The 72089-nt window shown below is 36.5% G+C and overlaps 1 non-coding gene across 1 annotated transcript; it reads left to right on the top strand.

Annotated features, from left to right (window-relative positions):
* Positions 1-17835: 17835 nt before the first annotated feature.
* LOC143648957 (U6 spliceosomal RNA) lies at positions 17836-17940 on the top strand. Its single transcript, XR_013158852.1, has one exon. It is a non-coding gene; the product is annotated as a U6 spliceosomal RNA (small nuclear RNA).
* The last annotated feature ends 54149 nt before the right edge of the window (positions 17941-72089 follow it).

Below are 72089 nucleotides of genomic sequence, written 5' to 3'. Positions count from 1 at the left end.
TGTCATGAGCCAGGGGAATATGCCAGGTGAGGGAAGCCCCAATTTCATTAATCTCAGCATGAAATGAGCTAGCCAGTTCCATGGAGTTCATGGTGGGATTCTCAAAATCCAGTTTATTACTATCCTTCCCCCAAAGGATGGAGAAAGCATGCCCTTTATCTCCAAGCCATGGCTAAATATCTCTACTCAGGCTGGTATGACACGGGCTATCCTTCACTTTAGCCCACAGAGCCATGAATGCAGTGTTGCCCAAGATAATCTAGATAGCATATAAGAAAAAGAATGCAAACTTAATAAAAATAATCATCCAAAAATCAATCTACTTCATAATTCCCTTTGCCCCCTGCTGACTACATCAACATCTGAGTTATGAGTTTTTATACGGTGCATCGTGGAGACACAGGCTCAGGCTTTATTCCTTATGCAGCACAAAGTTTCCAAAAGAGCAGGAGAAAAGATCCCAACTTGGCTGGTGCACTGCTCAGGTCAGGGCCAGTGGGTGGCAATTTCACAGACCCTCTTTTTGCATCAGATATGAGAGCCATTTGTATCACCTGAGTTTTTATATCATCCAGAGGAGGAGACCCTGCTAATGAGCAACCTTTGTACCCTGACAAGCAGCTGGGACTGATTAATATTTAACCTTTCCCCTGGTTCCCTGTATTCTCTTGAAAAATAGAAACATACCAAACACCTGCTTGTGAACAAACAAGGGTGGAAACAAAACAAACACCTGCACACAAGCAAGCAAGAGGGGAAAAGGAAGGGGGAAGATAAGGGCTGGGATATGGCTGCAGAATGTGTTCTTCACTTCCCCAGCACTGTTCTTTCATGTGCTAAAGTTATCCAGTGACTAGATGCACAAGTTAAACAGTGTAACCAAAAAATCCAGGCCTACTAAGAACCTTAGAATAACACCCTATTTGGAAATATAGTCTTTATTTGGAAATATAGTAGTTAGTTAAGATGATATTATACTGGTTATGGCAGCAACTAAATCCAATGATTGGTGTCTTTATAAGAAGAGGGAGGAACACAAAGAGATACGAACAGAAGAAGGCCATGTGATAATGGAGACAGAGATTAGAGTGATGTGGCTGCAGGTTCAGGAACATTAAGGATTGTCAACAATTGCTAGAAGCTAGAAGTATGACTTGGAATAGATTTTCCATTAGAGCCTCTAGAAGGAATCAACCCTGATGACACCTTGATTTCAGACTTCTGGCCTTCGGAATTGGGAAATAATAACTCTCTGTTGTTTTTAGCCACCCAGTTCATAGTAATTTGTGACATCAGCCCTAGGAATCTAAGATACTAGATTTTCTTCATTATAGCTTAGTACCTCCTTTTGTGCTTAACCCCATTATTTACAGTTTTAGAGTATCTGCAGTAGTACAGATATTGTGCTTAACTTTTTTAAAAAATTATTTTATCAAAGAGGGTTGACAAATTGTGTAAGCTCCAAGTCTCAGAAAACCTTGATTAACACCTGGTAATAGAAATTCTGGGGGACCTAATAGAATTGCAATTTTAAAATGCTGAATGAATTAATTAATGCATTTATTTACATGGTATCCTTTAAAACTAGCTGAAAAGTCAGATTTAAAAATGAAGTTAGTACCTTTGAAAACTGAGTTCCCATTAGTATGATCTTTCTATCATTGGGGAAGAAAATCACTTCCCCATTAGTTAATAGCATTAACTAATTGTTAATCCAGTACAAGATACAATTTTTAATAATTATCTGTTAGAAAATAAGTTATCAGTTGTTTCCCCTTTTAACATTAAAACTAGTATATGCCATGTCAATAATGTATGATAATATTCATATATTATCATTTTGTAATAAGTCACTTTCCTCTTGTTTTTATGTTCTCTGATAATTTATTTTATCAATCTTCTGTTTTTCCGTATTTTAGTTAATCCCCACTCTAACAGTACCTTGGTTCTATTCTACGCTCCATTGTACTAGTTTAATACTGAACTGCAATCCTGTTTTTTTTACTGCCTTGAAAGAACTCCACATCGAATTCCTTCTTAACAATTTGGCTCACTGTTATCTTTTATGGGATATGGTTCTCTTAAATTTCCTATTCCAGTAATGGTGTCATCATCCTTTCTGTCATCCCAATTTTTTAATTTATTTCTTATTATTCTCTCACCCCTCCCTCTATTTTGGTTTGCTAAAGCTGCTGGAATACAATATATAGGAAATAGAATGGGCATTAAAAAGTGAATTTATTAATTTACAAGTCTATAGTTTTAGGGCCATAAAAATTTCAAACTAAGGCATCCAGAGAAAGATACCTTGCATCCAGAAAGGCTGATCTGGTAAGGTATGTAGCTGGTGTCTGCTGGTCCTTAGGCTTCTTATTTCAAACAACTTTCCTGTGGGCATTTTCTTTCTGCATCTCTAAAAGTCTGTGTCAGCTCTTGTGTTGCCTCTGAACTTTTCCCAAAATGTTTGGCCTTTTAAAGGACACCAGTAAACTAATCAGGGCCCACCTTAAATGGGCAGGATCACAACTCCATCTAATCAAAAGACCACACCTACAACTGGGTGTGTCACATCTCCACAGAAGTAACCTCATCAAATCTTCCATCCCACAATATTGAATAAGGATTAAAAGATTGGACTAGGAAAAGGACATGGCTTCTCTGGGGTACATAACTGCTTCATAATAGCACACCCTCCCATAACTAAGTTTGTCAAGCCTTCTCCTTCATCTCTTCCATTATATTTTCCTTGACCTTGACAATAATGCTCCAATAGACTCTCTGCATGATATCCTGAACATATAGTGGCTGCAAAAATACAAATTAATTTGAATTATAAAGCCTATATAAAAGTGTTTTATTGAAATGTGCACCTTAATGGAATTGTATGTAAGAAAGTTGTATATTATATAATTCATGCAAATTTATAAAAGTTCAAATAACAGGAGACCAAAGAGGGAAGGAATAAGACAATAATCATGGTAAAGGTGGAGGTTAATTTATATGTTGAGAGCTGCATACTATTTTAATGCCTATTTTAAGGATGAGGAAAGAGAAATTCTGGTGATTAGATATAAGTATAGACCCAGGGTATGAATTTTAAGCATATATTAAGATAGTGAATAACCTGTCAGGATAAAGTGGTGGATTTGTGTTGAAAAACCATTAACCCCAATAATGTCATGTTCTGTGTCTAAGCGAAGGGAAAGAAATTTTCACAAAGATTATACAAGCCAAAGTATTGCAATATTTTACCAGGTTCCCCTCGGTCATTACTTGATTTGTGAATACTATATGGCCAACAAAATTGCCTCAAATTCTTATGTCAAAATATTTTCTGTATCCCTTTAGGTAACCCTCTTTGTATTCCCACTTTGTAATCCCCCCTGTATTAGTATTTGCTAATATATGCTGAAAAAGAGCAATCTCAGTATCTTAGTGGCTTATACTTATTTTTCATGTCCTTTACCTGACAGCAGTTTCAAATCCAAGTCTGCTGTTGTAACTTTACTCCTACTATAGAGCTTTTCTCCATGGTTCTTCTTATTCTCAGACCCAAGTTGAATGGCTTCGTCTTTCATCCACCGAAGGACACCAGAATAAGAGTGTTATTTAAAACCGCCAACATCTCTAAAACCTTCTGTTCAGTGTGATGGGTCATGACTGTTCATTAATTTACTGACAAAATCAATGTCCATGACTAAGACCAAAAACAATGGAAGGGAGACAAAACCCTATTATCATCTATCAGAAGCACAAAAGAACCATGATTACAAAAGTAAGGGGATGGGCGGGCCGCGGTGGCTCAGCGGGCAAGAGTGCTTGCCTGCCATGCCGGAGGACCCCGGTTCGATTCCCGGCCCCAGCCCATGTAAAAAACAAACAAACAAACAAAATATAATAAAATAAGAAAATGTTTAAAGATGTTTCCCTTTCTTCCTCCCTTCCTTCCTTCCTTCTATCCTTCCTTCCTTCTCTGTCTTTCTTTAAAAAAAAAAAAAAAAAAAAAAAAAAAAAGTAAGGGGAGTTTGGGGCAAGATTAATGGGTTAGTAGTAGATGCATTTAGAGAATATAGTGCCACTGAAAGCCGATTCTAAGAGATCTATTATTTTTACTGGAATTCTAGACAATAGGCTATTTATGGGAGGTAATATATCTCCGGTTACATAGATTTACGTATTTTTACATATATATAACTTTAGAAAATTTATGACAAATGGAAAATGAGAAATTATTCTACTGTGCTACATTTTTATACATTCATTTTTTTTACATCACTGAAAATTTTATTGCTCACATACCAGATTTCTTTGCACAAACTAATAATGATTATTAAACTTATATTAACAATACATTTGTAATATTTGACTATATCTTTGGAATTATTTCAAGGCATTACTAATGATTGTAAGCTTGGCTTATAGCCTTTATGAAAATATAAACTTGACTTTGATGTTTCCCTTTTTTCGTGTATGGTATGAATTTATTAACTCAGGGAGGCCTTTCCAGTAGAATTTTTGACATTTTACTTTTTTTTTTCTTTTCTTCTCTTTAAGCTCTTTGAAGGCAGGACCATATCCATTTTTGTATATCTTGCAACATGACTAAAGATGCACACGTTCTGGGATCTCAATAAATGTTCATTAAATAAGTAAAGAAATGAATGAATATAATCTAAACCCTTAGGATAGTGGAAGAAGAAAATGGGACCGCAGTTTAGAGACTTACCCTTTTTGCATAGTTCACACTGAAGAGTCCAGGCTTGATCTCGTCCTCTAGGTGTTTGTTTTGACTAGTGAACCAATTTTAAAATGAATGCTGTTACAAAGAGTATATGTAGCAACCGGAAAGTCTGTAAGACTACACAGCTAGTAGAAGATCTAGTGTCACTTCGTGGTTGTCTTGTATGTGGTAGGCTTATAATGATCCTGAAACTTCTCTCTTGTATTGACTGAAATTTTTCCATCATTTGCAAACCGTCAGAGATTTTCAACAGTTGAAAAGTGGATTGGTCATTAAAGTGTTTCTTATTTCAAACGCATGTTTCTATACACTCATTTGGGATACTTGCGTTGGGACACTGCAAACTTACTTCTCTCTTTTTGTGAAGAGGCTACCTGTTAGGTTATGCAATCACATAGAACTTAAGGAAACTGGACAGCTGCTGAAGGAAGAAGTGACTTGCTTCTTATGTTTTTCTTTAAATGATTTTATCAATAAAACTTAACACATAAACACACAAACATTCTTAAATACAAACATTCCAGACAATGGTGTACAATCAATGGTTCACAATATCATCACATAGTTATGTATTCATCACCATGATCATTTTTGAACATTTGCAACATTCCAGAAAAAGAAATAAAAAAGAAAAAAAAATTCATACGTACCATAACTCTTACTCCTCTCTCTCTCATTGACCACAAAGTATTTCAATCTACTCAATTTATCTAACCTTTGTTCCCCCTATTATTTGTTTGTTTTTTATTCATTTTTTTGCTCATCTGTCCATACCCTAAATAAAAGGAGGATCAGACACAAGGTTTTCACAATCACATAGTCACATTGCAAAAGTGATATCATTATACAATCATCTTCAAGAAATAAGGCTATTGGAATACAGCTCTACAGTTTCAGGAACTTCCCTCTAGCCACTCCAATACACCATAAACTAAAAAGGGGATATCTATATAAGGCATAAGAAAAACTTCCAGAATAACCTTTCAACTTTGTTTGAAATCTCTCAGCCACTGACACTTTATTGTGTCTCATTTCTCTCTTCCCCCTTTTGGTTGAGAAGGTTTTCTCAATCCTTTGATCCTGCGTAGTGGCTCACCCCAGGATTTCTGTCCCACATTGTCAAGGAGATTCATACCCATGGGAGTCATATCCCATGTGTGGGGTAGGGCAGGGCAGTGAGTTCACTTGCTGTTTCAGCTTGGAGAGAGGCCTCATCTGAGCAACAAAAGAGGTTCTCTGGGGGTGGTTTTTAGGCCTAATTTTAAGCAGGTTTAGCTTATCCTTTGCAGGAATGTTTCATAGTGGCAAACCTCAAGATTGACTGCTTGGTCTATTGATTTGGTTGTCCCACTGCTTGCAAGAATATGAGAAATTCTCCAAATGGGAAAGTTGAATATTTTTCCTTCTCCCCATTCTCCCAATGGGACTTTGCAAATACTTCTTTATTCTCTGTCACAATCACTCTGAAATTTATTGGGACATCACACTAACCTGGACAAACCAGTAAAATCTTATGCCCTATTCAAGATTCCATGTACTTATGACATTCAACTAAACTGAACATACAAGTTATATTAGGAGATGCACTGCCCAAAATACATATTTTGCACCAAATAAACATCTTTCCCTTTAATCTTACACAGAAGTTGAAGTTTTAAAATATGGACGATATCATCCTTTATCCAGTCTTCTGATATACCTTGGTCCTATCCAGAGATCTTCTCTATGTTTTGCTTCTTATTCTTGTTAGCATTTTCCCAGCAATGTTTCTTTACTTTGAAAACAATGCAAGGTCCCAGTAACAGAAGTTGGCTTCAGTTTTCTATTTGTTTCTCAAATTCCTGTAACCAGTTCCATAATAAAACCTCAGTGGTACCACCACCAGGTGGCTGGTGCCATAGGAAGTCTGGGCAGCAGCTACATAGGGCTTTACCTCCATATTTCCTGTTCTAATTATCCCAGTTTCTTCCTGTTGTTCTCCAAGTCCTACAGATGTAGCTACTTTATGTACGGAATACCTCTGTTACCACAGTTTACTTCTCACCTTTTCAATATATCAAGAGCTATTTAATCAATTCTTTTATTAAATTTTTCCTGTTAAAATAACTGGGGCAGTTTCAGTTTTCCTTATAGGACCCTGACTGATACAGAAAAAGATCCAAACTAAGAAAGATCATCACTGAAAGTGAAAAACAGATTGTACCTTAGATTTTATTAATCTGATTATTTTCTTTCTATACCTAGTTAAGATAAGCTTCAAGCAGGCGATAAGAGTTAAGTGGAGTTTGAGATGAGAAAGAAAGACAAGCATTGCTGAAATGTGAGAAAATGCAAACGTAAGCAAACCCGGAAGTTCTCCTGTTGGAATGTTTATGATAGCAAAAAGACATTGATTTCATGCAAAAAGGTACAAACATAAAGGTACACATATTTTCCTATTTTTCATTGGGTAGAGCCTACATAAATATGAATTGCAATATGAAAAATTAAATTAGATTTGACCCAGGATATTAGTCAAGCATAGATAAAAATGCCACGTTAAAATTGACATGAGGATTTAAACTTTAATATAGTTAAGAAAAAAATTAATATGCATCCTGCCTTTGATACATGTACCCGTACTATTGCCACATTACTTTATCAGTCCTGCCAGAACCTTTGGCATTTTTTGTGTCTTTCATGATTTGCTTCATGAATTGTCTTTATGTGGAATATTCTTCACACATTTTCTGCCAGTCCAACTCCTACGTCTATGATAAAGCCCAGCTAAAGCCCAGCTCAAGTGTTCCATCCTGTCGAAGTCTCCCCAACCCTCCAGTCAGTTTTCACAGTGTCTTTTCCTGGGCTCTCAAAAGGCCTTGTCAGCACTTTTAAAATATATTTATTCTGATTACGTGTTTGGTTATCTGTTTTCATTCTGATTGAGGTCATCTAGGGTCAGACTTATGCATTATCTGTGCTTCCAACACTATATTCATTTGCTTGCTGATTAATGGAAACTTTTTTTTTAATGCCAAGAGATGTACTTGGCTCTGTTTTCTTCTTTTTTATTTTTCTTTTTTCTTTTTGCATGGGCAGGTTCTGGGTGTCTGGCATGGCAGGCAAGAACTCTACCACTGAGCCACCATTGTACTGCCCAACATGTATTTGGTATTAAGAAAACAAAGTTCCTTTAATAAGCAAGCAACCAAATATTAATTTGCTTTATAGTCATTGACGGACGTATATTGACAACTTATATGTAGTAGAAACCCACACAGAAAACAATATAGAAACTTATCCATGTTTTTTAAATAGTTCAAGTTTCCATTAAATCATTTGTTAGTTACAAAGAGATGTTGCTCTCATGTAAAAGCTATAGTTGGGCCTAGTAATTTGATCAGAGGCAAAAGGGCATAAGAAATAGGTAAGAAAGGGAATGGTTTGTGGGCCCTTGTTTTTTTTTGGATGTATTTTCAATTAGTTATTTAATTGTACTTCACTAGATACATGCTATATTCTATTTTTTTTCAGAAATATTTCTCTCCCTTTTCATGTGATTCTTTACCTAATTCTCATAATTCTCAACTACCAAAGAGTGCAGATTTGACCTAGTCTCACCCTCTGGACAACAAGTATTTCAGTGATACAATTAGAAATACTTAAAAGGACCAAACAAATTACTTATTTTAAGATGCCTAAAAGCTGGAGAAAACAGGTTTTAAGCTTCCAAAGATCAGAAAAACAGGATGCGCCTCTGATCATATTTCTGAGGACCTAAAGAGAACCTGCAAGGAAATGGAGCAGAACAGATGAAAGAGCCACTGTGAAAGATAGAGTAAGGGAGTCATTTGCTTCAGGTAAAAAGAGGATGATTTCTGAAAATATTTGATAAAGTGATGTGTGAATCTACCAGTTCAATTCCAAAACTTGATTGTTAAAGAAGTTTATAGGTTTCTTTTGGAATTAAACTGACAAATAAACTTAAGCCAGTTTATTTTCTTCAACTCTAAGGGTCTCGATCATACTTGCACTTCATTCCTTCCATTAACATAGTTCTTTAAGAATGTATTGCATAGTTGGCATGAATTCATTTCACAGAATGAATTAATATTGACTGAGGAGCGTTTGAAAATCTATAACTCAGGTTTTGCTCCAGATAGATTAAAAAGATTCTCTTGGGATGAGACTTAGTTAATTAGTTAGCATAATCACCAAACTCTCATAGAACACAGAGCCAAAGAAACTTAATACCATTTAGTCTGTTCTTTGAAGAAGTGCAATAACTTTATTATTTTATATCTTAGAGAAATGGTTCACCAGCTTAAATTTTAATGTGTTTAGTGAGTGGGAGCTCCCAACTTCATGGTACAGGCTATAACCATAATGAGGAGATTAGAGATACTTCTTTCAAATATCATTCCAAAGTCTGCATTCTTATAGTTTCTAACCTCAAGAAAATCCTGGGTAAGAGTCTTCCTTCTTATATTTGATCACATCACTGTCTGGTGGTTCCACAGGAGGCAGAGGTGGGATTATCATATGATCTCGAAACCCTGTTGCTCAGTATAAACCTGGAGGAACTGAGTGAGGGACACAAAAGGACATTTGCACACTAGTGTTTATAGTGGCAGTGTTTGAGCACCACAATGGATGGAGGTGGCCTAAGGGTACAGTGACTGAGAAATGGAACGGGGAACTTTGATGTACACATATAACAAACTACTGTGTGGCCACAAAAATGAATGAAGTTGTGAGCCATGAAACTAGGTGTATGAACCTTAAGGACTATAAGTTGAATGAAATATCAGGAACAAAATGGCAGATATTATCATGCATCAATCATATGGACAATATAACTATAATATAAAAACTCAGTGAACTGAGCTCAAGAACATGGGTTATCACATTGAGGCCTGTTGTAAAGTGTTGTAAGCTCTTAGAGCAGTCACATATATTTGGGAGTTGAAACTGTTATTTCTAAATTCTGAGATACTGAGCTCTTTGTACATAACCTGGCCATTCCCAGAAACTTTGGTTGTTTTAAAACACCTGAGACTCAGAGTTAGAGCTCTGAAGCTATGAAAGTCAGCAGTACCCTATACAGGAGCTGTTTAAAAGGTTAAAAAGTGATCAGTCTTCAAGTAAAGATATGAATGAAGCTGATCTGGATAGGACTAAGGTAAATTAGTATACAGAGTAAAGGATAATATCGTCCATATTTTAAATTTCAACTTCTCTATGAGACCAAAATGGAAGAGATTTATTTGGTGCAACATTAATTTTCTGGATACTGCATTTCCTAATTTAACTCGTTTTGTCAGTTTAATTGAATACCGTAAATATATGCAATCTTGAAGAAGATGTAGAATTTTGTTGGTTTGTCCAGGTTAATGTGATGCCCCAATATGTCTCAGAGTAATTTAGCCAGTGAAAAAAGAAGTATTTGCAAGTATCTGAAAAAAGAAATACTTCACCTTGGGGAACTTGGGAGGAAATATTCAACTCACTGCTTTGGAGAATTTCTGATATTCTCACAAGCAATGGGGGCAACCAAATCAATAGGCCAAGCCCTCAATCTTAGGGTTAGCCCCCATGAAATTTATTCCTGCAAAGGATAGGCTAAGCCTACTTAAAATTAGGCTTAGTCACCCCCCAGAGAACCCCTTTTGTTACTCAGATGTGGCCTCTTTCTCTCTCTCTAAGCCAACTTGGTGGGTGAACTCACAGCCCTCCCTGCTATGTGGGATATAACTCCCAGGAGTATAAAACTACCTGACAACATGGGACAGAATGAAATCGTGAGATGAGCCAGAACTTGACATCATGGGATTAAGAAAGTCTTCTTGAAAAAAAGGGAAAGAGAGAAATGAGACAAAATAAAGTTTCAGTGGCTGTTAGATTTCAGAGTTAAAGATTATCCTGGAGGTTATTCTTATGCATTATATAGTATCCCTTTTTAGTTTATGGTGTATTGGAGTGGCTGGAGGAAAATATCTGAAACTGTTGAACTGTGTTCCAGTAACCTTGATTCTTGAAGACACTTATATAACTATATAACTTTTACAATGTAACTGTGTGATTATGAAAACCTTCTGTCTGATGCTCTTTTTATCCAGGGTATGGACAGATAAGTAGAAAAAATATGAATAAATAAATAACAGCAGGGACAAAGTGTAAAATAAATTGTTGTAGATGGAAGTACTAAAGGTCAATGGTGGGGGCAGGTAAGTACATGTGGTAGGAGTTTTTTCTTTTTTCTTTTTATTCCCATTCCTAGAGTGATGCAAATGTTCTAGAAATGATCATGGTGATGACCACACAACTAAGCAATAGTATTATGACCCATTGATTGTACACTATGTATGGAATGTATATATATGAAGATTTCTTAATAAAAATATTTTTAAAAAAGGATCTATAACCTAGTTTTAAAAATTATTTCTAGCAAACCCAAGGTAACTATAGGAAAGCCTTGGGGCTGTCCTGTGGGCCTTTAGTATGATTCCGAAGATGTCTGGATAGAAGATCTTTATGTCTAGTTCCTAGTCCAACTTTAAGCAATTCTCTAGATTAGATTTTGTTATCCAACGAATGGAAGCTGAGAGTAATAAGTATGGACTGTCTTCATGCTTGTGTGTGCTCTACTTCTTGGTACTTGCAGTCCTAAAATATATCTCGTAATCAACTGATAGATGAAGTGTGTCTCTACCAGCCGAGGTGACCCCTGTCACAATTCCAGGACCATATCTGAACTAAATTCCTTCAACTTAAGTGTGCTAGACTGGGCCTGGATGGTAGCAGCAGGGCGTCCAGATGGTATGGAAAGAGTTTAATGCCTCAGACTTATTATCCACAAAAATGTATTTCATGGCCATGCTCTTTTGGGGTCATGAAGTTGACCCCTCCCTTAGAGAATATTTCTGATCCTGCTGTCAGGTATCATGACCATGTTGACCTCCTTCTGACTCTCTAGGTATTTAAATCTTAATTGATTTTCCTTGTGGAATCTAAATTTCTTTTTAGTTGATGTGATCTCATTTTTGGAAATTTTTCCATGTAGTAATCATGTGAGTGTACACTAAAATGTCCACCATGTAGGAAAAGAGACAGAGACACTTGTTTTTCATACAAGTGGCCAATACTAGGCACATCAAGTGGAAGTGACAAGTTATGAAATAATTTGATACAATGTTTTTCTTTATTTTTTCTTCCTTATTGTTTGCTTTCTATTTAAATTAGCTTTTGTCTTTGTATTGGAGTGGCAGTTTCTTCTGTTATCTGTTGAATAAGAAGGGAGAATTTTTTTAATATGTAAATAATAAAAAGACTGTCAAGTATATCTCACCCGAAGTGCCAAGACCTTTCCTATCATAGAATAATCTGAACTATTTGAAGTATACCCTTCCAAATTCCTTTGTATCTAGAATAACTTAACATTGGTAAATACATATTTCCAGGATAAAAGTAAAGAAATTTTGCACAGAAAGCATCTTTTGTAAGTAACAGTTGTAGCTTCCTGATTATACCATCCTGCTGAGATTCTGCCTGATATAGAATATGCCCTTGAATATCTAGCCCTGACTTTATGAATTACATAAATATAATAATCTGGGGTACTTTGATTCCTTCTCCAAAATTCTAGGCTCTCCAGTCTTCTGATTCTAATGTTGTATATTTATATATGAGTCCAGCCCACTGAATCTTACTTTGTATGTCTTTTTCTCTTTTTTTCAACGTTAATTCTATTTGAATTGTATTTTGGTTACTCAAAATTCAAATTCTCACTATATTTTTTTCACATATGGATCTCTTAATTTTACCTTATACTTAGCAATCTCTTATTATTTTCAGAATCTGGAATTTCTTCAGTTCAGGAATTCTCTATTTTATTATATATTTGATTTCTAAGTTTGTACAACTTCTTTCTTCTTCAAGCCCCATGGATACTAATTTTTCAAATTTTGGATCTCTAGTCTCTTTCATACATCTCTGCTATCTCACTTCTCATCATTTTAATTCTTATCTTTTTTTATTCATGACTTTAATGATACTTCTGTTTTTACTTTTGCTTGTGCAAATATTATACTACTATATTTGTTTTGTTTTGTTTTTTTACCTTTCCTAATTTTATTTAGCTTCGCTTTTATTTTTATCCTCTGGAGTCCACACTTTTTCAATTCAGTTGTCTTACATTTCCTCTATTATCTAATTAATGGTCTCTAATCGACAGCATAAAGAGGATGCTGTAGTCAATCTTTCCAAGAATATACTTTTCTGCAACTTGAATATTGTGTTCTGTTTTTCTGATGCATAACCTTTTCAGAGGTCTCCTTTTTATTTGTTTTCTATGTCCTAATTCTTGAATCCTAAGGCAGGATATTTTCCTTAGTTCTTTTCATAATTTTTTTTTATATCACTAAGTAGTCTTTAGGTATTAGACCAGGATGGATATTTTAAAAAGTGATCCTAGAATTAATCATTATATACCCTTGTTCCATTAAACAGATGCCCACTTTTAACTGATATTAGAGAAGATGCTGCAATTCTATATCATATGGGAATACTCATTCATTATTAATCATTATGACAGTGAACACTGCATCGCAACCTAAATCTACATGTACTCTATAGACTACGAAAATTTCATCAGGGATAGAATTTTAACTGTACTAATGGGCAAAATTAGTACATTTGGGGAGCATCCCTGGTCTATTTTATCATTTCTTTTTGACTACTGAGTATATAAAGGTGGCAACACCAAAGTCTTAGATACATATAATCAGTACAACCAATGAAAAAGAGTATTACCTATTAATACACAGATGACAACCACTCTCATAACATAAATTATTTACAATAATGGACTCATAGTACTCCATTTTAAAATTTATTCAGTCTAATTTCTCCTTGACTTTAGCTACTGGCTGAAGTTTATAAACTATGAACTTTTAATAAAATTAGAAAAAGATATTACCTTCCCTGTAACTCTGTAAATGCATTCCATTGTGATTATAGGCAGCATTTAAATGCACTTTATCCTCAGTAGTACCCTCATTAGTTATAGGGGACAAACTGAAGACCCAACAGCACATGGATTATCTCCTGATTTCCTTTTGTCTTGGATGTGTGTATCATTGTAAAGCAGATTAGCTATACACCAACTGGTGTTTTACAAAGCCCTAATATTATTCTGATTTTCAATATTTCATCTACTTCAAAATAACTGTACATTCACATAGTTGAATGGCCTCAGGGACATACATTTTTAAATAGTTAAGTAGACATTACAAAGCAAAATTTTCATTTGCCCTAATATGTGACTCTCTTTCTTTTATCAGGCTTAATGATCAGATGTCTATTATACCAACTGGGGACTCTAAGAAGTGCAGGACTGAATTTTTTTTTTTTTAACTTCTATTTCCTACCCATTTAAATCCAGACATCAAAGAACTATTTAGCTTCTATAGTTTAACTTCTACATTAATGTGTTCTGAGTTAGGAGTTTGATGACTACCTGTTAGAGCACTGATTCTCAAAGTGGAGTTTAAAACTTTTGAGGACTCGAAGGAATCTGAATTATTTTTGTTCTTTCAGAGCACACCCCCACCTCTGTCCCTGTAACTATCACTCTCACCTCAATGTCATCCATTTCAAACTTGTTATTCCTTATGGAAGGGTCACCTATGGTAAAGTTCAGAGGTTGACTGAATTTTATTTGCTTCTTTTTTTTTCTTGTGGGAATTTATGACATCTTAGATATTTAAAAATTCTTGTATGGATTAAGTAGGAAAGGAAAGGAACTAGCTACAAAGGATAAAGTGCCCTTTGAAAAACAGCAGAAGGAAACATTTTTTCCCTCTAAGAATAAAAATTTAGACCTTTACATCAAAACTAAAGTGTTTTAATTTAATTTAATTTAATACTTAGAGATGATTGGGGCATTTTTCAATACACAAATAGTCAGGAAAAACTCTGAAAGCCTTGGAAATTGGCAAAAAATATTTCTGGGTTTTCTTCCAATGATGTGCTGGGAATTGTTTAGTAGACAATGGGGTTTATTTGATGCTATAAAGATATGTACCTTTGGCATTCTTCAGTTAAGCTATTTTATAATTCAGTGGAAATAGAAGTTAACTTGTAGAAGACCGAGAGTAATACAATTTTTTCCTATTAATGGCAATTAAATGGTTCCCATTCATGGTGATTCTAGTGAGTTTTTTAACTGGTAGATGGCAAAACTTTCTGAGATTCAAATCCTTAGTTTACTGATTTTAAAATCTTACTAGCTTCTTCATTTAAGAGTTAAATAAAATATTTGACATATGATCATTATATATTTATATGAGAATAATGGTTTTATTTCAACAACATTATTACAAAGATTATATGTGTACAGAGTTAAAATTTTTTGAAAGTTCTTGTCATCCTTTAGGGTCTAAATAAAAAGATTTATTTACCAGATTTTATTACCATAAACAGGCTAAATCATAATTGTAAGCAGATAGTGTTTAAGAAACTGAGGCTCCAATGAAATAAATTTTATTATACTTTACTATAAGGGATTGCTTATGGTGGAACCATAATTTCATGTTCGCACATTACTTTGCCTTTGAGTTACTGTACTGGTTTGAAAGGATGTATGTACCCTAGAAAAGCCATGTTTTAATCCTAATCCCATTTTGTAAAGGCAGCCGTTTCAACTAATCCCTATTCAGTATTGTATATTTGAAACTGTAATTAGATCATCTCCCTGGAGATGTGATTTAATCAAGGGTAGTTGTTAAACTGGATTAGGTAGAGGCATTTCTCCACCCATTTGGGTGGGTTTTGATTAGAGGAAACATTTTAGAGAAGGAGATTCAGAGAGAGCAGAGCAGAATGACATAGTCACAAGAAGCAGAGTCCACCAGCCGGCAACCTTTGGAGATGAAGAAGGAAAATGCCTCCTGGGGAGCTTCATGAAATAGGAAGCCAGGAGAAGAAGTTAGCAGATGATGCTGTGTTTGCCACGTGCCCTTCCAGATGAGAGAGAAACTCTGACTGTGTTCACCATGTGCCCTTTCACTTGAGAAAGAAACCCTGAACTTCATCAGCCTTCTTGAACCAAGGTATCTTTCCGTGGATACCTTAGATTGGACATTTCTATAGACTTGCTTTAATTGGGACATTATCTCAGCCTTAGAAATGTAAACTAGCAACTTATTAAATTTATTAAATTCCCCTTTTTAAAAGCCATTCTGTTTCTGGTATATTGCATTCCGGCAGCTAGCAAACTAGAACAGGTATCCTTTCTTCAAGTTTACTTTTGTCCTAGATTGTGTCATCGTGGTCTTTTTGTTGGAGTTGGATTTCCTTGGATTTTGTTCAAGGAGGATGAGCGATGAGCGTCAGTGCCAGAAGGCAAAGGAAGGTTGTACAGGCTGAATCTTCAATGATCCAAATTCAGCTTGGCTTGTCAGATTCCAATTCGAGCTGCAAATTGTGTTCTTCAAGTAGTTTTTATTTAAGAAAAGGTAAACAAGACCTTAAATAATGATAATCATGAAGGGAGTAATCTTTTCTGGAATTTGGAAGGGGTTACAAGAAAAAAGGTGCAATCCTGGCAGGTAGTCAGAAGCTGCTCCTGAACAAAATAAATATGGGCTCTGGGCTGAATGAGAAAACTCTTCAGACTGAACTAAGAACAGAGGCATCACTGCAATACCTTCGGTGCCACCCCAGATGTAAACGAAAGCGAAAGAATCTCAAAAGGAAGACTGAAGTTTTTTTGAGCCAAGCAAATTTTGGCTTTATTTTTTGACATCTTTTGTTTCCACAAACTAATGAGGGCTGAAGGACGATCTTGGGGACTATCACGAACTCTTGGAGAAACCTCCTATAAAATGTCCACTGACGCGGGGTGGGAGGCGCTTCATGACTCAATTAAAATCTAAACAGCTGCAATTCAAGGCTTTCTCCAATTACAGATAGTTTTCCCTGAAGTTACTGCTTTTTAATTGACTGTCAAATCTCTAGAGGCAGCACAATTTAAAATTGATATGAAATTACTTTGTTGAGTATTTTGCTTTTTCTTTCTCTCTCATATTTGAGTTGTATGACTAAACCATCATAATTTTTTAAATACCTGTGGAATGAATCTGGCAACATTTGTCTGAGGTATGAGAGTAAGAGATCACAGAAAGGAACAATTTGAGAAATAAAAAAATATATAGGCACATATATGAAACTGTAATATTTTGTCTGCATGAGTCTATTTTAGGAAAATGTTGTCCATGAAAGACTAAAGTAACAGAACACCTTTGAACCTATACTATTTTCCTTAGAAAAATTATTACTTGCCCATTTTCTGGAATAATTCATATATTTACATTTAAATACACTAAGAACAGATTCATTTTCGTTTCAATAATTAAATTTATTAAGTTTAGTATAATGTGCAAGACCTTGTGAGTTAAATATTTGGGTGAGTTACCTCATGTTTTATGTAGAATGCCTTTCATATTAGCTTCATTTTTATATCTGGCAGAATGTACTTGTGGTTTTAAAACAGTAAAAAGTATTTATAATTTGCAATCAAGTTATTCATGTATTCATTCATTACATTTTTATTGAGCTCTACTCTGCCAGGCATTTTTCCTGTGCCCCAAGGGACACATATAGAGATCCCCAATTATATAGAAAGATAAAGAAAGGTCATTTTTCTAGCATAGAACTCAATGTCCAGAATATGTTTCTGAACATTTATTTAAATTACAGCATTTATAAAAACTACATTTTCTATATTTTAAATATTTATATATATATATTCTATATAGATGTATATTTTCTATATAAATATATACTCTGTCTTAAATGATTTAAGACCTTTATCTTTTGATATGCAAAAGGAAATTTCCATAGTAAAATTATATATGCACATTTTATACACACACAGAAAAAATCTAACCATATGTTTTAGTTTTAAAAGTTATGCTGGGTGGGTCGCAGTGACTCAGCAGGCAGTGTTCTCGCCTGCCATGCTGGAGACCTGGGTTCAATTCTCGGTTCCTGCCCACGCCAAAAAAAAAGAAAATTAAAAACCTGCTGCTCCTGCAGGGTTCCCAGCTTATTTGCGCTCACTTCAGCAGCACATTACCAAAACTGGAACGATACAGAGAAGATTAGCATGGTCCCTGCGCAAGGATGGCACGCAAATTCATGAAGCGTTCCATATCTTTACAAAAAAGTTATGCAGGAGTGAAAAACTGCCAAAAAAAAAGATGTCCCTAAATTTTGTGAACATTTCAATTTTTCCACCAAATCTATATTACACACAGGTTAAAAAATAATAATACCTTTGTGGTGGGGCGCTCCAACTGAAAGACCACACAATATCAAAATGCAATTCAATTAGGAATCTTGATTAGTGGCCGACATCTGCCCTCCGTCCCCACAACTGGGGTACCAGAGTGCAGCCCCCAGCCTGATTTTGTGCAGGTATAAGCTAGAATTTAAAACTGCTTATGTCACTCTGAAAAGTTTAGTGAACTACAAATTCAAGCCATGGAGATTTGTCCCCTATTATGAAATGGTCAGTAATATGAGGATTGTTATTGTATTTTATGATGTTATTTGACCTATACATGGGTACTTTCATTATGTGACAGTAATATTCAATTTGCAGAACTAGCCCCAGTCATTTTTAAGTGCTCCACATGTAGGGAAACAGGTATTTTGTGTTGGTTTTTATAGAGGGCCTTGTAGTGACCAGACTGGTACCTTCCATTTTTCTCTTTTAACAGTTGAGTTGCTGATCTCACAAATCATATTTCACCTGGAAATGAAAGGTGCACTGCTGCCAGCATTTTGTTAAAAATAATGACACACTTTACTACCTGTAAGTGCTGACCGAGTGCTTCTGCCTTTTCTTCCCAAGGTGACTGTAACACAGATTGATGAAAGATCCTGCAGGGTGAGAAAGGTTAAAGATGCAGACCCAGAGCTAGAAGCCAGCCCTGACACTGATGGAGTAGGGTGCAATGAGAGCACCCACATTATTGTCCTCTCCTCTGATAACCAATGTAATATGAAAACTGACTACAGAAGAAAGGAACAAATTAAATCCATTAATCAAGCATATCTCTGCTAAACAGTTGTTCTAAAGAGATGAACAAATGAAAAATTCACTGTTTGCTTTCCTGCTTGCAAGGATTGGGGAAGAAAATTAATTATAAGGTACTGGCCACACTATTAGTTAAGTTTTTCTTAAGGAAACTATTTATTGCTTTGTCAACGGACAAATGAACCTCATTAGAGAGATTAGTTTCAGTTGGTAATTTTGCATTAGGAAAATCTAATAATACAACTTCAGAAGATACCCTGAGCAAAATTATGAAAATTAAAAATCCATTCTTTACTTCTTAATTTATTAGCTGTTCCGAAATGACCACTATATTACCTATCATGAAACCAGAAATAAATCGGACGGAGCCCTACCTTTCACCAGAGTGCCTGAAGGAGAACTATTTCATTGTAGGCTTTGAAAGTGTTGTGATGATGAACTTATGCATTCAGGGGTTATAACTTGGCCATGGCATTTTACTCTTATGTTGAAGCATGTCAAGCAGAGCTCTATGCCCAAAGCAATTTTTTGATAAGCTCCTTTGAAATCCTTTTCTTTTCAAAATGTTTTAAGTGCCCTGGACAAATAGCAAGCTGTCATCTGGTATTCTGAATTTCCCCTCCAATCTACACAGTGCAAGGCAAGAGAAGGAAAATTCTACTCAGATATAATTCTGCCTGGCCGGAGGACTGAGGCTCCTGAGCCCGCAACAGCGAGAGTAGTTCAGTTTCAATGTTCATTTAATCCCTGCCCTTTCTGTCCAGGCCACTAACAAGGGGGCCAATTACTACACCATGTGAGGCTCAGTGCTAGGCTGCAGACACCTGTCTTCCAGAAGCTGGAGTGAAACCAGCAAGTCATTTCACAGAAACTATAAATCAGTTGTGAAATAATAACCACTCTTTTGGAGTCAACTGACCTGTGTTGGATTCAGATTGCTGACCCAGAAAGGAAAGGCTTCACATATCCCATTACCAATCCTTTGAGCCTTTCAAGACATCCCCGTCCAGTTCTGACTAGCTTTTTATTTTAGGAGTCTTGCTTCTGTTTATAGGAATGCAAACCAAATAGACCTATATTTACTATTTTTGTTTTGTTGGTTTGTTTAAACCCTATAATTTGACAGCAGCTTTAGGGACATAGAGGTTAACTGAATCAGGTTAAAATGCCATCAAAGATCATGCTTTAACCCAAACATCTATTTTTGAGTACGATGGAGGCAGTGTTCTAAAATATTTTTCTTCATATAAAACTAAAGGTTTTCCTGTCAACCGATTATCTCATGATACCAAAGGAATCTGTTTTTTTGTTTGTTTGTTTGTTTGTTTGTTTTAAAAAAATGATGTGAGTCTATAAAATGATTCCTGCAGACTACTCTCTTTGCTTTAACTACATGGGGAGACTTCAGAATTAGCTAAGTGCTTTCTTTTTCTGAAATAAATGTGCCCCTTAGGAGAATCTGATGCCACCTGTCCCTGACAGGATTAGGCATGCCCTCTCCAGCCTAGTAGGTGTAATATTTCCACACCTTTGATAGGAGAATCCAGATTGCATGGTGCTTGAAAGCTATACAATATAGAGATCCCTTTTAAGAAAAAATACAAAACTAGGTGTCTTAGTTTGAGTTTCATAAAAGCAGGTTCTACAAGAAGACCATGGGTATATTTCACTTGTGTGTGAAGAAATTCCAGGAAACACAGTGAGGGAAAGAGGTAGTCATACAGAAGGGAGAAATACCAATAAAGGGGGAATTAATAATATGTTACCATTTTGGACTATTGGATTTCAAGCCTGGTGAAATCCCCTAGCGGGCCTCCACCAGGATTGGTGAAAATTTCACCAGGATTGGGGGGGATTTTATAGATCACAACTCAGAATTGCCACACTGAGAAGCAAGCTAGTAAGGGAATATACTGTCAGGTCTCAGAAAAGGAACTTTACATATAAAATGGACTCCATAACTGGAGGCCTCTCAGTTTCTTTCTCTCAGCCTTTTTCCCTCAGCTTTTTTTGCAGAGCCTGATGTTTGTGAGACAGTGTGTCAGAACCCCAGCAACCAATCAAATCATAAGTTAATAAGCTCCCATCCAATCAAGGGATAGCACATCACCTGGTAGGTACCCTCCCTTCCTGACATCACCATACCTTTAAAACACAGCTCCCAGAACAAAGGACTGGAGCCATTTCTTCTTCCCGCTGACTCTCTAGGCTGGAGCCATTTTCAGGCTCCCACCTGCTTTCTCCTTTTCGCTCTCCCACCTACCTTCTCCCTGCTTCCTCACCTCAATAAATCTGTTGAGCTTTGACTCGCTGTCTCTTGTGGATTCCTCAATGACTTGGTACCTAACATATACTACTCTTTTTCCTCATTGATTTAGAGTTGCTTCCTAGGTGATAATTCTCCATATTCATGGCCTTTTCTGTGCTTTGCATGTGCTTGGACTGTGCACACTCCTGCAGCCAGAGAAAGCCCTAAGGAAGAGATGTAGTTGATAGGGAAAGTATGGAAATGTACAGGAACGGTACACCTAAGTTTTAGTGATATCTAGAGTAAGCTGGGGTGGGGAGGAATACTGGAAGGGAGCTGACAGCTTCAATGTGAGATTTAAAAAAATCAATTATTTATTTAAATGATCGAAGCAATCATGGCAAATCACAAATTTATCTAGTTAGCAAACATTGTCCCTCCAGTGCTACCCAAAATAAATGGATTTCTGAGTGTAGTGTGACAAGGCTTTTAAATAATTGCTGCTGAGCTATCATACTGTTGAAATTATAAAATAAGAATAATTATTATAATAATTAATTATTTAATTGACCACAGTGTGAGGATCTTTCCCAGATCCTCCAAAGGGATCTGCACAAGGGCTTCTGAAAGTTGAGCTTCAGTAATTTCTTGGTAAATCTGTTGCATGATAAAACCTGGACTGGCCTTTGGACTCAGTTCCTGGGAGATGCCCTCTAAACCTTTAGCATTTCTTATAATAGCAGTTTATTCACAATGGGTCCTCGAGACCACATCTGAAAACTTAGGCTAACCAGATGACTCTGGATAGAGATAGCTGTACTAGTAGTTTTAGGAGGGTTTTAGAAGATTGGAGCTCTGAGGCACTAAGATGAGCCCCATCTCTGGAAGGGGGACAGGAATTTGAGTTCAAACACATGGGCACTGATCCAATCCATCATACCCATGAAGCTTGAAATTTACGGTCCTTTATATTCTAGCCCCATTTTACTTATTTAGTAGCTACCTTTCCCAGTTTTATCTCATACTCCTTACTCCACTCAGTTTATCTGTCACCCTATCCGAATTATTTACTGTTCATATAATTGAATGTGGAAATCAGAAAAGAAATTGGGAGTAAATGTAAATAAAGAGATGATAAATCAGATATGTTAAATAAAATAATTCACCCACAAAACACATCAGAATATATTCTGGTAATTAATTATTGTACTACAGATAAGTGATTTACAGCAATAAACATGTTTAGTTCCTGGCTATGTCAATGCCTAGCTTTGTGATTTTGCTAGTCATCAAATTACTAGCTATGTGGCTTTGGGAAGGTACTTACCTCTTTTATGCCACAGCTTTCTCATCTCAAACAGGGATGATGATAGAACTTATCTGCACAGTTTTCATGAGGATTAGAGTTATATTAGGCTTAGTACAAGTTCTGACACATTGTAAGCATCCAATAAATGCTAACCACTATTATCATTTTGGCAATAATATTATCTGATCCTCACTATTTTCTTTTGAAAAATGAATACTATTTGATAATTGAAAAATGAATTATTTTGTTAATTCTATTGGTAATTGAATTCCTCACAGAGGCATTATGAATTTAGATAATCTACTCTTTGTAAAAGTACTGTTTACATTATAAGGTGCTACCTAAGTGAAAATTATTGTTATAAATATTATTGGAGTAGTTTGTATTTCTATCTACAGTCATGTAATGTGTCAACTGCTTTCCTCTTTTACCCATGTTGAAGTTTCCTAAACTGTTCAAACAAATATTATGCAAGTATGTCTGCTTAAACAATTAAAATTTATTAGCTTTTTTTATGGCTAAAAAAAAAAAAGATCCAAATCAAGACATCAAGGCAATGCTTTCTCCCCAAAGACTGGTGCTTTATTACTGGCTGCCAGCAGACCTTGGTCATTGGCTGCTTAGTTCCATGGCAAAGAACATGGCGGCATCTCCTGATCTCTCCCTTCTGTTCTAGATTACATCAAGGTCCAGTTTCTTGCTTCCTATGGCTTTCTCTTCATGAAATTCTGTCTGAATTTCACTCTTCTTATACAAGACTCCAAAAATAGGAGCAAGGTCCATTCTGATTGAGATGGGCCACATCCTGTTCATTGAAGTCAACTCATCAAAACATCCTAGTTACAATGGGTCCACACCTACAGGAATGGATTAAGTTTAAGAACATGTGCTTCTGGGATATATATAGCTTCAAACCACCACAACCTGATCAACACTGTTCATTTGGAGGAAAATTACATTTCCAATGCTAGATTTTGCTAAGAGAACTTTTATTGAAAACATGTTGGATTAACTAAGAGTTGAAGGAAAACCTGCAGGAATTTGGACTCTTCTTGGGATCTCACTGAGTATAAGCTAGGGAATTATTATGAAAAGAACACTTGTCTTCTTTTCCCATACTACCTTTATTTATTTCTCTGACTCACCTTCATTCATTTTAGCCATTTCTGTATAATTAGAGACATGAAAGCTGATGACTCTGAGATTACACTCTCATAACCTCAACAACTGAGAGAAAAGGGAAGTTTCCTGGTCAATTGAATTTGGAAAAGTCTAGGTGTAAGAATTTGAGTATTATGTGCCCATTCTCATGTTCATCCAATTATGCAGTAAATATTGCATGAACACCTGATTAAGTTCCATATCAAGTTTGCAGCCTTCTGTATGTAGGAGTGAACAAGATAAACTTCCTTTATTTGTGTATTTTAAGATGCAATGATCAGAGGGTGATGCAAAGATAGTTCAATGGTAGAATTCACGCCTGTCATGCAGGAGATCCAGGTTCAATTATCGGCCTATGCACTTTCCAAAAACAAACAACAAAAATTCCACAAATGCTGCTGCAATAATGGATACTCATATGGAAAAAAGAATGAAATGTGACCCCTGCCGTAGAGCATACAAAAAAAAAAAAAACTGCAATGGGGAACCAGAAAACGAACAAGAAGAAAAACAATTAAAACTAGAAGAAAAACAATTAGAACTTAATAGAGAGAAGTGTGACACACAAAGGGGCAGAAAATAGGATGCTGCTAGATAGCCAGGAAAATGAAAGCACTATGATGGAATAGTTAAGTCAGAGTTCTCTGAAAGAGAGTGATTTCAGGAATATAAATTTGGAGTGAGGATCAGTAGTTCTCTCAAAGGGAAGTGGTAGAGTTATCTGCCAATTTGCTATCCTCAAAGAAATGATACTAAGTAAAGCAAAACAAAAATGTCAATGACACCCTCTCCTTCTGTTTAAGGCATTTAACCTGAGCTTTTAATCTAGATGATTTTAGACTTCAGACAAGAAGTGATTTATAAAACCCAGGTCACATAAAAATAACTTCTTAGCTATGAGGTTGCTATTACGAATTTTGCATCTTCCATAGCAGTTGTTGCTTAAATTTTTGGCCATTTAGTAGATAATAGAACAACACTAACTCTTCCAACACACATATTAACACAATAATTAAATTGTTAAAAAATAATCCTTAGAAATCACTGAAAGTTTTGTATGAAAGTATATTCTCCAAAAATATATGCTGTTGGAGGATTGTGGAAAGTGGTACAGTAGAGAGATCCAGGATTCAGTTGTCCAACCAAAGCAACTATTTAACGAACAGACAGGAACTATCTGAAACAACTATTTCGAAGCTCCAAAGATCAGAAGAATATGGTATAGTACCTCTTTGCTGAGGGAAGAGTGTACAATTTGCATCAAAAGAGCAAAAGACAAATAATACAACAGGAAATGATGGCCCACTGAAAGAGGATAAAAATCCAGAAAATACCAATGAAGAATATGAGAATGAGGACATACTAAAACAAAGTCTTTAAAACTATGACCCTAAAAATGCTCATGGAGAAGAAAAAAAAAAAAAAAGAGAGAGAAAGAATTAAAAGATATCAGGTAAACAATGAATGAGCAATATGTGAAATTTAGCAAAGAGATCAAAATTTTAAAAAAGAATGAAAAACGACTTTTGGAGCTAAAAATCAATAACAGAGGGAGAAAGGGAAATTCACAAATATGTAGAAATTAAATAACATAGTTTTAAACAACCAGTGGGTTAAAAGGGAAATCAGAAGCAAAATTAGGAATTATCTTGAGGCAAATGTATATAGACATGTAGCATAAAAAAATTATATGTGCATTGAAGGCAGGGCTGAGAGGGAAATTCATAGCTCTAAATGTTTATATTTAAAAAGAAAGAAAACTTGAAATCAGAGATCTACCCTCAGAACTGGAAAAAAACAGAAAAAGAAAAGCAAACTAACACAAGGTGACCAGAAGGAAGGAAATAATGAACATTATAGTGTAAGTAAATGAAAATAAATAAAACAATAGAATCAAGAAGACCAAAAGTTGGATCTTTGGAAGGTCAATAACACTGGTAAACCTTTAGCTAGACTGACAAAGAAAAAAGAGAAAGGATACATATAATAAAATTACAAGTGAAAATGGGGTCATTACTACCAATCCTGCTTTAAAAAGTTTGTATTAATATACTACGAACAATTGTATGCCAGTAAATTACATAACCTTGATAAAATGGACTCATTCTTAGAAAGATACAAACTACTTACATTGACTCAAGAAGAAAGAGAAGATCTCAATTAACCAATTAGTAATCATAAATTTCCCAACAAAGAAAAGCCCAGGATCAGATGGCTTCATAGGAAAACAAATCTATCAAATATTCCAAGAAGATTTAACTCCAAGTTGCTAAAACACTTCCAAAAAATTGAAATAAGGAAACATTCCTTAATTCATTCTATGAGGCCAACATTACCCCATACCCAGCCAGATAAAGATATGAAAGGGAAAGAAACTACTGATCATATCTCTTATGAGTATAGCTGTAAAAATCTTCAACAAAAATGCTAGCAAACAAAATCCACACTAAAGGAATTACACACTAAGATCAAGTGGGACTCACCCCTGGTTTGCAAAGTTGGTTCAACATAAAAAATAATCAATTACTTTAATACATCCATTAACAGAATGAAGAAAAACAAAGATGATCATCTCAATGCATAAAAAGCATTTGGCACAATGTAGCGCCCCTACATAATAAAAACCCTTAGAACACTAGAAATAGAAGGAAAGCACCTCAACATGAAAAAGGGGATATATAAAAGTCCCACAGCTAACTTCCTACCCTATGGTGAAAGACTGAAAGATTTCCCTCTAAATCAGGAACAATGTAAGGATTCTACTATAACCACTGTTATTCAACATTGTACTTCAAAGTCTTGCCAGAACAATTAGGCAAGAAAAATAAATAAAAAGCATCAAATAGGAAAGGAATCTGTAAAAGTTTCCTTATTTGCTGATGAAATGATCCTACATGCAAAAATCTTGAAAAATCCACAAGAATCTCCTAGATCCAATAAATTAATTCAGCAAAGTACAAAATCTATACACTTTCTGTACACAAGCAATGAACAATTGGCAGAAGAAATCACGGAAAGAATTCCATTCACAATTGCAACTAAAGGAATCAAAAATCTAGGAATATATCTAAACACAGATTTAAAGGATTTGTACATAGAAAGTTACAAAACATTGCTAAAAGGAATCAAAGGAGACCTAAATAAATGGAAGAACATTCCATGTTCATGGTTGCAACACTAAATATTTTTAAGATGACAGTATAACCTAAAGCAATTTATAGATCCAATGCAATCCCAATCAAAATTTCAGTAATCATCAAGTTTAATGGAAAGTTAAGGGGCTCTGAATATCTAAAGCCATCTTGAAAAAGAAGAATCAAGTTTGAGGCCTGATCTTAAAACTGATTACAAAGCCACAGTAATCAAAACAGCATGGTACTGGACAAGGGCAAACGTGGAGACAAATGAGTTTGAACTGAGAGCTCAGAAATCAATTCTCACATTTATGGCCAAGTGATTTTTAACAAGGTGACAAAGACAATTCAACTTGGAAAGAAGATTCTCTTCAACAAATGGTGCAGGGAAAACTGGGTGTTCATTTGCATAAAAAATAAGGAGGAGGACTCCCTTCTTCACATCATATGAAAATCAGCTGAAAGAATCAAACACCTAAATATAAGAGGTAGAACTACTAAACTCCTAGAAGAAAACTTAGGGAAGCATCTTCATGGCCTTGTTGTAGGCAATGGTTTCTTAGACTTTGTACAGAAGTACAAGCAACAACAACAAAAAAGAGATAAATATGTTATCATCAAAATTAAAAGCTTTTATGCCTCAGAGAACTTTTTTGTGAAAGTAAAACAACAACCTATATAATGAGAGAAAATATTTGGAAACCTAGTATCCTACAAAGGTTTAATGTCCAAAATATATTTTTCAAAAATCCTTCAACAAAAAGACAAACAAATCTATTTAAATGTCAGTAAAAGACTTGTATATATTTCTCTCCAAAGAAGATATTCAATTGGCCAGAAAGCACATCAAAAACTGCTGAACATCGTTAGCCATCATGGAAATGCAAATCAAAACCTCAGCAATGTACCATTTCATACCCATTAGAATGACTGTTATTAAATGGAAAATAACAACTCTCAGAGAGGATGCAGAGATATAGGAGCATTCATTCATTGCTGTTGGCAGTGTAAAATGATGAAATTGCTGTGGAACACAGTTGGATGGTTCCACAGATAGCTAGCTAAGTACAGAACTACCATATGACCAGGAACCCCATTGCTAGGTACATATCTAAAAGAATTGAAAGCAGGGTCTCAGACAGATATCTGCACACCAAGGCTTATAGTGGCATTATTCACTATTATCAAGAGAAGGAAGTAACCCAAGTTTACACCAAGCAATGAATGGATAAACAAAATGTAATGGAATATATAATATATATTTATTGAATATTACTCAATATATGTAAATAAATGCATATTATTGATGTATATATAATATATATAAATATATATTTAATATATAAAGGAATGTAGTCCTGATACATTTTGCAACATAGGTATGTCTTGAAGACATCACGCTGAACAAAAAAAGGACAAAAATTTTCTAATGCCACTCATTTGAAATACTTTGAATATGCAAACTCATAGAGTCAGAATCTGTAATATAGGTTACTAGGGGATGGAATGGGAATAGGTAATTGGATGTTAAGTCCTCTGGAGAGGCTGGGCCCTATAGGTTTCAGGACTTTTCTGGTCTAGGGACCCATCTGGAGGTTGCAGGTTTCCTGAAAGTTACTCAAGTGCATGGAATCTTTGTAGAATCTTATATATTGTCCTAGGTGTTCTTAGGACTGGCTGGAATGGTTTTGGTTGGGGGCTTGGCAAGTTTATGATAGGCGGCAATGTCTATCTGAAGCTTGCATCAGAGTGACCTACAGGATAGCCTCTCAATTCTATTGGAACTCTCTCAGACATAATGCCTCACTAGTTACACTTCTTTTCTCCCTTTCTATCAGGATGGTATTGTTGATTCCACAGTGCCAGGTCCGCACTCATCCCTGTGAGTCATGTCCCATGTCACCAGGGAGACTTTCACCCCTGGATGTCATGTCCTATGTAGATGGGAGGGCAATGATTTCTTGTGCAGAGTTCAGCCTAGAGAAAGTGAGACCACATCTGAGCCACAACAGAGGTCTTCCAGAAGTAAGTCTTAGGCATAAATATAGGTAGGTTAAGCTGCTCCATTACCTGCATAAACTTTACAAGAGTAAGCCTTGAGATCAAGGGCTTGGCCTATTGATTTGGGTGTCCCTAAAGTTTGACACAGTATCAGAGAAGTCTCTGATTATTAAGTTTATTAGTTCCATATTTTTTATCCCATCCCTCAAGGGACTTTGCCAATACTTTTGATTATCTGCTTATTATATTCTGGGGTGATTCAAGGCATGACATTAAACTATACAGGATTAAAGGCCCTCATTTTATTCTGGGCTTCCTGTATTTTGATTGTTCAAATGAGCTATCCAGACAAGTTGAGTTAGATTATGTGCTACAGAAAACGTAGGTTCTGAACAAGAGAAACCTTTCTTTCTTTGGTCTCAAAGAGTAGGTGCAGTTCTAAAGTATAGACAATGTCTTCCTTACCCTGTGTTCTGAGTTACTTAATTTTGACCTAATCGGCTTCATTCTTATCTCTAAATACCAGGTTGTACATATATAAAACAGCCTCTCAAAGTCCAGAAATAACAATTACCACTCTGGACTAAATGTATCTGCTATAAGAGCTTACAGTCTAGGCCACTGTATTCTTTTAAGCATTTTCTAAAGGAGACCATACAGTAATTATTCTTTCATTTCTGGTTTATTTTGCTTCACCAAATATCCCATGGGTCCATTCACATCATTGCATGCCTCATGGCTTTGTTCCTTTTTATAGCTACACAATATTAGGTCATAGGTATACACCATCATTCCCCAATCTACTTCACAGTCAATGCATCCTTCAGCTACTTGCATTCATTAAGCATCATATATAATGCCCAAAGTCCACAGTCCAGCAACACTCTCAATTTTAGATAATTTCATTTTTCCCAAGAGAAAGATAACTAATAAACACACCCTCACCAAATAGGAAATCTAAATCTCCCTTTAATCTTGTCCCTCCCCCCATTTTTTACCCCTGGGATTGCTGTGGTATTGTTGATGTTTTCCTGTTAAACATAGCCTGTAGCATGCAATAGCAGTTTTTCCTCTGTATCCTGGACTTAAGCATTCTGTACATGAATAATACCTTTGAAGTAGTTCTTGCAAGAAGTTATTTATATTTCTAGTGTTAATCAGTAGGACACATATGTCTCTACAACCCCTTTCAATCACGTTCACCTTCAATAGATAATATTACTTATAGACCCACCAGAGAACTGCCTTCTATCTATCCTCTTATATTGGAGTTCAACCCCATTAGTTAACATTTCACCCATCTGTAGCTTGTTTGTATCTGTGAGACTCCCATATTCTGTATTTTAAGCCTCTGATTTCACCTTTACCATGTCATAAAAGTGGAGTCATACAGTATCTATTCTTTTGTTCCTGGCTTATTTCACTCACATTATGTTATCAAGGCTCATCCATCTTGTCATGTGCTTCAGTACATCATTTTGTCCTGCTGCTGTATAATATTCCATCATATGTATATATCACATTTTGCTAATCCACTCATCTGTTGATGGGCATTTGGATTGTCTCCATCTTTTGGTGATTGTGAATAATGCTGCTATGAACATTGGTGCACAAGTGTCTGTCTGTGTCATTGTTTTCAGCTCTTCTAGGTATATAACAAGTAATGCCATTGCTGGATCATAGGGCAACTCGATATTTAGTTTCCTAAGGAACCACTGAACAGTCTTCCATCGTGGCTACACCATTATACATTCCCAGCAGCAGTGCATAATTGTCCCAATTTCTCCACATCCTCTCCAACATTTGTAGCTCCCTGTTTGTTTAATAGCAGCCACTCTTATAGGTGTGATGTGGTATCTCGTTGTATTCTTGATCAGCATTTCCCTTTATAGCTAATGAAAATGAGCATCTCTCCATGTGCTTTTGAGCAATGTATATTTGCTCTTCAGAAAAATGCCTATTCATTAGGCATCATATCTCTAATACATTTTATAATTGGGCTGTTTGTTCTGTTGATGAGTTGTATGATTTATTTATGTATACAGGATATCAAGCTTTGTCCAATTTGTGACTTCCAAATATTTTCTTCCACTTAGTTGGCTACCTTTTCACCTTTTTGTCAAAGTCTTTTGAGGTGCAAAAGCATTTGATTCTGAAGAGTTCTGATTTATCCATTTTTTCTTTTGTTGCTTAAGCTTTGGGTTTAAAGCTACCTCCTATTATGAGGTCTTGAAGGTGTTTCCCTATATTTTCTTCTAAGCTTTATGGTGCTAGTCCTTATATTTAGGTGTTTTATCCACTTTCAGTTAATTTTTGTATAGGGTGTAAGGTAAGGGTCCCCTTTCATGCTTTGGCTATTGATATCACATTCTTCCATGGTCATTTGTTGAAAAGACTATTTTGTCCCAGTTCAGTGTATTTGGGAGTCTTGTCAAAAATCAGTTGACTGTAGATTTGGTGTCTATTTCTGCATTCTCAATTCAATTCCATTGGTCAATACTTCTATTTTTTGTGCCAATAGCATGCTGTTTTAACCACTGTGGCTTTATAATAAGTTTTATAGTCAGAAAGTGTTAATCCTCCCACTTTGTTCCTTTTTTTTAGCATGCTTTCAGATATTCAGGGTCTCTTTCCTTTCCAGATAAATTTGGTAAATAGCTTTCCCAAGACTTCAAGTAGGTTGTTGGAATTTTGATTGGTATTATATTGAATCTGTAGATCAATTTGGGGAGAAATTGACATCTTAACTATATTTAACCTTCCTATCCATAGCAGGGAATGTCTTTCCACCTATTTAGATCATCTTTTATTTCTTTTAGCAATGTTGTGTAGTTTACTGTGTACAAGTCCTTTATGTCCCTAGTTAAGTTCTTTCCTAGGTCTTGATTTTTTTAGTTGCTATTTTGATGGGATTTTTTCCTTAACTGACCCTTCACTTAGGTCATTGTTTGTATATAGAAACTTTACTGACTTTGTACATTAATTTAATACCACGCCACCTTCCTGAATTTGTTATTAGCTCAAGTAACTTTGTTGCAGATTTCTCAGGATTTTCCAAGTACAGTATCATGTCATCTGCAAATAATGAAAGTTTTAGTTCTTCCTTTCTAATTTGGATGCCTTTTATTTTTTTGTCCTCCCTGATTGCTCTAGCTAGAATTCTAGTACAATGTTGAATATAATGGTGACAGAGAGATACTTGTCTCATTTCCAATCTTAGGGGGAAAGCTTTCACCTCTCTCCATTGAGTGCAATGCTGGCTGTTGGTTTTTCATATATACCTTTTATCATACTGAGGAAATTACCTTTGATTCCTATCTTTTAATCAGAAAAGGATGTTGAATTTTATTGAATGCTTTTTCAGCATCAATCAAGATGATCATGTGACTTTTCCCTTTCAATTTGTTAATGTACTGTATTACATTAATTGATTTTCATGTGTTGAAAATTACACTTTTACATCATTGTAAAATTACATCATTACATTCCTGGCATAAACCCCACTTGGTTGTAGTGTATAATTCTTTTAATGTGCTGTTGGATTTGATTTGCTAGTATTTTGTTGAGATTTTTTGCATCTATGTCATTAAGAAAATTGGCCTGTTCTTTTCCTTTCTTATATCATCTTTATCTGCCTTTGTTATTAGAATAATATTAGCTTCATAAACTGAGTTAGATAGTGCTCCTTTTTCCTCAATGTTTTGGAAAAGTTTGAGCAGGATTGGTGTTAATTCTTTTTGGAAAGTTTGATAAAATTCCCTTGTGAAGCCATCTGGCCCTGGGCTTTTCTTTTTAGGAATATTTTGATGACTGATTAAATCTCTTTACTGTGATTGGTTTGCTGAGATCTTCTATTTTTTCATGAGTTAGTGTAGATTGTTTGTGTGTCTATTTCATCAAGTTATCTAGTTTGTTGGCATTTGATTTATTTTATTTTATTTCTCTTATGATTTATTTTATTTCTTCAAGGTCTGTGTAATACATCCTTTCTCATTTCTGATTTTGTTTATTTCCATCCTCTCTTTTTTTCTTTTTCAGTCTTTCTAATAGTCCATCGATTTTATTTATTTTCTCAAAGAACCAGCTTTTGGTTTTATTGATTTTTTCTAATTTTCTTTTGTTCTCCTATTCATTTAACTCTGCTTTAATCTTTGATATTTCTCTTCTTCTATTTGCTTTTGGGTTAGTTTACTATTCTTTCTCAAGTTCTTCCAGGTAAGCAGTTAAGTTCTCTATTTTTGCTCTTTCTTGTTTTTCACCTTTTTTTGTTTGTTTTTGTTTTTTGGCATGGACAGTCTCTGCAAATCAAACCTGGGTCTTGGGCATGGCAGACAAGAATTCTGCCACTGAGCCACATTTGAACCGCCTTTTTTTTTTCTTTTTTTGCATGTTTTTGCTTTTTTAATATAGCTATTTAGGGCATAAATTTTCCTCTCTGCACAGGATTTACTATATCGATAAGTTCTGATATGTTGTATTCTCATTTTCTTTAATCTCCAGATAGCTACTGATTTCTCTAGCAATTTCTTCTTTAACCTACTGTTTGTTTAGAAGTGTGTTGTTTAATCTCCATATATTTGTGAAAGCTCTCAATCTTTCGTGGTTATTGATATCCAGCTTCATTCCATTGTAATCAGAGAAAGTTCTTTGAATAATTTCAATGTTTTTAAGTTTATAAAGACCTGTTTTGTGCCCCAGCATATGATCTATCCTAGAGAATGTTCTATGAGCACTAGAGAAGAATGTATATCTTGGTGCTTGGGGGTTTAATTCATTTATCAAGTTGTTTAACTACTCTATTTCCCTGCTGGTCTTCTGTTTTATTGTTGAAACATCTATCTCTTCCTTCAGTTTTGCCAATGTCTGCCTCATGTACTTTGGAACTTCTTGATTGCAGACATAAACATTTATGATTGTTATTTCTTCTTGGTGAATTGTCCCTTTTAATTAATATATAATGTCCTTCTTTGTCTCATATGATGTCTTTATATTTAAAGTTTATTTTGTCTGATATTAGTATAGCTGCTCCTGTTTTCTTTTGGTTACAACTTGCATAGAATATATTTTTCCATCCTTTCACTTTCAATCTATTTGTATCCTTGTGTCTGAGTCTCTTGCGAGCAGCATATAGCTGGATTCTATTTCTTAATCCATTCTCCAAATCTGGTAAATTTAGTTCATTAACATTCAATGTTATTACTGAAAAGTTGTTTCTTGAGCCCACTATCTTATCTTTTGAATTTTATTTGTCAGATCTATATGCTCTTTTCCCTCTTTCTCTTTTTATCTTTTAAATTATGCTTACTGGTACTCTTCAATTCTGTGCCCTCCTCCAGACCTTCCTCTCCAGTCTTTTTTCTTTCAACAGACAGAATTCCTTTTAGTATTTTTTGTAGGGCCATTCTCTTGTTGACAAGTTATTTCAAGATTTGTTTGTATGTGAATATTTTTTATCTCTCTCTCACTTTTGAAGAACAATTTGCCTGGGTACAGAATTTTTTACTGCAAGTCTTTCTCTTTCAGGATCTTAAATAAGTCATACCACTGCCTTCTCACCTCCACAGTGCCAGTTGGGTAGTCTGAACTCAGTCTTATGTGGTCACACTTGTATGTAGTAGATTGTTTTTCTCTGGCTGCTTTCAGAATTTTCTGCTTCTCTTCAGCATTTGACAGATTGATTCCTATGTATCTTAGAAAAGGCCTATTTGGATTTATTCTTTTTTAGTTCATTGAGCTTCTTTGACTTGCATATTTCTGTCTTTATAAGGGTTAGGAAGTTTTCCCCTTATTATATCCTCAGCTAATCTTCCTAGCCCTTATCTTTTCTATTTTTGGGGGACACCAGTGATTCTTATGTTTTTGCTCTTTGTTTTTTTCATCACTTCCCTGAGATCCAATTCAAATTTTTCTATCTTTTTGCCATTTGTTGTTTTTGGTGTTTGAAATCAGTTTTCCTGTCCTCTAGTTTGCTTATTCTTTCTTCTGCCTCTTCAAATCTGCTGTTGTGCATTTCTAGTATGTTTTTTAATTTGGTTTACAGCATCTTTAATCTCTGCGATATCTGCTATTTTTTTATTTATTCTTTTCAATTCCTCTATGCTCTTCTAGTGTCTTCTTTATCTCCTTTATGTCATTAGCCATTCCATTTATATTATTTAGTAGAGTTATATGAACATCTTTGATTAGTTTTTCCAATTTTTGTGACTCCTCTGGTACTTTTAAATTGGTTATTAGGCTGAGCTATATCTGTCTGCATCGTGATATGCTTAGTGATCTTCTGCTGTCTTTGTGGCATGTAAATATCTTGATTGGTTTACTTTGGAAGTTGATTTCCTTCAGTAGTCCAAAGCCTTGTATTTGCTGGATGGATGTGGAGCAGGATGCAGGGCATGGGGCACAACAGTGTGGTGATACATTATAGCCCAGGTATAGGTGCAGGTTGGGGATGATATGCTGGTACCTGTGAGCTGGGTGCCCAGCAGTGGGGTGGATGAGGTTGTGTGGATGCAAGGTTCTGGGGGATAGGACCCATACTGACCTAAGGTTCAGGGCCCTTTATGTGCATGCGCAGAGTTCAGGGCAATGGGGTGGGGGTTGCATCTGCATGGGCTGGAGGTAGATGAGGCCCAGCTGCACAAGTCAGCTCTTTCTCAGAGCTGGGGGGCATGACTTGGGGCAGTGTACATGCCCAGATCTGGGAGTGCCAAAACATTCACTGAGCTTCTCGGGGAGGGGGTGAAGTGGGGCTGTGTAACCGTGTGGGCTGGGGGAGGGGGTAGCCTCAGTATGGAAGTAAGTGCCAGCAGCCTTTATGGATTGTTGACTGCCTGCTGGGAGCAGGGACTAGGAGCTAAGACTTGGGAGAGATGGGCCGAGACTGTGCTTGCACAGGAGAGGTGGGTTAGTCTGGGGTAGGCATGCATGAACTTGGGTGGGTACGTGTGTGAGAGATTGATGGGGTGGGGGTGCTTGAAGCATGGGGTGTGGAGGCTTGTGATGGATTCAGGTGCATGGGGTGTGGTGTGAGTTGCAGGTCGTGGTACTGCGCTGGTGATGGTAGCAAGTTCAGGGAATGTAGCTTGGCTTACTTCTTGGTCCTTTCTCCCCGTCCATGCACTCTTGGCTCCAGGCTTCGACATCAGGCTGTTTGCACCAACCAGATGGTCTCTGGTTAACTGCTTCTCAGTTCCTCAGCTTTTGCAACCAGGGCTGCCCTAAGCAGTGCAGAAGACTCTCCTATCTTACACCCTGGGGCCGCCATCTCAGTCGCTCTCCCATCCCTTCTATAGCTATTCCTTGGAGCAGGGTTCAACTTGCTCTATCCTATCCCACCATCTTTCCAGAACTGGAGATAATATCATTTTAATACCAAATCCAGATAGACATACTACAAGAAAGAAAAACTACAGACCAATTTCCCTAATGACACAGATGCAAAAATTCCAACAAATTGAATCCAATGGTACATTAAAATAATTTTGCATCATGAATTTATACCAGGAATGCAAGAGTGATTCAAATATGAAAATCAGTTAATGTCACCTAGTATATTAATAAGCTCAATGGAAAAAATCATATATCATATAAATGGATGCTGAAAACGCATTTGACAAAATCCAGCATACTTTTCTTACAAAAACACAACAAAAGGCAGGAATCATAGAAAACCTCCTCAACATCATAAAAAGCATTTATGAAAAACCCATAGCCAGGAGAGACAGGGATGCCCGTTGTCACCACTATTAGTCAATGCTGTACTAGAAGTCCTAGCTAGAGTGATCAGGCAGGAGAAAAAAATAAAAGGTGTTCAGATAGATGAGGAAGAAGTAAAACTTTCATTATTTGCAGATGATATGTTTCTATACTTGGAGTGTCCTAAGAAATCCACAATACAGCTACTTGAGTTAATAAAAAATTTAGTACAGTGGCAGGATATGGGATTAATGTACAAAAATCAGAAATGTTTCTATATGCAATAATGAACTAAATATGGAGGCAATTAAGGAAAAAATCCATTCAAATAGCCATTTTCAAGTATCTGAGAATAAGCTTAACCAGAAAGTAAAGGACCTACATGCAGAGAACTATAATACATTGTTAAAAGAAATTAAAGAATAAAAAAAAAAATTAAAGAAGATCTAAACAGGTGGAAAGATATTCTGTGCTAAAGGATAGAAAGGTTGATTTTTCTTAGGATGTTAGTCCTACTTATATTGATCTATAGATTCAATGCAATACCAATCAAAATTTCAACAGAGTTTTTTGAAAACTTGGAAAAGTTAATTATCAAATTCAATTGGAAGGGAAAGAACCCTTGAGTAGCTGAAAATATTCTAAAAATGAAGAGTGATGGGGAAGGATTAACCTTTCTTACATTAAAGCTTATTGCAAATACAATCATTAAAACATCATGGTATTGGCACAAGGATAAAAGTATTGATCAATAAAACAGAATAGAGAGTGCAGAGATTAACCACCAAATTTATGGTGGGTTAATCTTTGAAAAGGCCCCAAAATCTACTGAATTGGGACAGAATAGTTTTTTCAATAAATAGGCTTGTGAAAACTGGTCACAAGAATAAAAGAGTCACAAGACTCTTATAGTCACAAGAATAAAAGAGAACCCATATCTTACACTTAATATAAAAAATTAATTCAAAATGGATCAAAAACCTAAATATAAGGTCCAGTATCATAAAATTCTTGGAGAAAAACATAAGTAAACATTTTCAAGACCTAGTAATTAGAGGTAGTTTCCTGAACTGTAATATCTGAAGCATAAGCAATGAAAGAAAAAAAAATAGATAAATTGAGAGCTCCTCAGAATCAAGAGCTTCTGTGCCTCAGAGGCCAAGGTGAAACCACACCCAACTCAATGAGAGAAAATATTTGAAAACCACACATCAGGTAAAAATTTGATATCCCATGTACATAAAGAACTTATATAACTTAATAACAAAAGAATAAACAATCCAATTATAAAATGTTCAAAAGATATGAAGAGGTATTTTTCTGAAGAGCAAATACAAATGACTAAAGAGAACAGGAAGAGTTGCTTATCTTCTTTAACTATAAGGGAAGTACAAAATAAAACTACAATTATATATCATCTCACACCTGTAAGAACAGCTGTCATTTAACAAACAGGAAACTAAAAATGTTGGAGAGAATGTGGAGAAATTGGAATGCTTATTCACTGCTGTTGGGACTGTGTAATGGTACAGCTGCTATGGCGATGGTTTGGTGGTTCCTCAGAAAACTAGGCATCCATTTGCCCTATGACCTAGTAATACCACTGCTCAGTATATAGCCCAAAGAGCTGAAAGCAGTGACTGAACAGACATTTGCACACCGATGTTTATAGCTGCATAATTCACAATCACTAAAAAATTGAAGCAATCCAAATGCCTATCAACAAGTGAATGGATAAGCAAAATGTGCCAAATACGTATGATGGAATATTATGCAGCAGTAAGTTGAAATGAGGCCCTCAGGCATATGCTAACATGGATGAACCTTAAGGAAATAATCCTCAGAGAAATTAGCCAGACATAAAAGGATAGATTCTGTATAATCATGATATTATGAATCTGATAAAGAGTTGCTCTGGATAATAGGCCAAGAAGTGATCAGATCTGAGAAGGAAAGTCAATGCAACTTCCTCTGACATTCTGCCCTAGTATGATCTAGAAGGAGATGTGGGGAACAGATGGGGATTATGGTGCTCTCCTGTCCACATTACCCTCTCTCCTCCCCTTTCTTCTCCCTCTCCTTTCTCCCTTCTCCTTTCCTCGGTCATTCTTTTTCTCTTTCTTTCTCTTTCCTTCCTTCTCTAAAAAAAAAAAATAAAAAATAAAAAATAATTTTATGTGTAACACAAGTGCAAATGCATTATTTGGGCCCCATAATTAGGTTTAAAGGGTGAAGGAAATGTAATGAATAAGGCATATATAAATTTAACTACTTGAATTACCAGCTATTTTTCCATAATTTTTTGATATTGCTAATAAAATAGTTTTCCATTTAAAATTTAATTTTATTTCATATGTTTTGTCTTTCTGTTTTGATGGGATTGCAAAAATATGAAGATAACAGGAAAAGCATAAAGATTGTTCCGCATTCGTTCCTTTGTGCTGTCTCCATCCTTGTTCATAATCTTATTAAAGCAATTCTTGAACATTATTTCAATGTATTTATTTACAGCTCTGTCTCTCTTATTGGTCTAAATGTTCATTAGGGCTAATACTATTTATAATTCATTATTTATCTCTTATAATGTAATGTAATGCTTGACATATCATGACTTAATAAATATTTATCAAATGAATGAATCAATCAATTTCAACATTAATGTTACAGAATTTTGGAAAAAAAAAATCTTTTTCCTTTTAACCAATCAGAGATCATTGGGATAAAACTGAGTTATGTGAACATGAATTATGTAGTCCATATACACTGTTCAAAATATATTACAAAAATGTCATAAACTCAGGGCAAAAGTGGACTTATTTTTCAATAGTAAGTGAGAAATGATGGAGCAAAAAAAGATGTCCTAAATCCCTCAAATTCATAAGTTTCTTTGAGAGAGGGTTTTCTGTTTCTGTGGTTTGGATTAAAGCATATTTTCACCTTTAAGTAATAGAATATGTTATGCAAAATGGTGATAATTTATTTTGCTTCTAAATACAATGCTTGACTAACTATAAAATTCTGTTTCCCTTCATCAGGGTTGAAATGTGGCAAGTACATTGGTGGCCATGCAAACTGAGCTCAACTTTACAGCAATCTAATTGGATGTCATCATGTGCTTTCTTTATGGAGCATTTCCCATAAGGAAAGGATTCCATTCTGTAGCCTCTAATGCAGCAAAGACTGTTTAGCTTTATTTAATCTTTTCCAGAAGAACAGATCTAAAAAACAAATTACAGGAGAAATGTAAAAGCATTTTTACTCTTTTTTCCTGGAAGGGTCTTCAGTGTGACTGCTTTAAAACTTACTATTTTACAAAAACCAATTTTCCTAGAGAGGGCATTGGCACTCAAATCAGTAGCACAATAAACTTGCAAGAATCAGACTACACTGAATGATGAAAAAAAAAACTGCAATTTTGTAAAACAGAATGACTTGCTTTATGATATTATTTATTTATTTACTTTTAATATGCATTCTAGAGTTGAGATGAAATGGGTGTTTCTTGTGTAAGTTCAACTCCTGCTCCACAATTTAGTGAACCCAAACTTAGATACTTTATTATACTCTCAGAATAGACAATATCAAAAGGGTTGACTGCTCAGATGTTCAAGCCTCATGGCGTGGATTCAAACCTCAGTTCCATAACTTGTTTGTTGTATAAAATTATGCAACTTCTATTTACTTCATTCTTTTTTTTCTGTAAAATGATAATACATTCCTGTGTGTATATGAATATATACATATAAGTATATATATATGAATATATATATATATATACTGTGACATATTTTTGAAATCACACTCATATACACACATCTACACATATGTCAATATGTCAATGTCAATTCCAACTATACATTCAGAAACTGGAAAACATCCAATAAATCAACCTGCATACCTCATTAAACCCACTGTAAATTTTATTTTGCCTGTTATTGGACATTGGCCAAATAAACGGTCCCATTTGTTACCTGTTCCTCCTATAATTTCAATTTAAAAAGAGGGCCAGAGTGACAATTAAGGTCTTTATGGATCAATGTCAACACAAAATATATCTGCAAAATCCACAGAAAGTCAAGTTTTTCCTCTTTCTTCAATGAATACCTACCTGGTGTGCCAGTGTGAACCCTTTGTGTACCCCAGAAAGGCCATGTTCTTTAATTTTTATCAATATTGTTGGGTAGCATCTTTTTGATTAAGTTATTCCCATGGAGATGTGGTCCACCCAATTGTGGGTAGGAACTTTTAATTAAGGGGTTTCCATGGAGATGTGTTTCCACTCATTCAATGTGGGGTTGCTATCTGGAGTCCTTTAAGAGAAACCATTTTAGAAAGACCATTAGAGCCTACGCAGTCAGAGACCTTTGGAGATGTAGAAGGAAAACAGCCCACAGAACCCTTACGAAATGATAAGCCAGAAGAGAAACCTAACCAATGTCACCACATGCCTTACCAGACGACAGAGGTGCTCTGCACAGTCAACTTTTTTTTTTTAACTTTTCAAATTTTTCTATTGTGGTAACATGTATTACTTTGTTTTTTTTTTTACTTTTTTACTAATTTTTAATTTTTCTTTAATCTATAACAACAAACAAACACAAACATTCTTATGATCATTCTGTTCTACATATATAATCAATAATTCACAATATTATCACATAGTTGTCAACCTGTTTTAAATGATGAAAACATTTGTTGGTGTCTTAATTTAGAGATTTTCATGGCCTTAGAACTATAAGCTTTCAACTTAATAAATTCCTTTTTAAAAAGCCATTCCTTTTCTGGTATATTGCATTCTGGCAGCTTTAACAAACCAAAATACCTGGTAACCCCTCCCTGATTGCAACCAAATTTACCAATCACCTTGTTGCTGAACTTATTTCTTACCATTACCCTAAGTAATTGATTATTAAGGTTTAATGAGAATGTCTTTTCACCCTTTCCTTTCATTGAACTTCATTAACACGACTATCTTTCCTTATTTACCACTCTACTTCCTTTCTTGATTGCAGGGTTGTTTATATTTCAGTTCCTAATTCCTGATCCCTCCCCCGTATTTTGCTCCAAAACATGTTCTATGTTTCTCAGTCTTGGATTCTCACTTAAACCTTGATGTACCCTTGTATATTGTTGCAGTCTGTTTTGAATTGAATCATGTCTCCCACAAGAAATGTTTAAGTCCTATCCTCTGGTCCTGTGGGTGCTACAGAGGTGTTTTAAACTGGGATCACTGATGACTCTATTAAGATGAGGCTATACTATATGAGGGTGGGCCTTACTCTAAAACAGCTGAAATTCTTATAAACAGAGGAAATCTGGACATAGCAGGAGTAGTGAGAAGAGAAACGGAGACAGATGGGTTTGTGATAGAAAAAGAGATTGAGTAATGGATTGCACACTGGTAAGACATTGCCAGAATGATACAGGCTTTTCAGAAAAAGCATGTGTCTGCTGATACCTTAATTGTGGACTTCTCACCTCCAAAACTTAGAAACATTTCACACCACACAGCACTTCACACCACACAGTTTCAAAATTTGGCAAATGCATTGAAGAAAGCCAAGATTATGTGTTTGAGGTAATTTAAGTCTTCAATATGTTACTTCAATCCCATACAAAAGATAAAAAGACCTTTGATTTTGTCACTTGATAATGACTTCTTGTCAGGAGAAAACCCTGGGTTCTCAGGCTCTAACTATTCCTCCAAATGTTAAGTATCCCCACAGGTTAAAAGTGGCTCTAGACTTGCAGTATCAATTCACTACATCCATTAACTATGGCCTCCTGTTCTTGGGTTCCTTTCACCAAATGGGTGGGCTGTTTGGTCCTGAGCACTATGAGAATATAGGCTGTTACACTATCCTTTTCAAAATTCAGACACTGTCTTGTATAGAAAGCTCACCTATACATTCAAGACCCTTAAGTTTCTAATTTTGTAACCCAGCAACCCCATGACACCACTAAAATATTTAGTGATTTATCTTTTGAACCATCAGGAGCTTTTAGCCTTGTTCATGCATTATAGTATTTTTCCGTGTAATGATTGTCAGTTTTCAGCTTACATATCAACAATTATCCCCTTTTTAGAGATTTCCTTCATTTTGGTCTTGTTGTTTTCACTGCCTGTGATGGTTAGTTTCTGGTGTCAACTCAGCCAACAGATCATGCCCAATTGTCTGGTCAGGCAAGCACCAGCCTAACCATTACCGCAAGGATTTTTCCTGGATGATTGATTAAATCATCAGTCAGTTGATTGCATTTGTGGCTGCAAATGAGAATCTGCAATGAGGTACTCCAATCAGTTGAAGGCTTTTAAGAAAGAAGAGGGTTCCAGTCAGTGAGTCTCTCCTGTGGAGTTCTTTAAAACCCTTCATCGAAGCCACCAGCCTCACAGCCCACCCTACAGATTTTGGATACTTCAATTGTGACAGTTGCAAGAGACACCTTTATAGATCTCATATTTGCAGATCTCTTCTTTTGGTTCTGTTCCTCTAGAGAAACCTTGTTAACACAGCTTGGTACCAGGAGTGATTCTTGAGAAACAAAATCTAAAAAATGAGTTTCTGCAATTGTTTTTTCTACTCTGACTGGACTTAGAGGCACTAATGACTCTGTTTCCAATAATCAAGATGATACCTATCACCTTTTACTAGGATGACTGTGCACTGGAGAAAAGAAAATGATCAGATATTTCGGGGATTATTAGACACTAGCTCAAAAGTAACATAAATTCCAGGAGACCCAAAATGTCACTCTGGTCCACCAGTCAGAGTAGGGACTTATAGAAGTCAGGTGATTGATGGGGTTTAACTCAGTTTCATCTCCCAGTGGGTCCAATGGGTCCCAGATTCATTCTGTGGTCATTTCCCCAGTTCCAAAATGCATAATTGGAATTGGCATAATCAACAACTGGCAGAATTCCCACATTCGTTCTCTGACTCATGAAGTGAGGTCTATTATCATAGGAAATGCCAAGTGGAAACTGCTAGAACTGCCCCTGCCTAGCAAAATAGTGAATCAGAAGCAATATCATATTCTTGGAGAGATTACAGAGATTAATGCCACTCTTATGGACTGGAAGGATGCAGGATTGGTGATTCTTATGACATTCTCATCCAACTCTCAGAATTTTGCCTGTTCAGAAAACAGATGGGTCTTCAACAAGAACAATGGATTATCATAAACTTAACCAGGTGGTGACTCTAATTGCAGCTCCTGTCCTATACGTTCTATCATTGCTTAAGCAAATCAAAACATCACCTGGTACCTGATATGCAGCTATTGATCTGGCAAATGCTGTTTTCTCAGTAGCTGTCAGTAAGGACCATGAGAAACAGTTTACATTCAGCTGGCAAGGCTAGCAGTATACCGTCACTATCTTGCCTCAGGGGTATGTCAGCCCTCCAGACATGTCATAATCTTGTTCACAGGGACATTGATCATTTTTCCCTCCCAGAAGACATCATACTGATGCACTATATTGATAATATCATGTTGATTGGACCTAATGATCAGGAAGTAGCAAGTATTCTAGACTTATTGGTAAGGCATTCACATGTTAGGGGATGGGAGATAAATCCAACAAAAATATAGGGAACTTCCACCTCAGTGAAATTTCTAAATATCCAGCTGTGTGGAACATGTCAAGATATCCCTTCTAAAGTGAAGGATAAGCTATTGCATTGGGCACTTTGGCCAAAAAATATTTGGATTTTGGAGACAACATATTCCTCATTTGGGTGTGCTACTCTGGTCCATGTACTGAATGACCAGAAAAGCTGCTATCTTTGAGTGAAGACTGGAACAAGGGGAGGCTCTGCAACAGGTCCAATTTGCTGGCATGCTACTCTGCCACTTGGCCCATAAGATATAGCAGATCCAATGGTGCTGGGAGTGTTAGTGGTAAATAGGGATGCTGTCTGGAGCCTTTGGTAGGCCTCTATTGGAGAATCACAATGCAGACCCTTAGGATTTTAGAGCAATGCCTTACTATCCACAGCAGAAAACTATTCTCCTTTTGAGGAACAGCTTTTAACCTATTACTGGGCCTTGGCAGAAACTGAGTGTTTAACCATAGGCCACCAAGTTATTATGGACCTGAGATGCCTATCATGAGTTGGGTGTTGCCTGATCTACCAAGCCATAAAGTTGGGCCTGCACAATAGCACTCCCTCATAAAATGGAAACAGTATATTAAAGAGAGGGTTCAAAAGCACAAGTAAGTTACATGTGGCAATAATGCCCATAACTCCTACTCCTGCCATATTACCCTCTCTTTCCCAGACCAGAGCTATGGCCTCTTGGGGAGTTCCTTACAGGCAGTTGACTGAGGAATAGAAAATTCGGGCCTGGTTTACAGATGATTCTGCATGATATGCAGGTACCACCGGGAAGTGAACAGCTGCAGCACTACAACCACATTCTGGGATGTCCTGAAAGGGCACTGTTTAGGGGAACTCCTCGCCATGGGCAGAATTCTAGCAGTGCACCCGGTTGTTCATTCTGCTTGGAAGAAGAACTGGCCATAGGTGCATTTGTATATTGACTCATGGGCTGTTGCTAATGGTTTGGCTGGATGGTCAGGGACTTGGAAGGAGCATGATTGGAAAATTGGTGCAAAGAAGAATGGAGATGAAATATGTGGACAGACCTTCCTCAGTGGGCAAAGAACTTAAAGATATTTGTGTTCCATATGAATGCTCACCAGAGGGTGACTTCAGCAAAAGCGTTGTCAATAATCAAGTGGATAAGATGACCTGTCCTATGGATGCAAGTCATACTCTTTCCTCAATCAGTCTGACATTTGAACAAAGTGGGCAGGGTGGTAGGAATGGAGGTTATGTTTGGGCTCAGGAACATGGACTTCCACTCACCAAGACTAACCTAACTATGGCTACTGCTGAGTGCCCAATCTGCCAGCAGCAGAGACTCACACTCAGTCCCCAGTATGGCACCACTCCCCAAGGTGATCCATCTTCTACCTGGTGGCAGGTTGATTACTTTGCAGCCTTTCAATCATGCAAGTGGCACCAATTTGTTCTAAATGGAATAGATACATACAGATATGGATTTGTATTCACGGCACACAATGCTTCCACAAAACTACCATATGTGGACTTACAGAATACGTATACATCATCATGATATTTTATACAGCATTGCTTCTGAGCAAGAAACTACTTCACAGCAAATAAAATGTGGCAATGAGCACATGTCATGGAATTCTCTGGTCTTACCAAGTTTCCCATCATCCAAAGGCAGCTAGGTTGATAGTACAGTGGAATGGCCTTTTGAAGACCCAATTATGGTGCCAACTAGGTGGCAATACCTTGCAAGGTGGGTCAGTGTTCTTCAAGAAGCTGTGTATACTTGGAATCAGCATCCACTCTATAGTACTGTTCCTCCCATAGCCAGTATTCACAGGTCCAAGAATCAAGGAGTGGAAATGGGAGTGGCACCACTTACTATCACCCCTAGTGATCCATTAGGACAATTTTTGCTTCCTGTCCCTAAAACCTTAAGCTCTTCTGGTCTGCAGGTCTTAGTTCCAAAGGAGGAGTGCTCCTTCCAGGAGACACAACAATGATTCCATTGAAATGGAAATTATGGCTGCCACTTGGTCACTTTGGGCTTCTTTTGCCACTGAATCAACAGACACAGAAGGGAATTACTCTCTGTCTGGAGTGATTGGTACTGACTATCAAAGGGAAATATGACTGCAACTACACAATGGAGGTAAAGAAGAGTTTCCTTGGAATACAGGAAATCCCATAGGGTGTCTCTTAATGTTACCATGCCCAGTGATTAAAGTCAATGGAAAACTGGAATCCAAGCAGGACTACCAACGTCTCAGAAACTTCAGGAATAAAGGTCTGGATCCCTGAAACTGACAAGGAAACACATTCAGCTGAAGTGTTTGCTGAGGGCAAAGGGAATATGATTCCATGTAGTAGAAAAAAGTAGTGATACATTTTAACTATCACCATGTGGCCAGTTATAGAAACAAGGATGGTGATTATATGAATATTTCCTCCCTGTTTTGTTATGAGTATGGTTTCATTTGTACATAAGCAAATATCTTGTTTTCATCTTATCAAATAACAAGTTGTATTGTTCATGTTATAGTATTTAAGTCATAGGATATGAAAGTTTATGAATGAATGTTGCCTAAGGACTTGCACATTATTCTAGAGAGATATGGTGCATTTCTGGTTGTACACAGGACAATCGAGTATGGTTAGGTGAAACATATGTCTGTGATTATGTTCCATTAGGAAATTAAGTGTGTTTCAAGGAGATGTGTATAGCTGCCAAGTTGACAAGAAGTGGACAATGATGGTTAGGTTCTGGTGTTAACTTGGTCAAATGTTTATGTCTAATTATCTTGTATTGCTTTAAGGATATTTTGTGGCTGGTTGATAAACTGGAAGGCCATTTGATTGAATCATAAGTTGTTTGATTGCATCTGGGGCTGATTACATCTGCGATCAACCAAGGCATGTCTTCCATAATAAGATAATTCATTCAATTTAAGTCTTTTAAAGAAGAGAAGAGACTGTTTCTCTTCTTCTTCAGCCAATGAGCCTCTCCTGTGAGGTTCATCCAGAACCTTCATTGAAGCTCCCAGCCTCACAGCCTGCCTTATGGATTTCAAACACTTCTGTTCTAATGGTTGCATGAGACTTCTTTATAAATCTCACATTTGCAGATCTCTCCTGCTGTTTCTGTTTCTCTAGAGAACCCGGCTAACACACTACTCTTGGTTTCTTTTAACAATACCATTTTGCAATTCATACAGGTTTCTTTATTAGTTTTCAGAAAAAGCATTGTCCTGCCAAAACCAACTACACCCAAGTGAAAAGAAAGATATTTAATTTGTTTTAAATGTCAATTTGTCCCTTTTGGTCACTAGTTTCTTTCTTATAAGTTGAAATTTCCATCATATCCTGCTTAAGACAACCTCAATTTGCTATGAAAAGAAATCTTTGCTGGCAGACTCACTTTGAGTTTTCTTGTACCAAATTTGAAATCCATCTCTATCCAGGACCCTGACTCCTAAACTAAGCCCCATTCCAGGTTTTTCATCTTGCCATGAGAAAGAATTCAAGGAAGAGAGAGAGTAGTAGCAAATGGTGAAGCTTATGGAAAAATTAGTACATGCTGAAAAATTTACATATATGTGCTTCAGAGACATGTACCAGGAGGATAGTTTTGGCTAGTTTTATTGGGGCTCTAGAATACAATATTGGTTTTATTTTTTGCCCTGTGGTGATCAGAGGGTCATGTTCTTTCAAAAAAGTTGTGTGCTGTGGCCTTCTTGTTTCACATTGATTATGTTATTTTAATAAGAGTTACTCCTTTTGGCCCAGTGGAAGATTGGTTTTGCATGTTTCACAGCTTTGGGCTTGTGATGACATTATGTCTCAATCCCTGGGGCTTTGGCAGTGAAACTTCTAACTCTTTCAAGTCCAGGTGTAAAACTGATAAAACTGTTAAATTTTTTGGTCTGGCTGGAGGACCAGTGTCCATATCCCAGGCCCTATTCTACCTTGCTTCAGTTTTGCCTGAAAGAGTGTACATCCTTAATTTTAAGGGAGTTTGAGGGATGAAGATCAGATTTATGAAATTTTATCCTGCTGTTTATGGGTGGTAGTCACTGCCTGCCAAGGTGTAGAACTATTTTTTCTTTATTTTCATGGTGGTTGTGGCGGAGTGGTCATGGTACAGAAGGCTTGACATGCATGAATGAGCATGAGTTTAGTTTGAAACACTTGCTGTCTGTTGGAGACACATTTGACAAGGAGGTTAAGTATACAAGGGCTAAAAATGAGATTGAGAAGAAAAGGAATTAAAGGTCCCAAGAAAGGGAAAATCTAAGTAGTTAGATTAAACGAGTGTGAGAAGAAGTTCCAATTGCTTCTAGCATTGTTTTCAATTCACTGGGACTGATCTCAAAGGTCTCATAAGTTTTCTTGGCTTTGATCTGACTAATTTATATAAAAGAACATTTCTCCTACAGAAAAATCAGGTCCCCCCTTGGGGGGGGGGTGCATTTGAAGCTCACCTACTTTGGCCACTAAGAACTTTATTTGACTTCAGAGGAGGCCTAGAGTCCATGTGGTAGACATTATACTACTGGAAAACCTTAAGGAAAGATTGTGATGGAATTGTTGGCTAGCTACAAGGCCTCTTACTCTCAACTCTTTAGCAGCAAGTATGGTTGTGAAGAAAAGAGGTATTAAGAGAGGACCGACACATTTTGGTCCAGAGAACAAGGTGAAGGAGGGGAGGGTTACTAGGTTAGTGACTGGTAGGAAAGATACTTCTGGAGTAGCACGGCAAGTGTGCAGCGTCTTTTCCAGTATAGGGCTGAAATTAAGTAGGTATTGTTACTACAGACAAAGAAGATACCATTTTTAGGATTGAGGATAGGCCAGCTTGAAAGGATTCATGTACCCTAGGAAAGCCATGTTTTAATCCTAATCTCATTTTGTAAAGGCAGCCATTTTTTCTAATCCTTATTCAGTGCTATAGGTTGGAGACTTGATTAGGTTATCCCCATGCAGATGTGACTCACCCAATTGTGGGTATTGAACTTGATTAGATAGAGACATGACTCCACCCATTCTAAGTGGGTCTTAATTACTTTACCAAAATCCTTTAAAAGAGGAAGAATTTTGAAAAAGGTTTGAAATCTGACAGTGCTGGAGAATGGTGAAGCAGAGAACTCACACTGCCAAAGACCTTTGGGAATGAAAAAGAAATACATCCCTGAGGAAACTTCATGAAACAAGAAGCCTGGAGAGAAAGCTAGGAGACATTGCTATGTTTGCCTTGTGCCTTTCCAGTTGAGAGAAAAACCCTGAATTTCATCTGCTTTTCTTGAGTGAAGGTAGCCTCTTGTTAGTGCCTTAATTTGGACATTCTTATAGACTTGCTTTAATTGGAGCATTTTCATGACCTTAGAACTGTAAACTAGCATAAATTACATTTTTAAAAGCCATTCCAGTTCCAGTATATCACATCCCAACAGCTAGCAAGCTAGAACAGAGGGTAATGCTAAAAGTTAAGTCTCTTAATGGACCATTTTTCCAAGATTCAACTGCAACTCGTATGGGCGAGAGTTCTCAATCCATGGGAGTTATGTAGATGAAAGAACCATGACGGGTGTTAACTGTGGGGTTTTCATAGTACAGGTATGTTTTTGTGGCCAAATCATGTCTAGGGTTTCACTTAGTTTGTGATAAGAGTAGTCATTAGAGGGGAGGGATCCAGGGAGTATGCTAGGACATTCAGAAATGGGTACTGTCACAACAGTATTTGTGTAGGTGGAGTCAGACAAATTGTTGGCCATGTGAGTGGCTTTTAAATAGTAATTATCATTATTAAAGGGTCTACTGCACCTTTCACTGCTTTCAGGGTATTTAGTGGTCCAGAATACATGGGAGTTTTGAGGCAGGCTTTTGTCAATATAGTTTTTAGAAGGGGTAGTCACATTTTGGAGCTGGGAGTGATAGAAATTATTATAGCACAAAGAGAATGGGGAAGTTAACCAAGAGTTTGCTTGTGGCTCCTTCCTTCTATGCAGATAAGAAAACTAATATGCGGGGGTAGTAAAACTGTGGAGAAGACAGGACTCGGGGTGGGAGGAATAGTTTGTTCCTTTGGTTGACTTAAAGCCAATTGAAATATGAGTAAAATGTTGGGGAAATCTTTTAAGGGAGACTCCAAGTTGCTACTATAAAAGGCATGAAATTCCATGAGATTAAAATGGATTTTTTGAGGACATAGTTGCTGTGCTCTAATAAGTGGCATTGGCAGGACAGGCAAAATGGACTTGGAATGCTTAATGCAAAACCCACAATGGAATAGGTTGGGACAGTGGGCAGTATAGTTTAAATGCCTTTCAAGAGTTGTTTGGAGGGGATTAAAGGTGTAAGTCATAGAATATAAGAGAGAAAGAGAGAATTTCATACCTAGCTTTCTTTTTAAACAAGAGCTTTAGTCCTTCCAGGGGCTGCAACTTGTAAGCTTCTTCCTGACTGAGGGAAGATCTGATTTCTTATGGGAGATCTTGACCCTGCAGTTGAATCTAACTGGAGATTCCATTGACCTTGACCTCTGTAGCGGTGACAAGAATTACAGAGTAAGGTCCTTTCCATTTTGACTCTGGCTAAGAGCCAGGCCTCCACTCCTGACAGTCTTGATTAAGACTGAATTCCCAGGTTTTACCATAGGAGGGGGTAAATTCGACTCAGGGGCAGCCAGGCATTAGGCCACTAGATCTTGTGTACAGTTTTTGTGTAATTTCTAGGGAAATGAAGTACTTTAGTAAGATTATAGATTTGGGGCTGAGCACTAAATTCTGGATTAAAATGTTCTCCCATTCATCATTTTTAGGGGGCTTAGCTGGAGGGGTCCTTTTGGTGTTAGGTACATCCTGAGGATGGCTAAAGGAAGATATGGTATGTATGTCATGAATTTCTTGACATAGCTCTGTCAATGTTTGGAACAAACCATTAGGACTCTACCTTGAATAAGTTAAAATGTTAAAAGTTGTCTGGTTTGAAATATTATTTAGTTCCTTATTTAATTAAAGCTAAGGAAAACATTTACCTCCTTTAAAAGTGAGAAGACTTGTTTTTCTTAATCAAGTACATGTTAATGTCAATTTAAAGTACAAGAAGTTGCTCAGTTAAAACACAGAGTTTCTAATTCAGAGAAAATACTTTTTATAAACTCTCACTAAAACCGACCAATAACCCAAGAAAACTTTTTTACTTTGACAGAAAGAAAGTGAAAGTTCAGTTTTTCATCAGTATATTATTTGATACTAAAGCTCTTAAAATATTTTATGGATAAGCCCATCAAATATTTCTTAACTTTAACCATAATTTCCTTTTCTGTGAACATTCTGCAACTTATCATGTCTATTCAGATTTTGGCCTACATTTTCCTTTTTTTTCTTTCTGTAACAACCAGTCCCTTAGAACAAAATTACTTTATTCTTCCTGAAAAAAAATACAAACTTTGTAACTTTTATACTTAACTTATTAAAATAGTTTTGGAATCTGTCTGCAAGCAAACATCTCACAACATGCAAATACCATCAAAATCAAACTTGTCATAATATTGTCAAATATACTTTCCGTTCAACGCATTTTTGAAACAGCAATATACAATCTTTTAACAATTGTTAATGGAATTCTAGCAATGTTAGAACATAAGTCATCTCATTTCATTTGTTATTTTATTACAAAACAAATTTATTTGCAAGATGATATTGGAATTTGAAGTCTTATTCTTGGGCTGTGTTTTGCTATCATCCAATTTATACTGTGTCCAAGCAGCATAATAGTAGAAAATTAATTATTTTTTAAGGGGAGCTCTTCAAATTTAGGCCAGTTATCCAAAATACAACCTAAAGGAGACATAGCCAGCACATCCTGAGAATTTCCCAGTGCTAGACAATGCTAACAGAAATCACAAAGACAAAACAACAAGACAAGTGTTCTTCAAAGCCGAAAGGTTTCTCAACTTAAAAGCAAAGAAAAGCACAAAAACAATCTAGACAACAAGACAAGCATATGAAAAGCAAAGCAAAGGCAGTGCTCACGAAAGTTATTTTTCCTTTCATAGTCGAGTTCATTAGTTTTATAAAAAATGAGTTATTTCTTAAGAGTTTTAACATGTTCAACATTACTTTGCATATGATCTAGTGTAGAGGAGATATCATCATATTCATTAGGTATGTAGGTACAGTACAATGCTAATTAATGCACAAGTTTCTCTTTGAAATGCAGGGGGTTTTAGGCTTACAATAGCATATGTGCTGTCCCCTCATAGGAGCAGGACTTGGTGCCAATTGTGACTTTTTAGGTTTTAAACATATCATTCTGACAATCATAGTTTCAGGAGTTATGCTTTTTGTGCAGTTGTAGCCCAGCATCATTAGTCCTCTGAAAAAGAGGTTGGTGGGCTTCAGGGTTCTATCAGCCTGTTGCATAGCACTCTCTAGCACTATATAACAGAGCCAGTCTGGACGTCATGTTCAATGAAGAGCTGAAGTGACTGAGCCCTTTCCAACAGGCAGAGCTACAGGTGCCTATAGTGATGTGCTTTCATTAACAGCAGGTTCTCAATTACTTCTGGAGCATGTCCAGGTGATGTGGCTGATACTTATATAGTAATCTACTACAGAAATATGTCTAACAAATAACTCAAATGGGGAGACAGCATGGTAATAGGAGCCTCACTTAAACATGTAAATGCTTCAGTCAAATGGAAGCTCGATGTCTTCTTATCTTTACTAGGAAACAGAAAACTATGACTATTTTTTTCTATGACTATTTTGTTATTTAATAATATGTAGTTCAGTAACTAACATAAGGTTTGAAAATTTTCTCATTTTTATAGCATTTTCTAAACATTTCTTATGCAACTTTTATCACATGAACTTCAATAAATTTTAGCACTTCATTTTTTACAAGATGAAAGAACAAATATTTTGCAACTGTTTGTAATAAAAAGATATCCTTAAAGGGCATATTGGCTTTAGATATATGTCTACTACTATAGGCAACTGAATTTTTTCAGTTTGCAAGCTGCTGGGATGTGATATACCAGAAAAAGAATGGTTTTTGAAAGAGGGAATTTATTAAGTTGCAAGTTTACAGTTCTAAACCTGTGAAAATGTCCCAACTAAAGCAAGTCTACAAAAATGTCCAAATTAAGGCATCAACAAGAAGTTACCTTCACTCAAGAAAGACCAATGAAGTTCAGGGTTTCTCTCTCAACTGGAAAGGCATGTGGTGAACATGGAGACGTCTGTTAGCTCTCTGTCCAGGATTCTTGTTTCATGAAACTTCCTCTGGGACGTTTTTATTCCTTATCTCTAAAGGTCCCTGGCTGTATGACCTCTCATGGGTCTCATGGTTCTCAAGCTCTCTCCAAAATGTTTCCTCTTTTAAAGGAGTCCAGTAAACTAATCAAGGCCCATCTGGAATGGGTGGAGTTACATCTCCCTCTAATCAAAAGTTAATACCCACAATTGGATGAGTCACATCTCTGTGGAGGTAATCTAATGAGGTTTCCAACCTACAATACTGAATGGGGATTAAAAGAAACTGCTGCTTTCACCAGATTGATCAGGATTAAAATATGGCTTTTCTTGGGTACATAATTCTGTCAAACCAGCACAGGTAGGTTGAGAACAAGCTTCACAATCTTGTATAACTATTATTGAATCAGAGTATTTGATAGGAATTCTTAATGCTGTTATTTTTTGCTAGTCCATGGCTGCTCCTCTATGCCCACCCTTTTCTTCTCTCTCTACCTTTTTTTTCCTCCTTTTTTTTTTTTTTGATAGTCATAAGACTACTTTTTCAACAGGTGTGGGATGTATTAGGCAGACAAGGGCTAAATAATTTGCTTCTTGGTTACTAGGAGAAGTTTTCTCAATTTAGTTGATTCCTGGTAAAGTATTCCCTTATCCTGTCTAAACAGAGCTGTTGAAAAGACTTTGTGCTAACCTTAATGTTTGCACTTTTGCTAATTCTTTAATTGTGTAAAATCTCATGACCTAAAAGAATATTTCTAATTTAGCAGGGGAAAGGTGGGATAAAGACTCAAGCCAAAGACTTTCAATTTACTTCTACTGTGGTATGGTCTTTGAAGACAGAGGGTGAAGTGAGAGGTTAAGACAGAATATGTGGCTCCCATATCAATTAAAAATTAATGGTCTTACCTATGTGTCAAGAGTCATCCAGGGCCAATGAGATTTATGTTGTTTGGCAAATTTCGGGGAACCATTGGCCCTGAGTCACTTCAGTCTTGAACAGGGGTGGTCTACAGGACCTTTGGACAGGTCTCACTCCCCCTTGGGGGCTTGATGCATTCTCAGGCCTAGTGTTCAGCTTTCCTACATCAAGGACAGGACCCTGGGGCTTTCCCCATCCTCTAAGCCTCTCCTGTCCTTGAAGACATTCTCACATCCACTGCCCTGACGTTTCACACCAATGGCAGGTTCTGTATGGCTTTTGCCTAAGGTAGCCTTGAGGTGGCTGCTTACCACTTACAGCTATATCTATGGGCCTTGCCTTACTCCAGTCTCTCCTTGCTCTTTCCTCATATGCGGTCCTGTACTTGTTATTAAAGACAGAACAGACAGTATTCATAAAGTCATTTGTAAGTGTTTGGGGCCCTGAGGACAACTTTTGTAACTTCCTCCTTATGTCTGGATCTGGCTGGTCTAGAAAGTTAGTTTTTAACATAATTTGTTCTTTTAGATGGCAAACCTTACTAATTCCCTTTATGGTCTTGTCCATATAAAATCAGACAAATAGAAGTTAGACCATCTCCCTTCCCTTTTGCAAAAAGATCTAATTGGTGATGGTGTTGAAGCTAAGAGTGCTATTTGAAGACCCTGCTCTCCACATTCTAATTTATACTGAGGCCAAGCAATGTTACAACAGAAAATAAGTTTTTTCTTTTTCAGTTCAGTGGTTGGTTGGCATTGCAATTTTCCTAGAGGGCTCTCAACTGGGATGCTGGGTGTACTTCCATATTCTGAAAGAAGAGAGACATAGGGACACTCACTTGCCGAGACCCATTATCGCATGTGTCTTTCATCTGAGGGAATCCTCTGGAATGACTTCTCACATCTGGGTGTCCCAATGGAGGAGAAAACCTGACACTCATGAGCTAGGTTGTCCTAGGACACTCCCTAACAACTGAACCTGACTCAGAGAGTGGGTGAGCTGGAATATTCACCTATGGGCTCCAGGCTGAACTTCTGCTCCTCTTCCAAGCATAGAGAAAGGACATTTCCAGATAACCATCATTCAATACCTTATTAAGAAACCACTTCAAGTAGAGAACTTGAATGAACTAAGTTCCCAATTGGCTGAGTTTAAGGCATTTTTCCCTCTTTTTCTTCTTTTTGGGAAGAGAAGTATGATGTCTTTGAGAGAAGAGGGGTTCCTTCAAGATTTGTACAAAGTTCATATGTAGAGGAGCACAGAACAAAAACAGTGGAGAAAGAAAAAGAAATAAATACCTGGACTTTGCAGTTGGAAGCAAAGTAAGGAGGGAGGGGCAGAAAGAAGAGAGACTGAATTCCTAGGTAAGGAATTTATGGTGGGAGGAAGACAGGGGCCAGTGAGATGCAAGAACAAGGACAATAGCAGCCAGGAAGTGCTAGATAAGGAGAAAAGGCAAAGTGAATTGGCAGGAATCAGTGTTGAGGGGCATGACTTATGAAGAGTAGTTTCTGTAGATCAGTGCTTTATTTGAAAAGTGATACTCTTGGCTGGCTTGCTGAAAAAAATTGTAACCAGAGACACCAGCATGCCAAACTGAGTTGGTTCCAGCTTTAGTGTATCATCACAAGAAGGAATTCAAGGACAAGAGAGAATAACAACAAACAGGTAAGTTTATTGTAAAGTTAGTACATTCTAAAAGTTTAGACTGGATGTGTTCAAGAGAGAGACACACACTGGGGAGGGTAGATTTGGCTAGTTTTATAGGCATTCTACCCTAAAGTAATGTTTTTATATTTCTCTCATGACTATCAGGGGTCTGTATTGTTTCAAAATAATTATATGCTTATGGCCTCCCCATCATGCACTGATAAAATTGTTTTAAAAGAGTTACTCTTGTTGGTCAATGAGGATTAGTTTAGCAAATATCACAGCCTTAGGCTATTGGTGAAGTCTCAATTGGGTTTTGGTGGTGAAACTTTTCAGCTCTTTCAGGTAGGGGTGGGGGGAACCAGTGACCTTAGCCCAGATGCCCTATTCTATCCTTCCTCACTTCATTCCACTAAGAATCCTGATTTTTTAATAAAAATTATCAAGCATTGGAGGACAAAATCTTGGCACTGAGGTTATATTTCAGATTATTTCATGCAGGAGCTAAGGAAACAATACCAGGAACCTGAAAAACTTTTGCAAACATATAAAATCTACGTAAAATTCTCCATTTAAAAAAAATTCATGTTTATAATTTCAGTTCAGTTATAAATATTGCTGCAATCAGAGTTCAGACATCTAATGTTAAATAAAATTCAATGTACTGATTTATGATAACATTATACTGTTTACCTAAAATACTGCCACAAATTTTGAAGTTCTTCTTAATTGTTTTCCTTGTAATCCTTGAATTAATTGTTCAGAAATCGTGTATAAGCTTAAGAAGCCCAGTTGATAACCATTGCTAATATTGCTTTAATATAAATTGTCCAGAAAATATGGATAACTCCTAGACTTTTTCTAAAACCACACAAATAAACAAAACTCACTGACCTAGGATTCATGTATTTCATATAAAGTCACAAAAAAATAAATAAGGACAAAGAAGAGCATCACAAAGACCAATATAATGCTTTGAGTTGTTTTTTTTTTCCAAAGGCTCATCTTTTCTCTGTCATCAAAGTCATTATTTCCTCAGGCAGTCACTATGATTTTTATCTCTCCAAGGAAGCCAAATGGTTACAACCCTGAGTAGGTACCCAGATTAAACTCTTCAGTGCTAGGAAGCTAGAGTACTATCTCCCTAGGTATTTATATTTCCAAAGGATGACATATAGACCCTGGCTATGTCTCTAAGTCATAAAGCCAGAGATAGCAGTTGGGCTGCGGGGAGGACAGGAAGAGCTGTTCAGGTAATCTGGTCTTTAAAAAGATGTTTTCCAAGTTGAATTCTTGATATTCTCACAAGCAGTGTGGACAACCAAAGCTATAGGCTGAGCCCCTAGTCTTGGGTTTGTTCATATGAAACTTAACCCCACAAAGGAGAGGTCAAGTCTACTTAAAATTAGTCCTAAGAGTCACCCCCCAAGAGAACCTCTTCTGTTGCTCAGATGTGGCCTCTCTCTCCAGCCAACACAACAAGCAAACTCAGCACCCTTCCCCTGTCTATGTGGGACATGATTCCCAGGGGTGTAGACCTTCCTGGAAATGTGGGACAGAAATTCCAGAATGAACTGAGGCTCAGCATTGGGGGATTGAGAAAACCCCTAGAATGAGCTGAGACTTAGCATCAAGGGATTGAGAAAACCTTCTTGACCAAAAAGGGGAAGAGTGAAGTGAGACAAAATAAAGTGTCAATGGCTGAGAGATTCCAAACAGAGTCAAGAGGTTATCCTGGAGGTTATTTTTATGCATTAAATAGATATCACCTTGTTAGTCAAGATGTAATGGACAGGCTGGAGGGAACTGCCTAAAAATGTAGAGCTGTGTTCTAGTAGCCATGCTTCTTGAAGATGATTGTATAATGATATAGCTTTCACAATATGACTGTGTGATTGTGAAAACCTTGTGTCTGATGCTCCTTTTATTGAGTAAAACATATGGAATAAAAATAAACAATGGGGGAACAAATGTTAAAATAAATTTAGTTTGAAATGCTAGTGATCAGTGAAAGGGAGGGATAAGGGGTACGGTATCTATGAATTTTTTTCTGTTTTCTTTTTATTTCTTTTTCTGAATAGATGCAAATATTCCAAGAAATGATCATGATGATGAATATGCAACTATGTGATGATATTGTGAATTACTGATTATATATGCAGAATGGAATGATCAAAAGTTAAGAATGCTTACATTTGGTGTTTTTTGGTATTTAAAAAAATAAATTAATTTTTTAAAAAAATATGCTTTTGAGTTCTAAAAAGTTATCGTGTGAACCCACTATCCTTTCCATCCTATCTCAAAGAAGTAATTGTGCTTTTCCCTTCTTTCAAGAGGGGAGAGGGTCAGCTGCCTCTCTCCTATACATACATGGAAAAGCCTATTGTTCTCAGCCTCTCAACAATGAAGTATCTGGCCTCTCATGTAGGAACATTCCCCAACTGACTTTTTTATTAACTTTTTTTATTAATTAAAAGAAATTAACAAACAAAACATTAAGATATCATTCCATTCTACATATACAATCAGTAATTCTTAATATCATCACATAGTTGCATATTAATCATTTCTTAGAACATTTGCATCGATTTAGAAAAAGAAATAAAAAGACAACAGAAAAAGAAATAAAACAATAACAGAGAAAAAAAAAGATTATACATACCAAACCCCTTACCCCTCACCTTCATTTACTACTAGCATTGCAAACAAAATTTATTTTACCATTTGTTCCCCTTATTATTTATTTATTTATTTAGTTATTAAAAAAAATTAGCTAACACAACACTTAGAAATCATTCCATTCTACATATGCAATCAGTAATTCTTAATATCATCACATAGATGTATGATCATCATTTCTTAGTACATTTGCATCGATTTAGAAAAAAAATAGCAAGACAACAGAAAAAGAAATAAAATGATAATATAGAGAAAAAAATAAAAATAAAAAATAAAAAAATATATATAAAAAACACACAAACAAACAAAAAAAAACTATAGCTCAGATGCAGCTTCATTCAGTGTTTCAACATAATTACATTACAATTAGGTAGTATTGCGCTGTCCATTTTTGAGTTTTTGTATCCAGTCCTGTTGCACAGTCTGTATCCCTTCAGCTCCAATTACCCATTATCTTACCCTGTTTCTAACTCCTGCTGGACTCTGTTACCAATGACATATTCCAAGTTTCTTCTCGAATGTCGGTTCACATCAGTGGGACCATACAGTATTTGTCCTTTAGTTTTTGGCTAGTCTCACTCAGCATAATGTTCTCTAGGTCCATCCATGTTATTACATGCTTCATAAGTTTAGTCTGTCTTAAAGCTGCATAATATTCCATCGTATGTATATACCACAGTTTGTTTAGCCACTCGTCTGTTGATGGACATTTTGGGTGTTTCCATCTCTTTGCAATTGTAAATAATGCTGCTATAAACATTGGTATGCAAATGTCCATTTGGGTCTTGACCCTTAAGTCCTCTGAGTAGATACCTAGCAATGGTATTTCTGGGTTGTATGGCAATTCTATATTCAGTTTTTTGAGGAACCGCCAAACTGCCTTCCACAGTGGTTGCACCATTTGACATTCCCACCAACAGTGGATAAGTGTGCCTCTTTCTCCACATCCTCTTTAGCACTTATCATTTTTTGTTTTGTTGATAATGGCCATTCTGGTGGGTGTGAGATGATATTTCATTGTAGTTTTGATTTGCATTTCTCTAATAGCCAGGGACCTTGAGCATCTCTTCATGTGTCTTTTGGCCATTTGTATTTCCTCTCCTGAGAGGTGTCTGTTCAAGTCTTTTTCCCATTTTGTAATTGGGTTGGCTGTCTTTTTGTTGTTAAGTTGAACAATCTCTTTATAAATTCTGGATACTAGACCTTTATCTGATATGTCGTTTCCAAATATTGTCTCCCATTGTGTAGGCTGTCTTTCTACTTTCTTGATGAAGTTCTTTGATACACAAAAATTTGAGGAGCTCCCATTTATTTATTTATTTTTTAGTGCTCTTGCTTTAGGTTTAAAGTCCATAAAACTGCCTCCAATTGTAAGTTTCATAAGATATCTCCCTACATTTTCCTCTAACTGTTTTATGGTCTTAGACCTAATGTTTAGATCTTTGATCCATTTTGAGTTAACTTTTGTATAAGGTGTGAGATACGGGTCCTCTTTCATTCTTTTGCATATGGATATCCAGTTCTCTAGGCACCATTAATTGAAGAGACTGTTCTGTCCCAGGTGAATTGGCTTGACTGCCTTATCAAAGATCAAATGTCCATAGATGAGAGGGACAATATCTGAGCACTCTATTCGATTCCATTGGTCGATATATCTATCTTTATGCCAATACCATGCTGTTTTGACCACTGTGGCTTCATAATATGCCTTAAAGTCTGGTAGCTTGAGACTTCCAGCTTTGTTTTTTTTCCTCAAGATACTTTTAGCAAGTCGGGGCACCCTACCCTTCCAGATAAATTTGCTTATTGGTTTTTCTATTTCTGAAAAGTAAGTTGTTGGGATTTTGATTGGTATTGCATTGAATCTGTAAATCAATTTAGGTAGGATTGACATCTTAACTATATTTAGTCTTCCAATCCATGAACACAGTATGCCCTTCCATCTATTTAGGTCTTCTGTGATTTCTTTTAACAGTTTTTGTAGTTTTCTTTGTATAGGTCTTTTGTCTCTTTAGTTAAATTTATTCCTAAGTACTTTATTCTTTTAGCTGCAATTGTAAATGGAATTCATTTCTTGATTTCCCCCTCAGCTTTTTCATTGCTAGTGTATAGAAAGGCTACGGATTTTTGAATGTTGATCTTGTAACCTGCCACTTTGCTGTACACATTTATTAGCTCTAGTAGTTTTGTTGTGGATTTTTCTGGGTTTTTGACATATAGTATCATATCATCTGCAAACAGTGATAGTTTTACTTCTTCCTTTCCAATTTTGATGCCTTATATTTCTTTTTCTTGTCTAATTGCTCTGGCTAGAACCTCCAACACGATGTTGAATAATAGTGGTGATAATGGACATCTTTGTCTTGTTCCTGATCTTAGGGGGAAAGTTTTCAATTTTTCCCCATTGAGGATGATATTAGCTTTGGGTTTTTCATATATTCCCTCTATCATTTTTAAGGAAGTTCCCTTGTATCCCTATCGTTTGAAGTGTTTTCAACAGGAAAGGATGTTGAATCTTGTCAAATGCCTTCTCTGCATCAATTGAGATGATCATGTGATTTTTCTGCTTTGATTTGTTGATATGGTGTATTACATTAATTGATTTTCTTATGTTGAACCATCCTTGCAGATGTGGGATGAATCCTCCTTGGTCATGATGTATAATTCTTTTAATGTGTTGCTGGATTTGATTTGCTAGAATTTTGTTGAGGATTTTTGCATCTATATTCATTAGAGAGATTGGTCTGTAGTTTTATTTTTTTGTAATATCTTTGCCTGGTTTTGGTATGAGGGTGATGTTGGCTTCATAGAATGAATTAAGTAGCTGTCCCTCCACTTCAATTTTTTGGAAGAGTTTGAGCAGAGTTGGTACTAATTCTTTCTGGAATGTTTGGTAGAATTCACATGTGAAGCCGTCTGGTCCTGGGCTTTTCTTTTTGGGAAGCTTTTGAATGACTGATTCGATTTCTTTACTTGTGATTGGTTTGTTGAGGTCGTCTATTTCTTCTTGAGTCAAAGTTGGTTGTTCATGCCTTTCTAGGAACTTGTCCATTTCATCTACATTGTTGTATTTATTAGCATAAAGTTGTTCATAGTATCCTGTTATTACCTCCTTTATTTCTGTGAGGTCAGTGGTTATGTCTCCTCTTCCACTTCTGATCTTATTTATTTGCATCCTCTCTCTTCTTCTTTTTGTCAATCTTGCTAAGGGCCCATCAGTCTTATTGATTTTCTCGTAGAACCAACTTCTGGTCTTATTGATTTTCTCTATTGTTTTCATGTTTTCAATTTCATTTATTTCTGCTCTAATCTTTGTTATTTCTTTCCTTTTGCTTGCTTTGGGGTTAGTTTGCTGTTCTTTCTCCAGTTCTTCCAAGTGGACAGTTAATTCCTGCATTTTTGCCTTTTCTTCTTTTCTGATATAGGCATTTAGGGCAATAAATTTCCCTCTTAGCACTGCCTTTGCTGCATCCCATAGGTTTTGATATGTTGTGTTTTAATTTTCATTCGCCTCGAAATAGTTACTAATTTCTCTTGTAATTTCTTCCTTGACCCACTGGTTGTTTAAGAGTGTGTTTTTGAGCCTCCACGTATTTGTGAATTTTCTGGCACTCTGCCTATTATTGATTTCCAACTTCATTCCTTTATGATCCGGGAAAGTGTTGTGTATGATTTCAATCTTTATAAATTTGTCGAGATTTTCTTTGTGACCCAGCATATGATCTATCTTTGAGAATGATCGATGAGCACTTGAGAAAAAGGTGTATCCTGCTGTTGTGGGGTGCAATGTCCTATAAATGTCTGTTAAGTCTAGCTCATTTATTATAATATTCAAATTCTCTGTTTCTTTATTGATCCTCTGTCTAGATGTTCTGTCCATTGATGAGAGTGAGGAATTGAAGTCTCCAACTATTATGGTAGATGTGTCTATTTCCCTTTTCAGTGTTTGCAGTGTATTCCTCACGTATTTTGGAGCATTCTGATTTGGTGCATAAATATTTATGATTGTTATGTCTTCTTGTTTAATTGTTCCTTTTATTAGTAGATAGTATCCTTCTTTGTCTCTTTTAACTGTTTTACATTTGAAGTCTAATTTGTTGGATATTAGTATAGCTACTCCTGCTATTTTCTGGTTGTTATTTGCATGAAATATCTTTTCCCAACCTTTCACTTTCAACCTATGTTTATCTTTGGGTCTAAGATATGTTTCCTGTAGACAGCATATAGAAGGGTTCTGTTTTTCAATCCATTCTGCCAGTCTATCTCTTTTGATTGGGGAATTCAGCCCATTAACATTTAGTGTTATTACTGTTTGGGTAATACTTTCCTCTACCATTTTGCCTTTGGTATTATATATATCATATCTGATTTTCCTTCTTTCTACACTCTTCTCCATACCTCTCTCTTCTGTCTTTTCGTATCTGACTCTAGTGCTCCCTTTAGTATTTCTTGCAGAGCTGGTCTCTTGGTCACAAATTCTCTCAGTGACTTTTTGTCTGAGAATGTTTTAATTTCTCCCTCATTTTTGAAGGACAATTTTGCTGGATATAGAAGTCTTGGTTGGCAGTTTTTCTCTTTTAGTAATTTAAATATATCATCCCACTGTCTTCTAGCTTCCATGGTTTCTGCTGAGAAATCTACACGTAGTCTTATTGGGTTTCCCTTGTATGTGATGGATTGTTTTTCTCTTGCTGCTTTCAAGATCCTCTCTTTCTCTTTGACTTCTGACATTCTAACTAGTAAGTGTCTTGGAGAACGCCTATTTGGGTCTATTCTCTTTGGGGTGCGCTGCACTTCTTGGATCTGTAATTTTAGGTCTTTCATAAGAGTTGGGAAATTTTCAGTGATAATTTCTTCCATTAGTTTTTATCCTCCTTTTCCCTTCTCTTCTCCTTCTGGGACACCCACAACACGTATATTTGTGCGCTTCATATTATCATTCAATTCCCTGAACCCCTGCTCAAATTTTTGCATTCTTTTCCCTATAGTTTCTGTTTCTTTTTGGATTTCAGATGTTCCATCCTCCAGTTCACTAATTCTATCCTCTGTCTTTTTAAATCTATCATTGTAGGTTTCCATTGTTTTTTTTTTTTCATCTCTTCTACTGTGTCTTTTCAATCCCATAAGTTCTGTGATTTGTTTTTTCAGAATTTCCATTTCTTCTTTTTCTTGATCCCATACCTTCTTCATATCCTCCCTCAATTTATCGATTTGGTTTTTGAAGAGGTTTTCCATTTCTGTTCGTATATTCAGAATTAGTTGTCTCAGCTCCTGTATCTCATTTGAGCTATTGGTTTGTTCCTCTGACTGGGCCATATCTTCAGTTTTCCTGGTGTGATTTGTTATTTTTTGCTGGCATCTAGGCATTTAATCAGATTTCCCTGAGTGTGGGACCCAGCAGGTTGAAAGACTTTCCTGTGAGGTCTCTGCACTCTGTTTTCTTATCCTGCCCAGTATGTGGTGCTTGTCTGTCTCCGGGTCCCACCAGCAAAAGATGTTGTGGCTCCTTTAACTTTAGAAGACTCTCACTGCTGGGTGTGTGGTGGAGACAGAGGAGAGGTTGCAGGATGGTTTTAATGGCCTCAAATTGTGAGGTCCTGGGATCTGAGTTCCTTGAGAGAGGAGTTCCACCTGAGTTGTGTTTCACCCCTCCCGCAGGGAAGATTCAGGTGATAGAGAGCCCCGAAAGCAGCCTGTTTCTGCATTTGGGGCAGTTGTAACCTATGTAATCCCAGCGCTGAGCCCAGAGGCAATGTAGCCTCCATAGAAACAGTCGCAGAAGCCTCTGTTTTGCCCCCTTTCCTCTTTTTCAGTTAACCAATCGGCAATTTCTGCCTTGATCAGTTTCACCTGAGCTGAGGGCCTATTTTTAGTAGTCAGAAGTTGTTCATTAATTCCACTATTGGTGTTAGGTTGGGCTCAGTCTCTACTACTGTTGGAGACTCTTTCCTTTCCCTCTGGGAAGTCACCTATTGGGGAGGGGCGCCAGCTGCCATGGCTTGGGGAACCGCTGTTCGGATGCTCCCAGCCGGCCTGGGAAGCCGTGTGTGTGGAAGTGGCTGTGGTTGCCGGCTACCACGGCTTGGGGCACCACTTTTCCAAGGCTCCCAGCCAGCCCAGTAAGCCGCGCATGGGGGAGGGGTGCCGGCTGCCGCGGCTTGGGGAATCGCCGATCCAAATCTCCCAGCCAGCCCGGGAAGCCGCGTGTGTGGAAGGGGCTCCGGTCACTGGCCACCCTGGGTTGGGGGACCGCCACTCCAAGGCTCCCAGCTGGCCCGGGAAGCCATGCGTGGGCAGGGGTGCTGGCCACCGCAGCTTGGGTAACCCAATCCAAAGCTCCCAGCCGGCCCGGGAAGGAGGGAGGGAGCTCCAGCCACCAGTCGCCGTGGCCCGGGGAAGCGAGCACCTCTCGGGGACCTCACCTCAGCGGAGACTCTTAGCCAGTCCAGCCAGTCCAGAATGGGGTACGCTGTGTGTTTGGTCTCTGTCGTGGCTCCGGGAGCTGTTCTGTACTGTTTCTAGTTCTTTACTAGTTGTTCTGGAGGAGGAACTAAGACCCGCACGCCTTACTAAGCTGCCCTCTTCTCTGGAAGTCCTTATTAACTTTTTTTATTGTATGGTATAACATATACACAAAGCAAAGAAATAAAAAAACAATAGTTTTCAAAGCACTCTTCAACAAGTGATTACAGGACATATCCAGAGTTTGTCATGGGCTACCACGATCCTCTCATATTTTCCTTCTAGCTGCTCCAGAATGTAGAAGCATTATCACCACAATTGACTTTTTTTCCTTCTTTTTTTGTGAAAGGTAACATATATACAAAAAAGCTATAAATTTCAAAGCACAGCACCACAATTAGTTGTAGAACATAGTTCAGACATTGACATGGGTTACAATTTCACAATTTTTAAGTTTTTACATCTAGCTGCTCTAAAATGCTGGAGACTAAAAGAGATATCAATTTAATGATTCAGTGTTCATATTCAGTTGTTAAGTCCTATCTTCTATCTATAATTTCACCATCACCTTTGATCTTTCCATACCTCTCTTTAGAGTTGTTTTGGCTATGGCAATTCTAAATTTTTGATATTGGAAGTGTCTATCACTCATATGGAGTAGGGAGATGAAATTATATGATATTCTGGAGAGGCTGGGCTAGGTTTCAGGACTTATTTGGACCAGGGACCTGTCTGGAGGTTGTACATTTCTGGAAAGTTACTCTAGGGCCTCAAACCCTTATGGAATGTTATATATTGCCCTAGGTGTTCTTTAGGATTGGCTGGAATGGACCTGGTTGGGGGTTGGCAGGTTATGATAGGTAGCAAGGTCTACCTGAAGCTTGCATAAGAGTGACCTCCAGAGTAGCCTCTCAACTCTATTTGAACTCTCTGCCACTAGTATTTTAATTAATTACACTTCTTTTCCCCCTTTTGGTCAGGATGTAATTGTTGATCCCATGGTGCCAGGTCTGGATTCATCCCTAGGAGTCATCTCCCTCATCACCAGAGGGACCTTCAATCCTGGATGTCATGTCCCATGTAGGGATGAGGGCAATGATTTCACGTGCAAAGTTGGGCTTAGAGAGACTGAGGCCACATCTGAGCAACAACAAAGGTCCACCAGAAGTAACTCTTAGGAATGCCTATAGATAGTCTAAGCTTCTCTGCTACTGACATAAGCTTCACAAGAGTAAGCCTCATGATTGAGGGCATGGCCTATTGATTTGGGTATCCCTAAAGTTTGACACAGCATCAGGGGATCCCTGATGGTAAAGTTTAAGGGTTCCATATTCTTTCTCTCCTCCTTCAGGGGACTTTGCCAATACTTTTTGATTATCTGCTTAATATTCGCTAGAATGTTTCCAGGCATTACAATAATCTATACAGGATTAAAGAACCTCTTTCTTATTCAGTCCTTCATGTGTTTCAGTTGTTCAAATGAGCTGTACAGATAGGTTGAATTAGATTATGCGCTACAGAAAATTTCAGTTCCAGCTCAAATAAATCTTTCTTCCTTTGGTCTCAAAGAGCATGTGTTGTTCTAAAACATAGACAATGTCTTCTACCCCTATGTTCTGAATTACTTTGCCCCAACCTGTTTGGCATCATTCTTATCTTTAAATATCCGGTTATATATATAAAACAACCTCTCAAAATCCAGAAATAATAATCGCTACTCTGGACTTAATGTGTCTGCTCGGAAAGCTTACAATCCAAGCCCCTGTTTTCTTACACACTTTTACTAAAGGTGACCATACTATTGTTTTTTTTTGTTTCTGGTTTATTCCATCTCACCAAATGTCCCACATGTTCATTCACATTGCTATATGCTTCAAGATATTGTTCCTTTTTTTGGGCGGGCCGCGGTGGCTCAGCGGGCAAGAGTGCTTGCCTGCCATGCCGGAGGACCCCGGTTCGATTCCCGGCCCCAGCCCATGTAAAAAACAAACAAACAAACAAAATATATAATAAAAAATAAGAAAATGTTTAAAAGATGTTTCCCTTTCTTCCTTCTATCCTTCCTTCCTTCTCTGTCTTTAAAAAAAAAAAAGATATTGTTCCTTTTTGTAGCAACACAACCTTCGTTCATAAGTACACACCATTGTTTATCAATCTGTTCTCTATCAGTGCATCCTTCAGCCATGTGAATTCATTGGGCATCATATAGGAGGCCCAAAGTTCACAGTCCATCAACATTCTTAATTTTAGATAATTTCATTGTTCCCAAGAGACAGAAAACCAATAAACACACCCTTACCAAATAGGAAATCTAAACCTCCTCTTAACTCTTGTCCCTCCCCCCATTATTTACTTCTGTTGTTGCAGTGGTAGTGCTGATGGTTTCCTTTTGAACATAGCTAATAGCATGCAATGGCAGTTTTCTCCCTGTACTCTGGACTTAAACACTCTTTATACAAGAATCGTATCTTCAAAGTAATTCTTATGAGAACTCATTCATATTTCTGATGTGAATCAGTGGAACACAGAGATCTATACAACTCCTTTCAATCTTGTTCATCTTCAATATGATAATATTACTTCTAGACCCACTACAGACTCATCTTTGCTCCTATATATCCCCTTACATTAGAGCTCAACCTCATAAGTTAATGGCTCACCCATTTCTAGTTTCTATGTATCTCTAAGGGGAGAAAGCATGACATTGATGGCACTTTGATTTTGGCTTTCTGGCCTTTCAAATAGTGAGACAACAAATTCCTATTTTAAGCCAACCCTTTATGTAATATTTATCATAGCAACTCTGGCAAACTAATACACCCTGGATTTTCAGCCAAAAGAAGCATCATATCCCACATTGTTTTGCCCAAAACCAAAAGTTTAGGGCACAGGAACATTTTCTGAAAGATATGCCTACTTACTAGATTTATAACATATTAAGTATGGCATAATTTTCTATTTACAAAATCAAGATTTCAATTTTAAGATACAATTTATTTAGAGATTATTTTAAAACACAGACACATAAAAGTCCATTGAAATGGTGTAGTTGTGAAAAAGTAGACATCGATAGATTTTACTTTCCATTTCTCTCATGGTTAAAATTCTAATTATAAAATTACACTAATGTATTCCTAAAGGATGCATTCTTATAAATAAGAATTTTTACTATTAAAATGAATATTCAGCTCAAATTAATTTGGGAATGATTTTATTTCTTCAGGTAGCATTGTTTATTATGTGATTTTCATAATTAAAAAAATACAATTGTAGATACAAAAACTATCTCAATAGCCTTAAAGAAGTTATTATGTTTCATATTATCGAGTAAACAGAAATACACTTAAAGAAAAAAACATTAAAATCTTTGCATAAATAGGATAATTTAAAATATATATATATTTTTTCCTACACATCTTTCTTGTTTGTTTCTTTCGAAATTTAATTATGACAATGATATAAGGTCACAGAAACCTAATTGCCATTTTAGTGATAACTGTTTTTCACTGTTGCTTAAATTAACTTTGGCAGATCCAAAGTCATTCATTTGCAATTTATTTCTCACAGATCCACCATTTTCTTTTGTACTAAAACACACAAAATAAGAGGTTACAGTGTTAATGTAATTTATGTTCATACATGTATCTTTGTTATATTTGATTTTCAGTCCTGCAGCCAGTTAGATTTACTGCAAATTTAGTAGACTGTTAACTTCCATATCAGTAGTGATGGTGGCGTGGGTATGGTTATTTGAGAAATCATCTAATCAAAGTATTTTCCCTGGCTCTGTCAAAGAATTGTTAAACATTTGGAAGAGCTCTATTTTGTCTGTGTAAGACCAGTGAGGACAAAAAGATAGATTACCCAATTATACCATGATTCATAAAACTTTCACATTCTAACACACAAGGGTTTTGATGTAGTTGTGCGGATCCTACTAGTGATAGGAATCCATGTAACTCATAGATGACATCATTAATAATTCATATTCTAACAATAAGAATTTTCCCAATGCACAATAACTTTTTCTGTACCTGAGGAAATATTTTCATGCACCCTAAATAAAAGGTGTGAGAAAATGCAATATAACCAGCAACAAGCTCAGACAAGACTAAGCTTCACTAATGAAGGGCTCTGTAAAGGATACATTTTCTCTAGTTGTCCCATTCTCTCCAATAAAATATTACTTTACTTGTGAGTTAGGGCCTATGAGGTTGTGTCATCTCCTCATAATAATACCAGAAAAAAAAGTAGGTCTTATAGAGACAGGTAAAATCTTAACAGATGATGATTACACCTACATTAAATTATAAAAGCATATACAGAGTGGGCCACAGTGGCTCAGCAGGCAAGAATGCTTGCCTGCCATGCCAGAGGGCCTGGGTTTGATTCCTGGTGCCCCTGCCCATGTGAAAAAAAAAAAATATATATATATATATATATATATATATATATATATAGTTTACTCCATAGTTAAAGCATGAATATATAATATATATATAAGCTGAATATATATATATTATGTAGCTTAAAAAATCTATAGAAAGCCTATCGTTAGATTTTGTTAATTTTAAGCAGGTGTATTCACATCACAGCATTTCTAGAACAGAGTAGGTGCTTTCTTGAAGGGTCAAGATATAAAAAAAGCAACAAAGCAAATACATCTTTTTGAAATGTTAATTCAGGAACATTCTGCTTAATTTGGGAGTATCTCTTTGTAATATAAATTTTTATAGCAAAATTTTAAATGCTGTAATGAGTTATTATTTTAAACTCTTACTATTCATTTCATATGATCTTGTCAACTTTTGTTTTATTTTAAGTACATAATGCATATTATGTAATGCAAATTTAAGTCTTGTTCTTACCCTTGCTGTTTGTCTCAGATTATTTTTTTCTATACATTTTGGAAATTAGAGATTCTATTATAAAGGGCTTAGGTTCCCAAAATGCATCACTCCTGATGCTCAGGTGTCCTGCATATAACATAAACTATTTCATATACAGTTTTCCAAGCTCAATTATGTCGCCTTCGTGGGACCTGGGAACAAGAGAGAATTGACAGAAATGCTGATGTACATGCTGCTTTGCTATGCAAGGAGATATCTTCATCTCTGACCTTAGAGTTTAACATCTTCTGCCAGCACTGATGAAATTTGGAAAGGCCAACTCGTTAGCTTTTAAGTAGAATAAATCTCAGAACTTTCACAACTCTTGACAATTTTCTTAATAAGGAAGGGATGCTGACAGATTTGGTTTTCTGAATAAGGAAAGTTGTGGGCCACACTGACTGATGCAGACATATGAAAGGACTCTCCATGTGCTGGCTGTGAATTCTCTTTTCTGTGAAGTGGGGTAACAAGTGACCTTCACTGTTCTACTTCCTAACAAATGTTCAGAGAATGTTAATCAGAAGATTAAAAAAAGTTGCCCAAAGGATACTTGGTTTTGTTTACCTTCTTTGGGGTAGTGAAGACAGGATGTTATCATGATAATGGCAGAGCAGGTTCAGCATCCCCAGACAAAATTCAATGTGATTAAAAATGCCTAGTCCTTAAAGTTGAAATTAATGATGTCAAAGATGAGACTTTGTTATTCAATTTAGAGCTTTGGGTGGACCAAAACATTAAAAATCCATTTGGTTTAGCCATTAACAAGTAGCCATGCAAAACACAAAAATAAAATGAATGTAAAGCCTGGTTTATGAGCAGAGCTTCTTTTTCCCTCCACATTTCTGATTCCTCCCTTTTCCTCTACAGTTACCTCAACTGCTTTCAATCTAATTACAACTGGGGTTGGGGTTGAGGTCTTCATATCTTCAAGGAGCACTGATGGTCATAGATACCCATTCACATTTGCTTGAGAACTTCCTGGAGGAAAGGAACTTGTACTTTCGTGGCTTTGGTGGAAACAATTCCTACCCTAGCTGGTCCTGTGGGAGCATAGGGGATTTGTTGGCATAGGTTCACAGTGGCAAAGGGAAGGTAACCAGAACTTTTGGTTGAGTCTACTTGGGCCGATTAAATTTACTGTCATTGATGCTACATTGAAAATGCCAACAATTTAAAATAATGTTGTCAATGTTACCTGATATAAACAGTTAATATATAACATAAAGATATTTGTTATGTTAATGTCCACAGCTTAATTTACTCATTCAGTACACAGTACACATTTTTTGAGCACTATGAAAGCATATTGCTTGGGTTATAAGTACTTGGTTTAGGTCTTAATACTTTGAACTTGGTAGGCATTTAGCAATTAGTTGTTGAACCAATATGAAGTGACAGGAGGCAAAACAACTTTTATTAAAAGCTTCTACATAGTGGAACTCACAACATATTGGGGAATGGGGAAATGACAGAAATGAAATATACCTCAGTCATCCTGAATATATGTGTTAAAGTTCTAAGAAAGGGGAACTCAACAATCAATAAATATTTAATGATAAATCAGACCACATTTTTGCAAAGGGAAGTAATCTTTGAGATTTTCAAGATATTTTCTAAGAAGGTATTTGCTACTTTTTTGAATGGGTGCATGTTGGGGGAGCAAATATTTAAATTGTACCTGCTCTACTCCCAAGCATCTAATATTCAGTTTTATGCCTTTAGCCTCTAGCCTGAAATGCATCCTGAAATTTGAAAACTATTCAATTTGGGCTACATAACAATGCATCTTTCAAACGTGCAGGTTAGGTAATATGGCACCATTAAAATATGTGTGTGGGGGGGTGTATTTTATATCCTTCTGTTCTCAGAAAAATGTTATAACACATTTAAAGATGTTTCCTAACAAATATGGTGCAATTAGAAGAATAGCAGAATTTAGGTGTATCACATAATAATCACAGTACTCACAAACAGTTCATATAAAGGAGCCTGGGGAAAATGAGCTCTTTGTGAGGACTCATAGACAGAGGTCTCCTTTTCCCTAAAATACTTGATTTATTGATTCATATAAACTATAATTTTCAGGAAATTCATGTATAAAATAGGATTGGAAATTAAAGCATTAATAGGATTTAAGATAAATTTTAAAATGCAAATCAAGTGTTATCTAGGTGATACAGAAATCAGAATATTTCTGTTTTATACTTTCATATACTCTCTTGTACTCTCAATTGCCCTAGCCCACAGATCTTTTGAATTAGTCAAGAAATGGAAGCAA

This window comes from Tamandua tetradactyla, chromosome 10 (genome assembly GCF_023851605.1).
Source record: "Tamandua tetradactyla isolate mTamTet1 chromosome 10, mTamTet1.pri, whole genome shotgun sequence".
In the NCBI taxonomy this organism is placed as follows: Eukaryota; Metazoa; Chordata; class Mammalia; order Pilosa; family Myrmecophagidae; genus Tamandua; species Tamandua tetradactyla.
The sequence above is the reverse complement of the archived record's forward strand: the minus strand, read 5'-3'. Positions and strand labels throughout refer to the sequence as shown.